We start from the raw sequence: 60,948 nt of genomic DNA, 5'->3' as shown, positions 1-60,948 counted from the left end.
GTTTTATTAACTCAGCGACGCATCATTTGGCCTATTTATTAATTTTGTGCAGCGCAAGTACACTACTACTCGCTCCGTACCGGTAGCAGTTTTTAATTGCTTGTCTTCACCAGATGTATGCGTGATATCCTTTTTGACACACCGTTACGAGACAGGAAGGTAATATTAACTTTATTTACATGTGGAACATACGACCATCTGTGACGTCTAACTCCCGACTTCCACCGGGAACACTCTTCAAGGTTGCGCAGGAGAACAGAACGACATGATAGTAAAATACGTCCTCTACTGGCCACCTCCACCCTACAACACTACATTACGTCACAGTTAAAATGTGACAAAAATTTAGTTTAATAAACATATAAATGAAAAATGATGCGTTTGTTATACACAATTTCTGAAGATGTTAGAGTTCTAAATATTTCAGCATACTTTAACAAATCTTCATTTAAGAAACACACAATGCTTTCATTTATTAATTGTTTATTATTAATTTATACATTTCTTTATTCTTTTTCACTCATTCAGTCCCCCACCCGTTCACTCTTTCAGCCATTCACTCCCCCAGCCATTCATTCTTTACTCCTTTTTGACCATGGCATTGACTCTTAAACCGTATTCATCAACACAGGTGACAAAAATGTTTCCATGTCTTTGAGATGTTGAAACACAAACAAAAAGTTATCTCTATCCTCTGGGAAACGACCCTCCAGGACGAAACGATACCAATATGTGCGTTCCCCTATTATTGCATGAAAATTACTTAACAAATTAAATTTAAACTTTTATCTCGGGAAAATATCCTTACCGCTTTATCTATACGACCCGCCATCTTGCCGACAATGTGACGTTTTGATATCTCGCGTTGTTCCGTGCGATTTGGACAATTACAGGTTCCGCCTATTACAAGTTCCGCCCATTACCAGTTACGCCTATGTCTTGCAGTCCGCAATCAGACCCCACTCGACCTGTGACTGGATTGCGCCTAGAACGCTAAAAAAAACAAGTCTCACTAAATCCTTGGTATTACGAGTCTGACGTCATCACCCAAATGTGTTTTTTCGTCCATTTTAACAATCATAGGTAGTTTAGATGGTTAGGGTGTGGGTTAGTGATGACGTCATGCGCAATCCAGTCTCTAGATCGGTGGGTCGAACGCGCCCATTTCTTATGAGAGCGGGCTTTTCAGATAGAGACCAATCAGGTAACAGTCTTACAAGCGTCGGACCCAATCAGAAGGCATACCCAGCTAAAAGGTTTGCACTTTTTATTTAAAGTAAAGTTTAACTTTATAACCTAATAGTTCTAGAATTCATCCAGACGTCACTATTTATAAATTGTATCAAAACCAATGCTTAATGTATTGGATTTAATATGCTATGCTAGCTATGCTATATTGTGTAAAGCAAGCGGGATGGATGAGAGCCAAATGTTTTCTAGACAGACTGTATTAAAAACAATATAAATAAGGTAAGGTATGAATTCAGACTCTGTACGCATAGTATTTGGTTATTTTGATATAGGACAGTACATTGTAAAAATAGATTATGTCGCCACCTGCTGACTATTACGTGTTATAAAATTTACGTACTGATTTTTGATGAAGTAACTTTATTTAACAATAATGTTTAGCATTGTCAAGTTTGATTGTCAAGCAATGGCAAATATTTATATGTACATTTAGTATATGCTATCTTGAAAGAATCTTCTTACAATCAAACGTTTATGAATTTTAATTAATTCATTAAATTATGGGATTTCAACAGAGTGAGTGACTTTTATAAAGACTTTGTTGAAAGTACTTGCCATTCTAGCACCACTTAAAATGTTTTTGATCTGCTTGACTTCACCTGTACTTACCAAGTGCACAGAACTTTGCATAGGCAATAAGAGGAAGTTCAAGAAGTCCCGATCTCGCCGGGTGCAGTCATTCAAAGATACCTGCTTCACTAAAATCACCAAGAAACCAGGTGTTTTCATAATAACATAATGCTTTTATTAAAACATGGTGTACGCTATAAAAATTACAGACATAGTCAGTGCTCAGATAAATGGCACACATTTCATCAGCTCAATAAATTAACATCAGTTTGTTTTTGCTATTGCAATGTCTAAGGGCTCGGTTTGTTTTTACCAACAAATATATTCATAATATCAAAGTGGCATTAAAAAAATCAACATCTAACAATGTAAAGATTCTCAGGTGTGACAGTTATATAGATATGTGCTGTTCAGATTCCAATCTGGAGGGAAATCTTGGGTGGGATGGTTCTTCAGATGTTTCTGCATGGCTGCCAGGCTGCTACAGAACTCCAGACACATGGTGCACTGGTATGGCGTGGCACCGCCGTGCGTTCGCAGGTGTTTTATCATAGCAGAGTAGTCGCGTGAACGCTGGCCACATAGCCGACACTCGAATGGCTTCTCACCTGTAAAACACATGCAAAAAATTATAGGCCTAATTCCTCTCAGGAGATTTGAACTAGACTTTATGTAAGAAATCTGTTTCATGGGAAAACAGTGAGTTGTACTCTTCAGATGTGATGTTTGCCAGCAGAATGACCAATGAGCAGAAAATATTCAGAAAAATAAAGGCTCAATAGGTTCTTTGTTAGCCAGCATGGCCAAGAATCCTGCTGACCTACGGGACTACCAGTCACAACTCTCCTCTTTCTCTACTAGTGTTACCACAGCTAAAACGTCTTTCCATACCACCAAGATGAGCAATGCACCTAACACTCGACATCTTTTCAAGACATTTAACTCTCTTCTTTACCCCATCCTCCCCCGCCCACTTCATCATTGACTGTCGATGACTTCACTGTATTTTTTACTGAGAAAACATCATCCATCAGCAGTCAATTCTCAACACCTCAGACCTCGGTTCACACCACCCTTACTTCAAACATTGAACTCTCCTCTTTCACCCCACTGTCTGACACTGAAGTCCCCAGACTTCTCTCCAGCCACCCCACCACCTGTCCCTTGACCCAATCCCCTCCCATCTCCATTAGACTAGCACACTAACATCTGCACTCACAACATCATCAACACCTCCCTGCTCACCGGCACTTTTCCATCCACATTCAAACAGGCCCAGGTCACACCCCTACTGAAGAAACCCACTTTGGACCCTTCTACTCCCAACAGTTTCAGACCTTTCTCTCTCCTCCCATTTATTGCAAAAACACTAGAAAGGGCAGCTTTCAACCAGGTGCCTTCATACCTATCCCAGAACAAACTACTGGACGACAAGCAGTCTGGCTTCAAAACAAACCACTCCACCGAGACTGCATTGCTATCGGTCACAGAGGCTTCAGTGATCACATTGCAAAGACAACGTGGTCATGCCGATATGCCTTATTCAACATTAGAAAGGTTGGACCCTATGTCACTGAGCATGTGGCACAACTTCTTATCTAGGCCCTGGTGATCTCAAGGTTGGACTAATGCAATGCTCTCATTGCTGGTCTTCCTGCAAAGGCTATCAAACCACTCCAGCTGGTTCAAAACGCAGCATGCCTCGTCTTCCAATAGCCTAAAAGGGCTCATGTGACACCCCTTTTCATCTCTCTCCACTGGCTACCGGTTGCAGCCAGTATCAGACTCAAGTCACTAATACTTGCCTACAGGACTATCACTGGATCTGCACCGGCTTACTTTCACACCCTCCTGCATTCCTACACCCCATCAAGATCCCTGCGTTCAGCAAACCAGCGGGGTCTTGTATTGCCTTCCCATAAGGGCAGTAAATCGCTTTCCCGTTCATTCTCATTCACAACCCCTTCATGATGGAACATTCTCAGTCCGGTCAATCACATCTCTCACAATATTAAAAAAAATACTTAAAACCCATTTCTTCTCTGAATATTTTACAGACAAAAAAAAACACTAACCCTTTCTCTCAACAGTAAGTGGTCTAGCTTTTGTTGAAACCAGTAACTTTGTATTGGCACCTAATGTCTTATTGCTCCTGTATGACATATCGCTCGATGCTCCCTAAACTCTTTTGGATAAAATGAACCTGAACTAATTATTTCTCACTCCTAAAAATAAAAGTGCTACAAAAGGTTCTGTTGCACGAAAAGTTGATTGAAGTAGATACATTTCTTCAGACTATATTTAAACATAAGATAAAAATTGTCTTGATAAAAGTTGTTTGGGGAACAAAAAAAAGGTTATTTTGTGGCATCGCTGCTAATAAACCTTCCGGCATCAAAACACATCAAATTCAAGACCTGTTTTATATAAAGTGCACAAGTCTTTTTTTATAAACTGTAATGGTGGTGCAAAATTGGGGAATAATCTAAATGTATAACCCTGAAGATCAAAATATGTTTATTTCCTCACCAGCACATCACTAATAGGCTACAACTCGATTGATACTTAGCTATATTTGGGATATTTAAAGAAGTGCCATTGTTTAAAACTGGAACTGTAAAAGGTTTTACATTTCAAAATTCTAGACTACATAACTGAAACTCACTTTTCAAGAATACAATAAATAGCCTTATTTGGGGTTTCATTAAGTTATCTTTAGCAAAAGATCTAATTAAAAATTGTTAAGCCTGTTATCCGATTATTAAAAAAACAATGATGAAAATAATCGTTAGTTTATTGTGTATGTCTGAACATAAACTTTATGTACTTTTACTACTTTTGTTTCATTAGTTTTCAGTTTGTTATTTATCTTTTGAATTATAAATCTGCTACACTGTGAGCAGTTTGTTAAAGTGTTCAGGCGTATGTAAAAGGAAACCTTTCTGCTTCTGTCTAGAATGACTCCAAAGGTGACTTTTTTATTTGTTGTGTCTTCTATATTGGGGTGACCGATGGGGGGGTAATACTGATCTCTCATACCCCTCAGAAAATGTGCAGTTCCGCAATTTTTGGGTCGATATCCCTGCTGAAAAAAAACATAGAAACTATCACAGAAATTGAACGGTTTCCATTAGATAACCCTTATAACCCAATAGCTTTCTCCAATAAACCATTACAAAATTCCTTTTTGGGAATCTTTCCATTAGGATTTGACATCCCACCGATAGAATCCATCACATACCAGTAGAGACCAGTTTCCATTAAAACTAAGACAAATCACAACTTTTATGATTTTTTTGACACATCCCTGCTGAAAAAACTATAGAAATCCAAAAGAAACCATTACAGAAATTCTATTGGTTTCCATTACAATACCATTATGAACAATTAGCTTTTCCATTAAAACCTTTACAAAATTCATTTTTCTAGTGTGTTTTGGTCATTATTCCAGTGGAATGAAAAAACCTTCTAAACTATTATAACTTCCTTAATGGTTTCTATTTTTTTCAGTAGGGATACCCGTTTTTTTCACATACCAATAGACACCAGTACAGTTTCCATTAAAACTAAGCAAAATCCCATTAAAACCATCACAACTTTTATGATTTTTTTTTGGCTGATATGGCTTACAACAGTGAGCTGTACCTGTGTGTACCCTGTGATGTGTGTCCAGCTGGTGCTTCAGACTGAACCGTTTGCTACACTGTTTACACAGGTATGGCTTCTCTCCTCCGAGACCCTTGAGCGGCCGCAGAGATCGCTTATCCCGTCCTCCTTGACCGCAAAACTTACACCGGAAAGTCAGCTCACCCGAACCTGCTGCAACACAGAAAGAGAGTAACGCTTTACGTCTTTACCGCCGTAGTCCAGGTAAAGGTAAAACCAATTCAATTTAAATATAAAGTGAAACACACACACAATTGTATTTTGGTCTCAACAGCAAGCTCTCAAATAGGTTTAGGCAGCAAGACCTCTTATAAACGTGTGACGGAAATAATGACCTGAGCTACATTATTTTGATCAAAGAGCTCCAGGTCAAAAGTCTCTAATGGGGATGTTTCATCTGGCAGTGGTCACATCTCTGGCCCCTAACCTATGTGAAATGTGTGTTGTTTAATGCGCTGATGGAGGTGATGATGACTGTTTCACCTTGCTTAAACGCCACATAACCACAACTCTTCTTTTTCGCTCGGGGACAGTTAAGCTGCAAATTGGAACACGCATTTAATGCTATATTTAGAGAAATGAAAAACAGTGCACTCAAAAATGTAAAAACACAAAATTAAAATGAGAATTAAACTCAAGTACAGTACTGGCAAGGTGGTGCGCTTTAAAAAAAAAAAAAGACAAATGACCCATTGGCATCCAGTACCAATATTTTGGGGGATATTAGAAGGTTCGATGTCAATATGACTCTTTCTTATGAGGAACAGAAAAGAAGGTATTCTGAGAAATGTCACAGTGGTTTTGTGTCCATATAACGGAAGTCAGTGGGGGGGTCAATGTTGTCTGGTTACCAACATTCTTGACAATATCTTCTTTTGTGTTCTGCAGAAGACGGGTTTGAAATGACATGAGGATGAATAATTGATAAAATAATTAATATTTATGGGTGAACTACCCCTTTAAAGACTTTGCAGAGGGCATAGTTGGTGCGAAGCCGAGGGGCCCAATTTTAGATAAACACATCCTGTGGCAACTCTCTCTTGGTGTGTGGCCTAGTTTAAACCTCTCCCTGTCCATATACATAAACACCACATCCTCCTACAGATGAAAATGTTTAAAACGCTTGGTTAACACATTTTATGCCTATATATGCGCACATTTTTTGTTGTTGTGAAAATTGCTTGGACACTTACAAACTTGTATAACCTTACACTTGTGAGCACGCTGAAACAAAGACATATACGTGACCACATACTAGCATGACAGACGGTGAGCGCACATATATCTATAAATATACACCCACACATTCCCACATGCCACAAACAAACGCACACGCACACTAACCCAGGATGCAGCACATTAATGTTTTGCTGCAGAAACTTGCGCTTGACTTTAACATCGAACAATGAGATGCCAAACGCATTTGTTTTTTTGTAAAGATTTTTATGGAGGCTTTTTTTTTTTTATTGCAACTGGTATGAAACGTTAAGCAGTGTTCTTTCATCATTTAAAATTAATTTAAACAACATTTGTTTAACTATTAAATAATTATTAGCCTCAAAAGTGAGACACTATGTGAAACATTCATGCATTTGTTTTCTCTATTTAACTGCTAAAGGTGATTTGACGCTATTAAAAGGCTAATACTTAAAGCACCAAACACTTTCCTTCACATCATCTGTCAACTTCTCAAAAATACATAATAAATCAACTATGTTACTTATTCGCACAGAGATAACATTTCATAACAATGTGTTACTATCACTCTCAACACTAAAAGTTCAGACGCACATACAGATAAAGCGACTAACCCCAATCTACAGCAAAAAGTCAACACTTCTCTTCTGGTACTGTATAAAAAGAATGAATGAAGCACAGAGGCGCTCGACCACAGGACTGTTCTGGAACCACAGTTTTCTCCTCTTAACTTTTTAAGTTTATCAGGTTAAGGGTGACTTCAGCTGTCCTTCATTTTATATGTGATATACAAAGCATAACCTCCATGGGTTCACAGCATGTTTTAGTTATTTTTTTATTATATTGAATGACCCAAGCAAAATATCACAACAGCCAACCTTTATTTTCAAATACGATGTAAGTTTAAAAATACAAGCTAAACCAGTGGTCATCTTGATACATTGAAGTCAACTGAAAAACTGAATTCTTAAAAAGGTTTTTACATCATTTGTTTGCAGGTGCCACTTGATATTTTGTATGTTATGCAATTAAACGCAAGTATTTTAAAGCAAGACTGGTCTATAGAAATACACATAAAGCCACTGTAGATAATGGTATACGATGCTATAGCTAACTATTAAACAAAAACCTTTTTTTAAATATAAAATAAAATGCTTTAATTCACATTCATTTATTCAGCAGATGCTTGTATCCAAATGAGGGAGACTTCAACATATTGCCGTAAAGGGATAGTTCACCCAAAAATGGAAATTCTAGCATCGCTTGTCATTTCAAACCTGTATGATTTTCTTATTTTCTGCGGGACACAAAAGAAGATATTTTGAAGAATGTTGTTAACTGAACAACGGCGATACCTATTGACTTGCATGGTTTCTTGTCCTTACAATAGAAGTGAATGGGTTAATCTTCTCTCAGTCATATTCTCTAAGTCATATGGGTTTGAAATGACAAGAAGGCGAGTAAACGATGACAGCATTTCCATTTTTGGGTGAACGATCCCTTTAAAAGCCAACAATAAACATAAAGTGATTCTTTCAAATATCTGTCATTCTATAAATCTTTCACTTATATAATATTATGGGCCGGGTTGCTTCTGAAGTGCTTTTGTCAGATTCCTAAATCTGCGTTTCAAAAAATGTTTACTCTTGACAATCCGTTCTTTTCAGCTGTCAGCGGAAGGGGAGGCAACGGGCAACATCTATCGTTACTTGCTGCAGCGATACAATACATACAGTACACCACATTTACATCCTGTTGCGGGCATCCATTCCTCTGATCATGAGGATAGGATATATGTTACGGCTCTATGATAAACATAATGCATCCAAATCAACTTGGCCGTGCATTCTTGTTGCATGCATGTTTGTTTTAAAGGTCTGCACGATTGCATGTTTGCGTTTGCATGCAGTTGACATGTTACCTGAGGATGTCGAACCACTCATCGACCTCCAGGGGTTTTCCAGGGCCGTCTTACCGCAGTATCTGCAGCATATCTCCCTCTCCTCTTGTACCTTCGGCTTCCTGTGGAAAATGTCGTCATGTTTATTCTTAATAGAAGATGTCCATATTTTCCACGCATAACTGATATAAGATATCACTTGTAACTTGAAATGAGTCATTGAGCATTGACAGGTGTTTGATCTGGTCACATAAGTCACACCTTCAGTCTGGTCGCACCTCAAGTGCTGCATTTACACACATTCTGGTGTTCTGCTACCACAGATCATTTTGACCAGCACATAGGGGCATGAGAATCACACTTTTAAGATAAACGTGAACAATTAAAACGTTTTTAAAAACAAACATCATGAATTTTGTGGACACATTTTTTTATGATATTTTCCATAAAGGAATTAATTTTTTGACCATATTTAGTCGTTAAAAACATGTGTGACTTTCTTTCTTCTGTAGAACAAAGATTATGAAAAACGCTGGTAACCAAACAACATTGAACCCCTTTTGACTTCCATTTTGTGCACACGAAACGGACATTTCTCAAAATATCTTCTTTTGCGTTACACCGAATAGAGACTCCACATATACCACATGAGGGTGAATTTTGACAGAATTTTTCTTTTAGGGTTACTATCCCTTTAAGGCATATGTGGTCACGTTGCTAAATGGATGTGGACTGAAAATCACCTTGGGTCTAGTTGATGAAGGAAAGATGTATTTTAAATAAGCGCTTATAAACACTAACACGCAAACATACACTATACAAACACCATTGCATTTCGACTGACATCACCTCCTTCTGACTAGAACTGCAGGAGCAAAAGTTTTGTGCTCAAACAGCAGGAAACTAAGCTCGCAGACACTGGTTTCCTCTGCCAGAGGAGAGCAATCTGCAATGCATCTACAGTATGAAGGACAAAACATCTGATTGTGTGCTTTTCAAAGATTTATATCCAAAGAGATAAATCAACAGCAACCAGCTCAATGCACGTACCCACAGGCCATTCATAGATTTCACATCAATTCAAATGTAACGTGTACAGTATTGTGTAAACCGTGAAATGTGTTATCGAATCTTAACTCTGTGTGGGTGTTTCGTACTGTTTTCCGTGCGCGCCTGCCACTAAGTGCATTGGATACGTCGGTTGTTTCATTTCGCCACATATTGAGCAAAAGCAGAAAACAGATTTCTGTTTGAACGGAGCACCTGTTTGTGCGTGTGTGATGTTTGGAGTGGAACAGCTTTGCCTAAAAATGAGCCAGAAATAGAATATCCTGCTATGAGGGTGGATGACTGACTTTCAGATTTGCTGTTTGAGAAGTCGGGGACAATTCGGGGGCTTCCCTTCGTTTCAGCCCAGATAGTAAAATTTTGTTTTCCAAACACTCCAGTATGTGCAGCACACATCGGGGGCATGTGATGTCTTCTATGGAGGCTGAAATGCCTTTTAGAGACATTGAAGTGGTTTTAATGTTTTGAATATTTGCATATTTGCCAACAATTCATTATTATATTTGTTATTTTGTGCACGGATGTCTAATCACAATGTTTGATGGTATTGCATCTCAGACAGAGGAGATGATAAGTTTCCCTCATTTTCATAGGAACCTGAAAGACTATTCATGTGCTGTAGGTGGACCAAGGGGGCTGCCTGGAGAAAATGTGTCTGTTGGAAAGTACAAGAATATCACCTCAAATATACACACACACACACACACACACACAAAGACACACACCCATGTGCATGGACACACAAGTATGAAGATGAGCACAGTTAGCCATAAATGCTTGACTGTAGATAAAGCATCTTACCTACAGTATAGCATTGAAGTATATATCATTATAATAATATATATTCATAATTTTAGAATGAAATGTTTTTTTTCTATACTTTTTTACTTTCTTTGTTAAAAAACGATCTACAGTGTACATCAAATAAAATATAATTTTACATTAAGATAACCCTTTTCATTTTTACTTTAAGCGCAAACATCATTTTATATATAAAATGTAATTCTCTTTTTAACACGTTCTAAATAATTGTTTGATTTAATAATTGAAATTGCTGTATGAAAACTTAAACGTCAAAGGAGAGCCTAATTATCTTAGGCACAAGAAAAATAAAACTTTAAAAGAAAATATACATTAAACAAACTCATACATTTAAATATGAACTCATTTACATGTGCACTTGAATTAGAAATATTTATTAACTGCATGAATCAACTGAACGAATGCAAAAATACAGTTGAAAAATAACAGTGAAAAATCGAGCGTGTTTAGTTTTCAGGGTGTGAGCATTTGGTTATGACTGTAAATGATTGGCGAATAAATAGTTTTCCAGGTCAATGGGGTTTACTGACTACAATGTGGCTTCCTGTTAAAAGAAGGTTAATATTTCACGATTAGTTTAACCGATGGCCCAATTGAGGGTTGAGGTTTTGGGCCAGTTGACGTAAATGTTGCCAATTCTGGAATATGTAAACAGATACAGATATATTTGCTGTTAATGTACATGTGTTTATACCATGTTCTCCGAAAGAACCGCATAACCCATAACGGTTTTATAGTGCAGTTTTTACAGAAATAAAACATTTACTCATGTCTTTCTTTCTTCTGTCGAACTCAAAAGATATTTTGAAAAACGTTGGTAACCAAACAACAAAAGTCTCCATTGACTTCCAATATATGGAAACAAAACCACTAAGACATTTCTCAAAATATCTTCTTTTGTGTTTCAGAAGATAGAACCATATAAAGAACAACATGATGATTGTTTTTCCATTTTTACCTAGTTCCACAATTTTCATCATTTTCTCATAACACAGTTCCATCCATCCAAACGCATACAGCGAATTAAAATTGTATCTCCTCATAAAAGTAAATAATATTTAATTCAAACTATTAAGTTATAAATGCAGAAATCTTACCTCTCCTGATCCTCAGGCATGGATCCTGTTAGAACCGCATTAAAAGAGGTGTTCTTTCCCCGCAGGCCCTGAATAAACGGACTGTCTTGAGATAGTTGAGGAGAGTGTATGAGATTGTGATAGGGGTGAAGCAGCCCAGTGTAACCCATGACTGAAGAAGGGACCTGGGGATGAAGCGAGCGATGGAGAATGGGGTAGACTGGGGTGGGGTACGGATACGTCAACATGTGCTGGGAGGTGCGGAGAGAGTGAAAGGTCATGAATTCTCTGCAGTTGAAAACCATGCTTCGAGACGGGCTAACCGAAGGCCAGCACAGACGCGGGGAGGGAGACAGAGCTGTGGTGGCGATGGCGGTCTCTCTGGAGGACGGGAGAAGCTGAGGAGACCCAGAACATCTTTTCTTCGGGCTCTCTTTATTTGCACTTTCTACTTCAAGGTGGTCTTCATCCAACGAAGGGCGTTTTTTTGACAAGCGACTTTCTTCGTTCAGTTTGTCATCTCGGGTTGAATGTCCTTTCTCTTCTATAGGAGACTCTGGTTTCCTAAGCTGTGCCTGACACTGCTCAACCAAAGATTCGACCTCCAGGTACTGAGCGCCTTTCAGAAGCTCCTCCAGATCATCTTTGGGCACCTCCACCGATTCGCTGTACACGTAGTCCAGGATCTGCTTGAAGGTGTGGGGAGAGACTCTTTCTATAACGCAGCGATACCCCGGCGTTGAACCGTGCTGCTTTGTTAACAGACGCTGAAGTCTTTTGCTGGCCAAAGCCAGAATTAGAGCGTGAGCTTTGAATGAACGGCCCTCCACGGTGAGAAGCGTGTCGCAGAGGGTCCCTGCCACACGGAGCTGCTCCGTCTGATGGAGAAAAGGCATGTGGTGAGGGTTACGGATGCGGATCATCTTCGCTCAGATGGGAAAAGACAAATGGAATGGTGGGGATGGAGTGGCGTGATCGGGTTTGCCGTCGAGCTGAGAAATCTCATTTCAGCCTTTGGGAGAATAGAAAATAAAGGTTAGGTTTGTAAATCATCACTTGAACTTGAAGACATGACAGATCGGGGAGTAGGCCTGATTTCTTAAGAAACTCTTGTTGAAGGAAAATGTTTAATTTTAAATATATATAATATATTATATGATTTTATAATATAATATATAAAATGTATAAATTACATCAAAAGATTTCATAAAATTACGAACAAAAAACACAAATGAACACTTTATGTATGGCCAAATTGAATGAAAGATATTAAAAGGCAAATTCGATTACATCAACACCACATATTACATAACCATTATGTTTCCTTATTTTCATCATATTTCATATTTTAATAATTGGACACATATAAAATATATTTGCAAAATGTTATTTAAAATAACATATCAAGAGTTAATTTGCAGATAACTCATAACAGATAAAAAAAAGTGCATTCAAAGTGAATTCAATCAAACTTCAATTGGGTTGTTTTGAAAAAAGTGATAATAACCAAAAAGAAATATGGTTATCTAATAAAAGACAATAATAACATGATTTTAAAAGCATTTTATAAAGGGTGTTATTTGTTTTTGCAAACAAACTTTTCATATCACAATTAAACTGAAAAAATATATTTTTATGATATTTCTATTGTCAAACATCTAAGATGAACATGTCTGTATACCAAATAACATTTAAGCATTAAATACATTCTTATATTAAGCATTTTTCTGATAAAGAAAATATGATCAACTTTTATCCATTTGTTTTGTATGAAGTACTGCGTGGATTTCTATCATAAACAGAACCAAATCAGAAAGCATTTTCAAATGAGCTTTCACAAAGCCATTCATACGTCACACTGTAGAACAATAAACCAAACAAGCGATACAGACCTCAAGATTTTCTTAAATAAGGGGATCTCATACTGTAGTCTTAACCTTTAGCTTAAATATTGTGTAACTAAATCTTTCAAAAGGTATAAAAGGCATGAGTAACTTTCAAATGAGCTTTAAAGAAGCTAAATACGCTGTGTACACACTATGCCATATAGGTCATTTCACTGAATTTCAGACACAAATTCGCATGAAAAGAGAGGGTATTTCTGAACTCATCCATGTCTCAACACTTCTAACCTACTTTCAGCCATCAGACGTGTAATTCACAAAATGAAAGTCTCGCCACCTTTAATCATTTCTATCTAAGAACACATTCAACCATAAACTAGAATGTCATTGTCTGAGAAGAGAGCGGAGGTGCAGCCGCTTCTGGCAACGTCAAGAGCCGAAGGCCTTTCGCATTTTGCGTCAGCTCTGAAATTCTGCTGTGGAACCTTGAGATGAAGCCACAGACCTCCTTAGAATGTGAAACTGTGACTAATGCTGGTACGCTGAGGCTCGTAAGAGTTCAAGTTTGTTTGATCAACAACAACAGTATCAAAGCCATACAGTAGGTTGGTTTAGATATCCATCTACTGTAGTAGCATTGTGTTGTGGTGTCTAGTGAAATGCTTCGTTACGACGCAGAAGATCGCAGGATTAAAAAGAACTCTAGGCAGAATTGTTATTTCAAGCAATGGCGCAGAAATGAAACGTTTTATACGTTGACAGTCTTGACAAAGAAACGAACTGTCGCCATATTACATGAGAATGGTAAAACGAAACGCAGAACATCTCAGATGCAAATATCTCCAATGACGCAAGCGATTGATTTCTGAAAGTATTCAACCCCAACCTGCTGTTTGTTTTCTCTATCGTTAAAAGAAAAGTACTGTATCGAACGCAGACAAAAACAAATCGCTGATACGATCACTCCTCCTCAGCTCAGACGCAATGGTGACGGCTTAGGTGGAAAATACTGTACTGAGATGACGATGTTCGATCTTCTTATTACTAGAATCGATGCCAAACCAACTGAAAGCGAGACACAAAAATGCATCGCACACACACACATAATGCAAATTATTCCAATACAACAAAAGATATCGCCTAAACGAGGAGTTGTACAGTAGTTTACAATTATCGTATTACAGTTTGGGAACCAAGTAACAGAATGGGCTCCTATCTAAACTACAGACTTCTTTGTTGGTTCGTTCATTAGCATTAGCTTATATGTTACAAAAAGCTGATGAGTCATGTTTCATTTGAAAAAAGTCTAATAAGTCATAAAACTGTAATGGTTGTTAGTCATATGCTTCGAACAGTGCTAAGCATAGAAACTATAAAGGCATTAACTCTTTTATGCATACATAGATCAAAAGAAGGGAAGAAATAGATGCATAGATGCATATAGGGTTTTTATTCTTATAGCAAAGCATGGAGAGGAGAATAGTGTGCATGGGATCGGGACATGACCTGAATCGGGCTCGATCCCCGGTCACTGTTAACCAGCAGCGCATGTGCACAACCCACTACATTACCGCAACTGTAATTACATGTCCATTCTTATAACACTACTTGTATTTTAAATTAAAATACATTTGATTATAATTGTGTGTTTCCTCTTGCAGCAGATGGGCTGTCACTGTAATAAGGATACTGTAAATCGCTGTCTATAAAAGCACCCGCTAAAGCGATGCTACTTTGTTCCTAAATATAAGTATTTAAATATATATATACACTCTTAGACTAAAGGTGCTTTACAATGCCATCGAAGAACCCTTTTTGTCTAAACGGTTCCATAAAGAACCTTTAACATCCAAAGACCCTTTTTGTTTCACCAAAGGTTCTTTGTGCAAAAAAGGGTTCATCAGATTACAAAAAGGTAAGAAAGGGATGGTTCTTTAAAGAAGCTTTGATTGAATGGTTCTGTGGGGAACCAAAAATGGTTGTTCTATGGCATCGCTGTGAAGAACTTTATAAGCACCTTTATTTGAAAAAAATACATAGAATAAATCTATCTATAAAATAAATAGAAATAAAACTTAGAGTGTGATGATGTCGATTCATTAATTTCTGCATGACCATTTAATGTGAGCGAGCAAAAACAACAATTCCCGAACTGAGGCGACGTCGAAAGCCACCGATCGAATTCACACGCATTTGCTTTAAGCGATTGCATCATCAATGCATGTACGTGAAGATTTATCAACCACGAAAAGAAGGACATTGTAAATACATTTAAAAAACGTAGCATATTCCAGATAATAAAGTAAAATATGAATATGCATATTATGTACAAAATTAGAAACAAGAACAACTTGAATGCACTTACTCTAGCAAGTAGAAAAATAGAGTTGAATTGTTAATAGAACGGTTCTTTATTGTCGGCAGACTTGATAGCCTTGATAGCCAAGACTCTTTAGATATAACCCCGAGCGATTTGAAAACCTTACTTTCTAAAACTATTTCTGAGAAGTATTCATTGTGACGTTTTGCATCGGATAGGAATACGCATCATCATTTCGTATACTTTCTTCGCCCACTTCTTTTCAAAACCAATTGCTGCTGAATTCTCAGTTTAGCATGCGAATCAGTCAAATGAAACTGACAAACCTGACTAATATGACAATGATAATTTTGAGCACATTGCAGGACAAATCGTGCGTAACAGAAAACAAACGGCTTACCTATCTTGCAGGCTCTTGAATCTTAAAAGGCGAGCGTATTCAATTTGTCACACAAGCGACACACCGCCCCATCGCCGAATTCGAATATTTCTTCCACCCTACCTCATTTCTACAATACAATAAAATGTCAAAATGTTTGTCCTAGCACAGACATTAGCTCTGGTTAACAACAGTCTACGCTCTATAGGCCCACCTGTAGAGCAGGCACCTCTACAGTTCAAACGCAGGTGACAACTTTAAAAACTGAAAAACTGTAAAAGTGCATCGGTCAGGCCCACAAAACAGAGACAAAGGCTCAGCAAGAAAAAGACGCCCATGAGTAACAGGGGAAAACCTGTCTGCCGTGACACATCCTCTCCAGGCCTGCGAAGTGAAGACCTCAACAAACTCTGAAGCTTGCACGAATTACTCTTGTAACCAAAAGATGTCTTTCCTGATATACTGTAGAAAACAATGCACCTCTTGATGAAGGAGAAGAACAGAGACACAGAGAGAAGGAGACAGAGACACAAGATGAGGAAAAGAAAGAATGAAATGACTCACAGAAAGTTTCAAAGACGTACCCAAGCTCTCAAGGTGGAGGCTGCAATCTAGATCTAGCGAGAGCACGGAGACGCACTTGCGCACACAGCTACCTCAACCAGTGATGCCATCGACCAGCAGAAACCTTCATGTGGGTGAGAAACATCAAGTCCACATCTAAACTCTAGCCAGCCCCTCCCCTTAAACCTCTGTCATCTGTCATTGGTCTTTTTTTCCTTATTGTCTTTCTCTCTTTCTGCTTTAGAAATCAAGTGGATCTGTTGACTGATCTGGCCATCTTACACTTCATTCGAAGCGGCAGATTAGTGAAAAATGTTGGGTTTTTTCAGTTGGATATGGACAAAACCCAACTGTTGGGTTTACATTAACATTTGATGCGTTTTGACTCATGACTGGCTCCTAAGTAGATACTTTCTAGGTGAATTTAATTCAACAGGCTTGTCTATATGTAGCCATACGAGGTTGGGAAGTGTTATAAATAATTAGATCATTCATGTTATTTCAGTAATCCTGTCAATCCAGTGTATAAAGTGTACACTCTAAAAAATGCTGGGTTATTTCTGTAAACACATTTTTGGGTTAATTGTGCTGGGTCATAATTTTGGGTTGTTTGAGGTACTGTAAACACACAGTTGGGTTGCTCATGCTGGGTCAAATGGACTGTAGGGGTTATTTCACCACTGAACAGCTGGGTTGGGTTATTTTAACCCAACCGGTTTGTTCATTTTTCCACTTCATCGAACCTTCTGCATCCTTCACGCGTCTCCTTGTCAGACGGCAACACACATCACAGCAAGCTGATTTTATAAGGTAAATTAATATGATAATATGATTATTTTTAATAACTTGTGGTAAGAGCACACTGATTTTACTGTTTAATGCAGTATTTGATCTGTCTCTGTGCGGAGGAAGTGTTTTATTCTGTGATTGATTAACGTTAAGTAATTTAGCAGCTTAGCATGCTATTTTTTTTACAAAAAAGTCCTTAACAATCGCTTTATCGTTATGTTATAAATATATGTGTGTACGTGTGCATATTTTTACTTTAAAAGGTTTTTATCCTTCACGTTAAATCCTCATGGAAATGTATGAACTAGCCTTAGGGCAGAAATACATGGTATAGTTCGGTTAATATTTGCCTACTGTATGGCTTTGTAATGTTTAGTCAGAATTAGATAATTTCATACAAAATTTGATCTAAGGGGATATTTTTTCAAGTGTCTGTGACGTGCTAAAATTAGCATTTTTATAAGGCCTCTGTGTTTGTTCATTAAATGCATTTTAACTTAAATTTTAGTTATGTTTTAAGACTAACTGTCATATATTTAACAGGTGGGGACTTTCATGGTGGAATACTTGCAAAATGCAGAGAACAGTGATGTATTCTGCACATTTTGTGCCTTTGGGACTAGGCAGCAACGACATCCCAGACCTTCACCATTTTTTCGGGACATGCCATTGAAACTGACTTGTTGCTCAGTTGATCTGTTTCAAGTCCTTTTCTGTGCTTGATGTTAACTAAGCAGTCTCTTCCTACTTAGAAATTTCTCCGGCATGCAGTTTATCGTATTGATGGACATGAGTGAAGAGGGAAGTTTTTGAGGACACTTGTAACATGCTTTAAGTTTTCACATGTATTGTCTGTTGTTTGGAGTCTTTGTTTGGCTTAGTTTTAATGGCACACTGTTTGGACTGATTCTCATGTGCCAATAATATATTTTTGAGTGTGCTAATGCTGCAATGTTGACATATAGAATAGGAATCTACAGTGCCTAATTCACCCAGTTTTGTGTTTTTAAAGAAACTGATCTACAAAAACTTGTTTTTATGTGTCTGTAGGTGTTGGATGAAATGTATGACAATTGCACCCATTCAATAAATGTAAAGAAATAAAGTTAATAAAAATGCATATTTACAATTGCATTTGTTTTGTGTAATTGTATTACAGAAAAAATATAATAATTTTACATTCCCTTGAGATTATTTATTTTTATTGGTAAATATAAAAGTAGCAAGGCATTGGGGAAAACATATAACCCAATGTTTAGGTTATGTTAACCCAGAAACACAGTTAACCCGACCCACTAGTTGGGTCAAACAAACAACCCAGCATTTTGGGTCAAATGGTTCAACCCAGCACTTGGGTCAAAATAACCCAGCGCGTGTTCTGTCCCATAGTTACCCAGCAGCTGGGTTAAGGTTGGGTTATTTTCTAACCCAGCAATTCTTAGTGTGTAGTGTATATCGGAGTATGACGGAGAATAAATCTGTAAAAAGGTTAGCTTACACTCATTCATACACGCTCATGTCATTTCTTTTGGAACACACGAGAAGATATTTTGAGAAATGTCTCAGTGGGTTTGTGTCCATACAATGAAAGTCCATTTCAATGTTGTTTGGTTACCAACGTTTTTTAAAATATCTTATTTTGTGTCCCATAGACAAAAGAAGGAAAACATCCTTGAATTGAGATGACTGTGAATAAACAGTATGATGAAAGATTTATTTATATTTTTCTAAACTGTTTCTTTAAGATTTTTGGTATTAGCTTAACATAATACAATTTTCGGGGAAATCAACAGTATGTATAGGATTAAAACGATCAAAATAGGATCATCTGTTCTTTTTATGAAATTTCTTTACGTTTATGAGACAGGATTTAACAGGATTTTAAAATAACAGGGTTTTAAAATGAGACAGATACTGTACCAAAATACACATCGAACCAAAGGTTATGTAGCTTCTATCAAAATCTAAATATGCACTTCCGCTCTGGAGTGACAATCCTTCTCTGATGACATGAGTTTGACAGTTTGGGCATAACTAGAGCTGGGAATCGATTCCAAGGCGCTTGAAAAAAAAATCAACTTCTTTTTTTATAAAGCTGCTTTAAGCTCAAACTCTGCAGAACAAGATCGGACATATTTTGTTAAGATCTCTAAAAAACTATAGAAAATAAGTAAGTGTTGAAAGTGAAAGCTTAGACCATTGTATTGTTTCATTTGTTGTAATATTAAATAAATAAATAAAACTTTGACAAAGTTATCCAAAATAATAGAAAGGAATCAAAATTTTGGAATTTATTCTTTTGATTCCAGAATGGAATAAGAATCAATTCCAAAACTTCCAGAATTGAACAGTCCAAGCTCAGAACATTTGTTAACTCCTCCCCTGAAAGTTTCAGCTCTGTATCTGAATGAACGCCTGCTTTTATAGATCAAATACATTTTTCTCATTCGATATTCAATTTCATTCGGAAATATATAAAATCGATCACATTGACTTTCCATAGTAGGAATAAAACCTGCAATTGAAAGTCAATGGGGGCAACTTTTGAAGTGTACTACTTTAAAACAATTAAATTATGAATGTAAAACAATACTTTTAATAATAAAACGTTTTTACATTTTATGTTTTTACATATATTTTTTTAATCAAGCATCTATTTTAGTCTTTGCGTCAGTCTTATATATATAAATACATTTAAGTCAAAATATAAAACGTGAACATGCGATAATGTAAATGGAAGATGGAAAACTTTAACAGTCAAATTCAATCACAAATGTGTAGGTTATCAAACTATTTTGCCACCAAAGGCCCAACGATTTTCCAGAACCGGTGCGACTATCTCTGCATCACGTTTGTCATCTGCCCACTCTCGCCCATGTTCCATGATCACAAAGCATCAAGTTGTGGAAAAACAGCCAGTTAAGGACTCAAGGTGATGTTAAGATATCTGTTTCTCTGGCCACAAGTGAAACTGTTGAAAAATCACCTTTCCTGTCATCACCTTACCTCTCCGAAACATCCTTCCTCTAAACACGTACACATTCACACATGGCTCTTCTGGCAGACACCTCTGTGGGACCACAGCCATGATATAATCACATTTTGCAAATGTGAATGCATAAAAGCTTCTTGGGCAACTCCACATGCCAGATAAGACGCATTCTGTGAAAATGAAAGTGAAGATGTGCAAAGTGGTATCTTATCAGTCATCCGACCCAAGGCTGGAAATCTTTATCAGCTTATGCTTTTCAATCATGGAAACACAAGTTGTGAAAATTTACACTTACCTCATTGTGAAGAAATGCTTGTTACATACACATGTTTCATTTATCTCTTATTAAGATGGTGTTAGGGTACCTGGACATCACAAACTCTGTTGTTTTCAATGCGGACTAAAAATGAAAAGAATCGAAATGAAAGCAACAGGGTTTAAAATACATGGAAAGTCTAGTTTTCATTGCACAGATTTGATTACTTTTATTTGATTATACTTTTATATACTTTTAACCAGTTTTTTTTAATGCAACAAATGAGTTAACTGTAATATAATAGTATCAAAAGAAGTGCTTGAAGGATTTACTACAAACAGTTTTCAGGCAAAAAGGACTTTAGATTTAATCTGTGAAATGAGTGAGTGAGTGAGTGAGAGAGAGAGTAGAGTCACGGAAAAGAGAGAGAGTAACAAAAAAATACTGCAACAGTTTGTTAAAAATAATGGCAAACTTCACTATTAAAATGTTTTTAAAAAAAATCAAGTTACCCGGCATATAATTTGGTTATCACAACAATTTAGCATCAAATACAAAACTAGTACTTTTACGTTGAATTAACTAAAAAAATCTCAGAGATGCTTTTTGTTTTGATATATTGCGTTATTTAACACAACAGCATGCATAAGTACCTGCACATTTATTTTCAGGTAATATATAAACTTTTGTTATGCTATATATGATTTGTCATTCGCAAATAATAATTTTTCAAAAGCTTTGAGAAACCATACAAACTACATCATCTTTTTTAGTCTGTGACTGGATTTCAACTGGAAACTTTGAGAAACCACAACTATGAGAAGCCAGAGACACGCATATAACTGTTTGTCTCCTCAAGCGTTGGATTCTCTCAGGGCACGTTCAGGTTGAGTTTTCTGTAGTGAGACTAACCTCATTGGTCGCTGGTTTAGCAGTTGCTGTCTTAATGGTCCAGTAATTTCCAGACTTAGTCCCCCACTCCTTGAAAGAAATGTCATGTTTTGCATACTGTACGCAACGGTTCTCACAGCCACATGAACCTGGTGATGCACAGTGAAACTTTACTACAACAAGTGAAACCCCTCAGAGAAGCTAATTCACCTCAAAAAGACACCCTAATCCTACACTACCCCCCTCTGATGTGTTTTTCATAAGAGGCTTTCCCCACCACTTAACCTATTCACTGTAAATGTGATAACTCTGAAATGAGATTCTGTATCTACATCTTGAGTATATCTACATAGTGTCCTTCATTCCGTTTTATGCAAAGTTGTCGCCACAAAAGACAGCTATACAAAAAGCCATTTATTGGCATGCATGGGTTTTTATGGAATAGTGGCACATCAACAAGGGACACAAGTGTATCATCTTTTACTCAAGAGGACATCTAAAAATATGTTTTAAAAACATTTAAAAAAGTTTAAATCTTGTTTTTCATAGCCTGTAGAGCAGGGTGTCATGTTTGGGTCAGACACAAGGAAAGAGGACCCAGGCGCAGAAATTTATTGACTAAAGACAAAACAAAAATACACGAGGGGTCAAAATACAAAGGACAAGGTCAAACATGGCGGAGTGACAGGACCACGGAGTAAAATTCACTGAACTCAACAGGAACTAACCACATGAAACGAAATGAACCAGCACAGGACAGAAAACACAGGGGATCAATCAAATAAAGGATCAAATCAAGAGGGAACAGGTGTAGGGCACGAACCAACAACAAGCAATAATGAGGAAACGAGGGGGCGGGGACAAAGACGAGACCGGATAGTATGGAAGGCTTAAAGTGCCATAATTGTCTCTCTCCACAGAAACATGAGGATCTGCCATGGTTCTGCCTCTTCTTGTCATGTCTTTCGTGGTCTAGTGGTAGAACACTGACTGCAGGGGTCTTCAACTACTTTTCTTTGAGGGCCAGATTCCAAAAGTATGAAATAGGATGCGGGCCAGTTTTTTACCATATCCTAATGGTACTTTCAATATGTGGGTGGCGTTGTTTTTTCAAGAAGATATTTATGAAGATATGAGGTTGAATAAACAAAAGTAAAAAATGTGAATACATCCAGAACAAAAGTAATCGTTGCCCCTTGATGTTAAACTGGCGTCATATAAAGTGAATCAATTGGTCTGTGCGTGAAACTGAATGCTATTATCGCATCTTCGGGTGAATTCCAGTTCCATTCATCATATGCCCTGCGCACTTAGAAGGGCAGATCGTTTGAAGTGCAAGATCTGGAGGGAAATTAACAGTTATTTTTGTAAATATAGCTGTTGAAATCATACATGATTGCAGTAATAAAAACAACATAGTTTTTTCCTTATCTGAGATAACATTTCATGTGGTGTAGTGCCCTTTCTGCAGTTACTTTCAAGGGCACAAGACCTATCGTGTGCGGAAACCGACCGCCTGTGGATTGCCAATTATAACGTTGTCAATAATGTTAAGGTTCTTGGACAGACCTATTAAATGGCTTCACGTCAATCGTTATGAGCCGCGGGAATTACTTTTGTATTAAATGTAGCAGCGTTTTGTACTTTCAAAGATGTGGCGTCTCAGGACGTGCATTTCTGAAAGCACACCATTCTTCAAGTCTCTCCTTTATTGGAAATGTTAAGGCGGGCCAGGTTAAGATGATTGGCGAGCAGCATTTGGCCCGCGGGCCGCCAGTTGACTAGCCATGTAGAACAATGATAGGAATCGAGGTTGTCCGGCATTAAGGGGTTAATGAATTTCTTTCATAGTCCTACTACATGTCATTCTAAACACACATTAAAACATTTTAAGCTTAAATCAGTTTCTTGATTTATGGAATTGAATCAGTATGAGCAAAGATGAGCACGGTTATCTGCTAAAGGATACATGTTGTTGACGTTAGGAGTGTGTTAACATATATATGCCAAAACAAAACTCAGATTTTCATTTCATGGTTTCTATAAATGTGTCAGGTTAGAGTGTGTTTACAAAGAAAATGTCCTCTTTCCATTAAAAGAGGTCAGTAATGTCATTCACCAAATGTAAAACACCAATTGAAAGTTCAACCAATACATATGCTACTTTATGAAAATGTGCTACTTACATGTTAACAAGAAACATGTGCATCAATGTGAATACATTCAAAAGAATTTAAGATATATGAAAGATAAGCCTGTCGAAATTGTATCTGTAATCTGCATCTTTGGTCTCTCTATCGCCATCTCTGTTTGAAACATGAAATTGCAGATTACTTTATGCATTTATGTTTACGTGGGTAGGACACAAATCACTTCAAACTGACGATTTCTGCGAAATCAGATCCGACAGCTTAAAATAGTTTGATCTATTTATAAAAAAGTTACAGATTGAAAAACACTTTATATGTTGTTGCTTAACGTTTCAAGCCAAAAAATGAATCCACCCCCAAATTCTGATTCCAGTCTCCATCAATCAATTGTTTAAAACCTAAACACGTTGACGGTTGCAACACAGTATGTTCACTAAAAAACAAACAAAATTATAAGAGTGTAAAAAGTATTTATAAAGTAGCAAATAATATTTTCCATCACTGAATCAGTATATATACATTGTGTTACAATGTTCTCAAACCTGTACTTGCATTTAGTTTAAGCATGAAATCATTTTAAAAATAGGAACACAGATCCAGGAAGAAGTATCTGTTTTCAGACTAGCCTTACACAAACCACAGGCACCACACATAAGAACACACGTATAGTTCAGATGATGGCTGTAGAGTGCACAATGCATTTAAATGTCATTGCACCCGCAGTCTGAGAGCTGAGACCACCGGTTAAGTGAGTAAAGGGTCTTGACATTAATGTCAAAGGCCATTGTTTGGATATTAGTCAAGGACGATACTCGCACACTGGCAATTTTGACCGAGCTCCGCACGTAGCTGAGTCACTCTGAAATAACCAGCATCATTTACAAACACATATGTGTGATATGCGTGTGCGGTGCAGGTAAAATTGAGGAGAGAACGCAACACTTCGCTTCTCAGAAAAGCATTTGTCCGTTTTCTGGAGTTCTGAGGTGTTACTACTTTTTTTATTTTATCTGTTGGCTGAAGTTGGATCCAGTTGTGCTGCTGCTAGTCTACTGACCTTGAAAAGATAACACACAAGACAAACAAGATCACCTAGTGCATGGGGTTGTTGTGGTCTAGGTTGTGATATGCACAATGTTCTCATCATTAATGTACTATGAACCAGAGGTGGACAGCATTGAAGTATTTTTACTTCAAAAATGTTACTAGCAAGTACTAGATTTTTAGCGTGCTTAAGTATTAGATGTTAAAAAAGTGTAAAAGAACCTATGTATTAAATCTAGTTGAGTAAAATGCATGAAATATGCGTTATGTAGTAAAACGTTTTTGTTTCAGAATTGAAAACACTGATAAGGAACAAAACACTTGAGAGTAAATATACTAGCCACCTCTGATAAGAATTTTGGATAAAAGGGGTTCATTGCAGATGCTAAAACAACAAAGCGCTCAAGCTGACAGGAAGAAAAAGTTGCCCTGACATTATACTCAGGTTTCGCAAGTTTATCAGTTGCTAAGCGACTCACACACATGTAAACATTTGTATCAACAGCACTCGTCACACTTCTTTTCGATATTAGATGCTTTAACTTACAGTGCATTTGAGGTATACCATTAAACCCATGAATGTGACGTTGGCAGGGCCATGCTTTAACTGTGGATCTAAACAAATACAAAACTTCCTCATAAAAAAATTGAGAGAAACTTATATCACACAAGTTGGCTTGAATTTGACTTATTCTGTGGTCACACTACACTTTCAGATTGTGAGATTTTTATGGAGAGCCCTTGACAGCAAAATGTTGATAAAAAAGTATTATTTATACATTATTTGGGCCAACATATTTACACTGTTATTGATGTTTTCACTATTTTAAACCTCTGTATCACACAAAATTGGACTGTGCAATGTTATTGTTATTAGAATTTCCTTCGACTGAAAAGGTCACAATTGATCTTCGATTGGTTCCATGTTGTAAGATGTAATGAATATGCGGGTGAGAATTCATCAGAATTTATCTTTGGAACACAGCGAAATGCAACCTTTTTTCGCAGGACCTTGTGTTTCCTGTCTGCCGCATTCACATGCATGTGATTAAATATGAACTCAAAGAACAACATTCAGATAAGGGAGGGATCTGGGCCAACACTATGTTGCTGTCTGGAATGGTTAGTTATCCCGAAAACCATAGCATGAGCTGGACACCCGCCAACCACATGGCAACATGCACACTTTTAGAAACCAACACCCTGCCAGTTACCCACAATACTCCTGCATCATGAAATTATGCACAACACATGTTTCTTCAGAAGATATTAAAATTCTGCTATTTTCGCTTTGAAGTGATATACAGGAAAGTATCCCCACTTGGCGGCAACGTCAAGCTCTTTCACCTGGGACCAAGTCTTATCTACAGGGGAAAGACAGAAATCTCTACCGTACATCTTATTAATATCCATAATATTTGGTACAGTACATAGGTACATAGAAAGTACATACAATAAACATCCTGAATTGTTGGGCAAAAATATAAATCGCTCAGGTAAGGCGTCTGAACATTTCCTTTTCATTTTTGTGAGGAGGTAAAGTACACAAGTATACAGCAAGTATTTATTTAACCTGCAGACGTCTGCTGTATTTACAGCTATTTGTAACCACATAAGCAGGTCAACAGAGAACCGGTCAAACACCTCAAAGGTTTAATTAAACGCGCCACTGTTTAAAATTCTAGGAAGCTAGAGCGTGTGATTCAACACCATCTAAATGTCTTGAAGTTCTGTGTACGCATAAAGCAGAAAGGAGGGCCAGGAGACCCCGGATGAAAGACATCTACAACAACTCTGCAGTTGATCACCGCTTCTCAGAAATATTTGTGTACAGCCCCTTTCAGTGTGACATGCTACTTGTTCATACAATGGCATGCTAACCATCCCCAAAGGAACCAAAATGTATTTGTTTGGCAAACCTGTCTCCAGGGACCTCATAGATGCTATCTGATTTCAAATATTATGTGCATAAAACATATATTATGCCATCAAAGCCTTGTTGAGAAAATGAACGTGTCTGGGACCAAACTCTACAATAGTTAACTTTCAAAAGCAACACCTTTCCAAATGACTAAGACTTACACAAAATGCATGAATGACAAGCAGTTCCTGGCTGCCACAGCATTCACCAGAGACCAGGGCAATAAACACAAACCAGTCAAAAAGCAATGAATGTCGAGAGTTGTGGTTAAGAGAAACGTAGAGTGAGAACGAGAGAGACAGAAGAAGTAGAAAACAAGAAACGGATAGTGAGCACTGAATGTGTCATGAATGAATGGTGTACGGGGAAGTCTCCTGACATGGTTCATCATGAAATTCGCTGTAATTTGTGGGTTTGATGCAGCAAGATGAAGAGAGCAATGGAGACCAGCTTGGTTACCTGTAAGCAATAGCAATGTACGGGAACTGTGACGACTGAAATGCGATTTTCCATTTCATAGAGCAATAAATGCTTCTTGATACGTACTGTATTCTGAGGTTGTCTGCGTGATGTGGCCTCATCTTCAGGTCAAAGGATGTCATGAGAAGTGCATGTAGTTCCTGTTGGGTTAAGTTAAATGGCATGCAAATTAAATCCTTACAGTACATCAGCAGTGCCAAGGTTGTGGGATTGATTCCCAGGATAAAAACTAAAGATTGAATACTTGTATGGTGCTTTGGACAGATATATGTTTTTCTTTAGTTGACTTCATAGTTTAGTGTTAAATGCATGACTGGCCAAAATCAGAAGGAAAACGGGAAAAGCTGTCAAATTATTATGCTTGGTAAGGGAATCTGAAGCAGCACTCATCCACCCAGTGCACCACATGTTTCATATAATTATGCATATGACAAAATCAATTGCAAAGAAGCTTAAAGGGAGAGTTAATCCAAAAATAATAATTTGTTCATCATTTATTCACCCCCATGTCACTCCAAAGCTGTATACATTTCTTTCCTCTGCAAAACACAAAAGAGGTTTTGAAGAACATTGATAATGGAACACATTGACATCCATAGACACAAAGTCACTGGGAAATTTCTCAAAATATCTTCTTTTGTGTTGAAGGTTTTAAATCATGAGGGTGAAAAAATGGCGACAGAATTTTAAATCTGGAATGAAAACAGGTCCATGCGTTCAAGATTTTTCTCACACACAGCCGAAGCATTTAAGTGGTTTCAGATGTTACAGTGTGGATACACAACTTTGGGAAAATCCCTAAAAAGCCAGTCAGCAGGAATGGAGAGATTCCAAATGAATTTTTTTTTTTCAATTTTTTTTTTCAATTTATAGGCAAAAGTGCAATAAAATATTTAAATATATTAATTATAAAACATTATCAAAAAAACACATTTTAAATAAAAACAAAGTATATTCAGATTCATAGAACAGCATGCATTTACCCGAAAAAAATGTTTTTACTACTACATATACTGTACATTTGTTGGTGATTTGTCTCTGAAATCACCCCTGTGATCTTTGCATTAATAGCTCTTAGTATTTAAAGAGTCATATGGCACGGATAAGTGTTTTTCTGTGTCTCTGGTGTGTTATAAGTTGCCCATGCATGTATAAGATATGTAAAATTGCAAAAGATGCACTCTGATTCGGGCTCGAATTGATAAGGAAGTACGATTACATTTTATCACCTGTCAGTATAAATGCTTTGCAACCTGATGATCCGAATCTGGTAAGAGGCGTTACATTTCCCTCACATTCTTGTAGTATTCGACCAATCACTATGCAGTGGTTTACTGGCCAATCATAACACACTTCGCTTTTCAGAGCGATGAGTTTTGTAAAAAAGCAGCACGTTTTAGAGAGGCTGAGCAAAGAGGAAATACAAACATGCACGGTATGTTGAAAATACAGCGTTTTTGAACCTTCAATCGTGCATACACATTACATTACGTATAATCGAATCCGATTACTCCTGATCGTTTCCGCCTATGTGGAATGATCTGCCAGCTGCCACAGATTCTGTAGCAATCTTTAAGAAACGTCTGAAAACACATCTCTTCCGTCAACACCTGACTGATCAGATCTGACTTCTATTTCTTCTCTACTCTTAAAAAAAAATAAAAAAATACTAACTTAGCTGTGTATACTGTGTTAGGTTATATGAGACCAGTCTTCTTTTTTGATTGCACTTTTGCTGTCCTTATGCTGTCTCAATTGCTTCCATTGCTTACCCACCTGTAAGTCGCTTTGGATAAAAGCGTCTGCTAAATGACTAAATGTAAATGTAAATCTAAAACAAACAATAATATTTGTTTTAGCCCGTTCATGTAACCCCTTCAATCAGGATAAAAATAGGTAGTACGGATAAAAATGAACCAATTTTGGCTAAATCTGGAACAGTTTACATTGGTGTTCTCATTTTGATGATTAATGTACGATTAATGTGTATTGTCTCTGAAAAAATAACCTTAAACTTATCTTAATCTTGATGGCCATGTGGGTCATCGGTGTCAGTTTGGTTCCAGGGGGCTGCCCCAGTGTTTATACTGTAAATTGCCCCTCGATTGAGTAATGCTGTCTAGTGACACATCTTTGCCTCTGGCCACATGCATCCCATCTGTGTCTAACCTTTAGGGTGAAAGAATAACTCCCCAAAACACATTTCGTTGTGTTATTGACTGCCTTTGTCCACTGGCTGGTACTTTGCGTGCGGTTGTCTTTGTAAGTGCCCACAATGTGTCTATAAATCAATCAAGCTAAACTATGCAGGGTTAAGTTCTGGATTTTTCTCTCTTTCCTTTGAAAACAACTCTCTTTTTGCATGAAACACCCCCATTTCACCCACTCCAACTGATGCAGTGTTAAGTTTCTTGTTCCTAAGAAACGCCACCGCTCACCACACCCTGACCTGCTTCATAACAGAAGAATACTGAAGAACATACAGTAGGGTCTCCCAGAGTTGCGGTTTGACTGGAGGTATTTCCCTGCACGTTCACCCAAAATTTACATCATGCATACCCACAGAGACAAACACAGTTGTTTTAGACACATGAACACTTATAGACAGGTAAATACAACTAAATTCTGCTATTATACTATAGCTTATAAAAACTAATCACTTTGATCTTTTTCCCCATTGTACACATTTAAGCATAACAATCATACATGAAATATGAATGTAACCACCTCAACTTTCTATTTGGTGTATAAATGAATATATTCTGTAAACATCTTGACATTATACTGCCTTTGACTTTCAGAAGATCTTGCGTTGTGTTTCCAGCAGAAAACAAGTAGGCCTAAATGTTCCAGTGATGCTGTGGACTGCAGCTAATTTCACCCATCTATCTTCACAACGTTTCACCGATGCATGGCTGACAATAAAAGATACAAAACAAATATCGGCTGTTGAATATGTACTCGTTTGTTTTGGCTTTCGAGCAGAGATTTCTTTCACCTCACAATTATTTCTACATAATTGATGCAAAGACGTTAGATGGTCGATGTGCACAGGATGATGGCAAAAGATTTTTAAACACTTTGTCTTAATGTCTTAAGGATTCACAACAGTAAATATCCCATGAATAAATATCTCATGAAATTATATAAAAAAATCAACTTTACGTCTTATTGGATGTTACTGTATGTGATTGTGAGGTGATGCGTCAAGGTCAACTACCTTTTTATCCCACGTTTACTGGGCAGTTTAAATCAGCTCATGTTTGTATTTTAAGAGAATGTTACTGACCTCTAGTGGTTAAGATCAGAAGCACAAAATGTATTTTGTTTAATGCCCAGTAATGCACTACAACACTGCTGTTTAAAGATGTATAATATTGTTTAGAAACATACAATTAATTTCAATGTTTAACTATTCAAGCAAAGCAAAGGTAAAGTAGTTAAAATAGCCGTTTGGTATATAGCCTACCTTCAGGTGCTTTTTAAGACATCAAATAGCATGGTCTTAAAGAAACAGGTGATTCAAAACCACGGCATATCTGTGCTACAGTTAACACTATGTGTCCTCTCTTACTGGCCAAATTACTGTTTTTTGCAACATGGCTTATTTATCCTGTCTTTTTTATTTATAGTTATGTTTAGGTTTTGTTCGCCGGCGGTCGTCCGTGAGGGGCCGGCGGCTGTTATATTTCTTTTATTAAATGTTTAAATGTTTGCTGGTTCCCGACTCCTTACTTCCCTTTTATGGAGATTTATTACATCGGTGCCGAAACCCGGGAGGAAGGAGTCGGGAAACCGGTAAACATTTAATAACAGAAATATAACAGCCGGCGGCCCCTCACAGACGACCGCCGTCGAACAAAACACAAACACAAACACCCGGTCCTCTTTCTTCGACGGTCCGGTCGCTCGTTCCTTTTATATGCTCCCAATCTCCTACGTGATTCGAGGCCGGTGTGCGCACAGCTGGCGCTAATTCACAATTACTCACCGGACTCGAACCACGGTCTCGCCCCGCCTACTCTACTACACTAACATTTCATGTACAGTATGCTATAGCATTTTATGCATTTTCTACTATGGAAAAACATGTCATGCAGAATTGAATGACCTGCACGATGAGTCTCAATTCACTTTTATAGTATCAAGACAAAAAAAAAAATATACAAAAATCAAGTACAGAAATGTCAAAAATCCAGTTCTACCAGAAGGACCCTGGAGGCAAGATGACATGATAATGACATTTATTTTACAGCTGACCAGCAAGTGAGAGCAAAATGTAATATGATAAAGTTCTTTAGCAGAATATGGCAACTCAGGATAAGAGGTGCACGGCCACCGTATCATAATGTCAGTACTGTCTGCTGCACTTATGCCTGGTTTGTTCTGTCTAGATCGTCCATTTACTGTATACCTTTAATCATGAATAGCAGTGGCCAACTGCCTTTCACAATTGGGCAGTTGCCTATAGCATGTATCAAATTCAATTCAAGTCAATATTATTTATATAGTGCTTTTCACAATGTGCATTGTTCCAAAGCAGCTTTACAGGAGCAAATAAGACAAACTGAAAAACACAAAAGAATTTAAACACAGCACAGCGCATGTTGTTTATAGAACAAGCAAGATTATTCTAGTAAATAATATTGAATAAATGCAGTCTCCCCGTGGTTTATTTTGCATATTTTGCATTAAGTGAAGGCTTCGCTTAAAGAATATGTCTTTAATCTAGATTTAAATTGGGAGAGTGTGTCTTACCCTCGAATAGTATCAGGAAGGCTATTCCAGATATTATGTGCTACGTATGAAAAAGCTTGACCCCCTTTGGTGGATTTAGTTATTCTAGGTGTTTTCATAAGAGCGTAATAGGTTGTAGTGTGATAGAAGCTCTGTTATGTAGATAGGGAATAAACTGTTTGAGGCTTTCTAACTGATTAAAATAACTTTAAAGTCAGTTCGATACCTGATGGGTAGCCAGTGAAGGGATGATAACATTGGGGTTATGGGATCATATTTTCTGGACCTGGTTAGAACTCTGGCAGCTGCATTCTGAACTATATGTAGTTTATTTATTTGATGATGCAGGACAACCAGTAAGTAGAGCGTTACAGTCAAGGATTGAGGTCACAAATGCATTAATAAGCTTCTTTATTCGTGATTTAGAAACATTTCTATGGCGGAAGAAGTCTGCTTTTGTGACATTTGAGATGTGATTTCTAAATGAAAGGTTGTGGTCTAATATAAAGCATAGATCTTTTACTGTATTTGTTGGAGTTACAGTGCAGCCTTCAATTTGCAGGTTTTAATCCGAAATATTCTGCTCACGTGTCTTTGGTCCGATTCGTAATATTTCTGCTTTATTAGAATTTAAAAGAAGAGAATTACAAGTCATCCCATGTTTTATATCTTCGATGCACTCTGCCAATTTGGATAGCCGGAAGGAATCATCTGGTCTTGATGAGTGACCAGATGGCTAATTTTTATACCCCTCCCAGCGTGCTTCAGGTGTTACGCCATTACTGCATCATAGTCTGAATCCTTTGTATTGTTGCTACTCCTGCTAAAAGCATCTGAGTGAGAGAAGAGAATATAAATATTTAAAAAGTAGAAAAAAATCTAAGGCAAAATTTGAGGTAAATGACATGAATTTATTTTGAAAAAGTCAGATTATCCTAGAAACTAGATTTAAAATACATACAAGATTGTAATTAACATGTATTACACTTTATTCGTCTCTAGAATAATCATAAATATTATAATATCCAATTATAAACAAATTCAAGGGTAGCGAAAGCACCTGCTGAGTACTGCTTTCCATGCTGTTCGGTTTGAAAGATTAACTTCAGCAAATAGCTGGCATTCTGGATCATGGCAAGTCTACATTTTCTATTATGAGTCTAGATTGTGACAAAGAATATATGTTAGATTAGTGAAAAAAACCTGCTTTTGCCCCCTGCGTCTTCAATGCCATTTTGGTGCCCTTGAGAAAAACCCTGCAAACTTTGTGAAAGTGGCATTTCTGGTAAAACCTGATGTTCTTACAGAGAAGTCCACTAAATACAAACATTTTTTTAAATAAATGAATAATAGACAAGGGATTTTTGCAATGTCAAAAGGGCAAAATTATCTCAGATTACATTGCTTATCTTTAAATGGCTTCTTTTCAAGTTGACCACCACCCCTCATACTGAATTTAACCATTAAGGTATTTAACGTGAAATAATTTACTCAGGATTACTTCACCTCAGAAAATTCACAGTTTGTTTTCAGATTTGTTGATGTCACTATGGTTCTTTTGTTAATTACCCAAATATATGTATATACATATATATATATATATACAGAGAGAGAAAAACAAAGAAACACAAACTAACATGCGCACAAACACACACATTCTGTCACAATCCAATCTCTTAAAGGGATAGTTCAGCCAAAAACTTAAATTTGCCGTTTATGTACTCACCCTCATGCCATGCGAGATGAAGGGTGACATTTTTTCTTGAGTAGAACCCTAAAGAAGATTGTTTGATAAATCCGCAGCCCTCTCTGCTTCATATAATGGGAGTCTATGGGGTCCACCTGTCTAAGAGCTCCAAAAAAACAATATCCCAAAAATTGGTTCCTTGCGACATGTTGACGTTTCGTGAAGTGAATCGTTTGATATTTTTAACCCCTGATCTATACACACATTGTTCCTGAATTTTCTCAACTTAATGTTAATTGTAAATGTTTTTATGCAGTGACACAAAACTTGGCCAACTGTGACTCTTTATCCGGCAGCATTAAAAAAAAAAATTGTCTGCCTGTGACGCGCGTTTTTTGTGTAATACTCCGTCACTTTTCAAACCAAACTGCTTGTCGCTACCCGATCCGTCCCAGAAACCTGATTTGTTCCGCGCATGCGTGAAAGTGCGTCTACATCCGGCCGAAACAATTTACGGCAGTTAAAAAAAAGTACTTTGTCACAACTCATTCCGTACTGGAAATATTTTTTTATAAACTCTTTATTGAAAATTACTGTATCATCAATGCATACCGTATTTATATACAAGGCCTAAATATCAATGCCATTCTCATCAATCATCAATTTAAGTATATGAATAGATGAGTGAACGAGTGAGTGAGTGAGTGAGTGAGTGACTAAGGGAGACAGGGATGGAGGGAGGTAGTGAGTGAATGAATGACTAAAGAAGAGAAGGAGCAAACGTATAAAGTAAATAAATTGGATGAATTCAGAAAATTCTGTGTGTTTCTTAAATACAGACATTTGTCAAAGTACGCTAAAAATGCACAGCATAACTTAAAAATAAAACACACACTTTACTAAATCCATCCATCCATTTTCTTCCGCTTCATCCGGGGCCGGGTTGCAGCAGTCTAAGCAGGGATGCCCAGACTTCCCTCTCCCTAGGCACTTCCTCCAGCTCTTCCGGGGGGACACAGAGGCGTTCCCAGGCCAGCCGGGAGACATAGTGCCTCCAGCGTGTCCTAGGTCTTCCCCGGGGTCTCCTCCCGGTGGGACATGCCCGGAAATCCTTCCCGGAAGGCGTCCAGGGAGCATCCGGAAAAGATGCCCTAGCCACCTCAGCTGGCTCCTCTCGATGTGGAGGAGCAGCGGATCTACTCTGAGCTCCTCCCGAGTGACCGAGCTTCTCACCCTACCTCTAAGGGATCGCCCAGCCACCCTGCGGAGAAAGAAGCTCATTTCGGCCGCCTGTATCCGGGATCTTGTCCTTTCGGTCATGGCCCACAGCTCATGACCATAGGTGAGAGTAGTAAAGTAGATTGACCGGTAAATCGAGAGCTTCGCCTTGCGGCTCAGCTCCTTCTTCAAGACAACAGACCGGCACAGCGGCCACATTACTGCAGAGGCTGCACCGATCCGTCTGTCAATCTCCCGTTCCATCCTTCCCTCACTCGTGAACAAGACCCCCATATAGCCTACTTGAACTCCTCCACTTGAGGTAGGAACTCTCCACCCACCTGAAGTGGGCAAGCCACCCTTTTCCGACTGAGAACCATGACCTCGGATTTGGAGGTGCTGATTCTCATTCCAGCCGCTTCATACTCGGCTGCAAACCGTCCCAGTGCATGCTGAAGGTCATGGTCTGATGGGGCCAGCACGACAACATCATCCGCAAAGAGCAGAGATGAAATCGTGCGGTCCCCAAACCCGACACCCTCCGGCCCCTGGCTGCGCCTAGAAATTCTGTCCATAAAAATTATGAACAGAACCGGCGACAAAGGGCAGCCCTGCCGGAGTCCAACCCGCAGCGGGAACAAGTCTGACTCACTGCCGGCAATGCAAACCAAAGTCCTGCTCCGGTCGTACAGGGACCGGATAGCCCTTAGCAAAGCGTCCCGAATCACAAACTCCCAGAGCACCCTCCACAAGATGCCGCGAGGGACACAGTTGAATGCCTTCTCCAAATCCACAAAACACATTTGGATTGGTTCGGCAAACTACCATAAACTCTCCAGCACCCTGGAGAGGGTAGAGAGCTGCTCTAGTGTTCGACGACTGGGACGAAAACCACACTGTTCCTCCTGAATCCGAGGTTCTACCATCTGCCGGATTCTCCTCTTACTAAATGGTTTCTAACCATTTTTTTTAATTATTCAAGTGGGGAAACAATTTGTGCCATATATTAACAGTGACATATTTTGCCAAAAAAAGAGAATCAGTAATAAAAAATATTGTATATTCGTTTTTCTATATATATATATAAAAAAACAAAAATCTCACTCATGACACATATTATTTTATATATTGTATTTTCATTGGTATTAAAAAATTAATTAAAAAAAGTATCAAAATTAATGAAAAAAATACTATTTTCCGCTCTTAAAAGGGTAGTGTAGCCTATCCCTTTTTCAGTACATTTATCCAAACCATTACAAATTGTAATTTGTACAATGTCTTTTTATGTTAACTCCAATTTTCAATAAAGAGTTAATAAAAAAATATTTCCGGTATGGAACGAGTTGTGTCAAACTACTTTTTTTTTTAAACTGCCGTGAATTGTTTCGGCCAGAAGTGGACGCACTTTCGCGCATGCGCGGAACAAATCGTGTTTCCGGGACGGATCGGGTAGCGACAAGTGACAAGCGACATTGCTATTCCCGAGTCTTCTTATTCTTTATTGTTTATTTTGGTTGGCAAACCTACTTAAGGCGCATTACCGCCACCAACTGGACTGGAGTGTGGATTACGGATTTTGACAGCACAGTTTTGGCAATCATCCACTTTAAATTGCGAAAGACATTATATCTGATTTATATGCATATGCATAACGCTAAAAAAATGTTATTTAACTGACTTAGATGAACACAAATGTTTGTGTATTTAAAAAATGATTTCCCGCTTTTTACAATGGGTGTTGCATGACGTGTACGCCATGGGACTTCGATTCACAACATTTTTTAAACTAATTGGGCGCATAATTAATATAGTTGACAGTATGACAGTATTATTCATGGTGTAAGCAGGATTGCTTTTGCATATTTCAGAATAACACGTAGCTATTCAAAGTAACAATTATACATGCAACCCCAGAGAACTTTTGACATGTACACATGTATCTGAATGGATTTTTAGGAAATGTTCTATGTCATATATTTTTACAGATTTATGCTGTCCTACCGCGACTAATTTCGGCCAGGAACACTACGTTGCCGTCGGACCAATGTTTGCTGCCAAAGTTTCACACAGACCACTTACTAACCTCACATGAGCAACATCATCTGTGCATTATCCTCGTAAAAATAATGCATCACAAATTGAAATAAATCATTTTTGGTATCTTTGCAATGATTTTGATAAAGATTAGCCTATACCGCAATAGCAGGATCACCCAAAACTGTTTGGGCTTGTTGTGTTAATCTAGATTTTTAGATCATGAGTTATAGGTGTACATTTTCGCCTTCGTGTTCTCGCACAAAAAGTTAATACCTTTCTTCGTCTCCTGCCAAAATGTAAGAAGATTTGTTTGTTTCTTGGCCATTGCCGTTCTGCACTCTTCTCTGCCCTTACACTGTTATATTTTATTTCGTTGAGCAGCTAAACTGCATGGTTATCTTCTAGGGACAGGTTGAAATCAGTCACATGGTGTGTGTATGTGCATGCCTGTGTGTGTCAGACTTGACGCTTGTGATAGAGGCTGCAGTCAGCATCGTGTGTGTACACAGCGTCAGCAGCGAATTTTAAACGTCCAGTTACTTTAATTCCTATTAATATATTCTAGACCACTCCATCCAGGGTGTATCCTGCCTTGATGCCCGATGACTCCTGAGATAGGCACAGTCTCCCCGTGACCCGAGGTAGTTCGGATAAGCGGTAGAAAATGGAATGGAATATTCTAGACCAAAACATTCGGGACTAGATTACAAACAGTTGGGTGCTAGAGCCCCGAATAAATAGTGCTAGCGAGGCCCATAGTGTCCCTGGTTGCCCAAACATCATATGCTTTCTCTTTATGACACAACTTTGTAAATAGGATTTTTGAGTATGAGAGTCTTTTCAATAAGGCATGGAAGGACTTCAGACTTGACTCGGACTCAAGCGATAAAGACTTCAGACTTGACTCAAACTCTAGCTGAGGACTTGTGTAAATCTCAGCCATTAACTGAATCAAGCATGAATGCAAAAGTTCTAAGCACTCAAACAACTAAATGCTCTTTTAAAGTTTGAAATGACTTTAGTCAAGCAAAATAATATCAACAATAAAATCAAACTGTAAAAGGTATTTGGGTGTTGACTGAATACAAACAATTACTATTGTTTTACAAGTCATTATAAATAAATATACTAAAATATTAACAATTAACGTTTTTAGTAATTTATTGAAGTAACATAATAAATGTACTAAAATCATATACGTGTTTTCATTTATATGTTGACTACTTCGGGACATATACTGTAGTGAATGTAATGTGTAATGTGAAGTTGTCGACATTTTTGAGTAAATGTTTAATGTGACTGAATATTATTAAACATAAGAATGGTAAATTCTGTGTAAGACAGTTGCCTGTATAAATTATTATTAACTATTTAAGAATAAGCTATCAAGCTAAAATAGCTATCAAAACTATACAGAGGTATCACTTCCTTCTAAAGTAGCAATCATTACATAATTAGATTAAAGCTCTGGCTGCCATGATGACGAGGGTGGGTAGTGGGCATAGCAAAACTATTCAAATAGAAAGCAAAACTTTCCGACCTGCAAAAAAGGACAGCAGAAAAGAGCAACATTTTTGGTTTGTGATGAAAAGTTTTTGAAGAGCACAAAGAAAAATAACAAAATTTACAGATTTGCTCGTAATTTTTCAGCAAATTTTTATTTTTGATTACAAAATAATTATTTTTAGTTCAATCAAAGAGGATTGAATTTTGAAAAAACTCCATAAAAACTTTGCTCAAGTCCAATTCTGGTTTAAATATGGCCAAACAAGAACAATAATAACAGTAATTTTCTAGACGAAAACATGTTTGATGTTGCGCACTGTTGATTGAAAGTGACCTGTTTGTCAGGTATGGTGACCCATATGTGTGAACACACGCACAGCAAGTGGGCAGCTATCACTGCAGCCCCCGGGGAACAAGTATGGGTATGGTGGCTTGCTCAAGAGCACCAGTTGTTACCGTCGGCCCTGAGAATCGAACAGGCAATCTTCCGGTCACGACTGCCCTGGATTGGATGAAAGCAAACAATTTTAACCAGGCGAGAAAGAGATAACAACAAATGTGTTAACAAATATGTCAGAGAAAAGCTAGTTCCACACACAGTAAACAATTTATTTTCATCATGAAAGAAACCTGGATACACTATAGGGCATGGTAATGAAAGACTACGACTGATCATAAACAGGTCTACAACAGGAAGTGATAATTTACATTATACAAATGATAAAAAAAATATGACAACAGCAGAACCTTTTTCTCTATTCAAGTATATAGAACTCCAGCTTGAAAGAAAAGGTTGCACATAGGCACACTCAAAAATGAAAAGTTTTGCTGCTTGTTCAATTTACTTAACTTGCTTAAGTTAAATCAACACAACTTTTAAAAAATGTGGTCACAACAAGATTTTATTATGTTTTGTCATATAACTAAATCATTCATGTTGGGACAACATAAAGGAGTTGTGTTGTCTTAACATAAAATAGTTATAATTGGGCAGAGGACTTATTTCCCAGCATGCTTTGCGTATAACTGCATTTTGATAGTTAGGCCTTTAGGACTTCTGGTCTTCTGTTTTATGGTCCGATGAAACAAAAATTGAATTGTTTGTCCACTATGATGTATCAATCATTTGGCGTAAAAAAGGAGAAGCCTTCAACCCCAAGAACACCATCCCCACGGCACCATGAAAAAGGAGCAATACATCAGAATTCTCAACACCAACATCAGGCAATCTGCAGGGAAACTCTTCCTTAGGCACCAGTGGACATTTCAGCACGACAACGACCCAAAACACCCTACATAAGTGGTGAAGAAATGGTTTGCGGCCAAAAACATCAACGTTTTGGAGTGGACCAGGCGGAGTCCTAACTTAAATCCAATTGAGAATCTGTGGAGGGAGCTAAACATCAGGGTGATGGCAAGGAGATCCTCCAACCTGAAAGAGTTGGAGCTCATCGCTAAAGATGAATGGGCAAAAATACCAGTGGAGACATGCATAAAGCTGGATAGCAATTGTAGGAAGTGTTTGATTGCTGTAATAGTCAATAAAGGCTGTTCGATTCATGACTTAGAAGTCTGTGAATAATTTTGGACATGCCAATATTTATTCAAATGTAAACAAGTAAACTAAGAAATATTTTTTTCCACAATGATGCCTCTTGTACTTCGTCTTATTATCTTTTGGGAGAAGCCTGTGTCATTTCCGCTCCAAAAAACTAACTGGTTGAATAAAAGTAACTATAAGTCAGAATTTGGCAGGGGTATTAATAATTTCGGGCTGGACTGTGGGTATTTTTTCATGCATTTTTCACTAAAAAGAAACACTTGTTAGTATTTAATGATCATTTATCTTTAAGGTTTTGAAGAGTTTGTTATATTTTTTAGTTTAACCATTGTTTAAAAAAACGTTGCCTTTTCTTAGGTAGTGGGCGGTTAAGTTATTAAGTAGAATTTCTGTTAAGCTTGATTAACTTCATATCTTGTTAGAGACAAAAAAAAATGTTGTGTCACATTTACTAAAAACACTAATGCTGAGAACGTTAAATGAACCTGTAACAAATCTCAATAAAATGGAAGGAAGGAGTCGGGAACCGGCAAACATTTAAACATTTAATAAAGTAATTTAAGAGCCGGCGGCCCCTCACGGACGACCGCCGGCGAACAAAACATAACATAATATAAATACAAATATAAATACAAACATAACATAAGTTCGGGCCCGGTCCTCTCTCTTCGACGGTCCGGTCGCTCCTTCCTTTTATATGCTCCCAATCTCCTACGTGATTCGAGGCCGGTGTGCGCACAGCTGGCGCTAATTCACAATTACTCACCGGACTCGAACCACGGTCTCGCCCCGCCTACTCTACTACAGAACCTATGAAACGTTAACATAAAAAAATCATGTTTGTTTAACATTATTTTATGTAGGCATGGTAAAATAAAACATAATTAACCTGACAAAATTCTTTCTATAATGCGTTGCAAAACATTACTCAGTAGATCTGACACAAACAAATTTAATCACGACGTCTGAAAAAGTTAAGTTCATACAACAAAGAATCGTTTCAAACAAATTGGATTTAGCTGGAGCAATGTAATTGAATTTCGTGGAAAACTTTTTCTTAATTTAATTAAGTTTGTTCAACAACCTTTTTTTTGAGTGCACTGCAAAAATTTGCACAGCAAATTTGCACAGCAAATTTTTGCCAATGTGTTTTGCCCTGATTTTCAGTAAAGGCGAATACCTGCATGAAGCCTGCATCAGTCTGCAGTTGCTGTTAACACACTTCACAGTAAAACATTAGGGCACACATGAATATCATATCTGCACTGATTGCATTTAAATACGTTCGGCTCATTTTATTCTTCTGCAACTCAGCACAAAGGCTTTTTCTTAATATGCATTCTTCAGCGATCTTGTGTCTTCGTGTTCTCAACGTCATCTTCAACCAACAAAGTCTGATTGCAATACCAAAGTGCAAAGAACAGAGAACGCAAAAGTACCCAGATGTGTTCTCGATTTCAAGGACCCGCTTTAAGTCACTGCGATGCTTCCATCCAAGTTCGTTCTTAAAAGGCTGACTCGCAAGACTACACGAGAAGTCTGTTCTTTGTGTTCTTGGATTTGAGATACAGCCAATGAGTCATGCCCTGTACATCCATGTTTTTATAATTTGCAATTAGGCACTTGTTTCTGTGAGTTTGGGTTGTTTTGAACAATTTAAACGTCTGAGAGTTTAAATTCCCATTGTTCTGTGTAAACATCTTCAAAGTCTGTAAGTGTAAGTTGTGTAGTGTATTATCGCCTTTAAATGGACTGAATTCCATTGCATATCTGACAACCATTCTGAAATTCTGTACAAACTGTTGTCGATTTTGAAAATGATCATTGTTATTATAAGTATTACTTTTCCTGCTTTTCATAAATCTTAAAAAACATGTCAGTGTATGGATTGTGTACTTACTATTATTAAGGGGGATGTTTACCTGGCCGTCATTTGTATTGGCCTCCCTGTCTGAAAATAAACAATATTTGTACTTCATCAGTTTTATTATAATTTTCATTATCAAGTTCTTAACACAGTCTTGTTTGAAGGAGACGCATATATATACACAGTATATAATATCACTGCATGTGTCAAAAAGTGAATATTGTGTAAATTAACTAGTTAAGATAGAAAAATCAACATAATCATAAAACGTATATTTGTTACAAATCCATGTTAAGGAAGCTACTAGTTTAGAAAAAGGGATTGGTAAACATAGATTTCCATTTGAAAAATGCATGATACATTTTCAATCTCAATAATTGTTTATATTTTCCCATTCATAAATCTCAAACATCTTTTTACCTGAATTATTCCGCTTTACCTACAAATTAAGGGAAAAAAATATAAAATGTAATTAATTGGCTTTAAAAACATACATTTTCTTCTATATATTGAAAGAGTGGTGTACCGTACCGTTAAATTCCATTGTTTAATTGCAATCCTTTATTTCTTTCAGTTGTAAAGTTATTAAAATCTCCCTCACGCCTTACTCCACCGCTATTCTCATTTATTGTCTATTCTCGTCTCGCTTAGACTATTTTAATTCCTGTTTGTTCGGCCTTCCATAAAACCCTCCCTAGATTTCAACTGGTTCAAAACTCGGCTGCCCGTATCACTCTCACCCCTTCTATCCGTCACACCTATTTTACAAAAGCTTCAATGCCTCCCTATCACTTATCTTATAGTTACTTCTTACTTTTAAAGTCATTCATAATCGTGCACCTTCATATCTTCTCGACCTCGTCCATATTACTACACCTGCTCGCGCACTCAGATCCTCTTCCTCTATTCATTTATCTGTTCCTCATGTCCGTCTTGTTACTATGGGGACCAGAGCTTTCAGTCGCTCTGCTCCTCAGCTCTGGAATTCTCTCCCATCTAAACTTCAAAATATTGAGTCTCTCTCACAATTTACATATAAACTTAAAACGTATTTGTTTAATAGTACTCCTGATTATATTTGTTTTGTATTTTTTAACTGTATCGTATTTGATTGTTTTAATTGTTGTTGTTTTGTGTACCTTGAGTGTCAAGAAAAGTACCTATAAAATAACATTTATTATTATTTTAAAAAAAGGGCTGTTAAAGTGAACATTTACTTTGAGTCTTTAACAAAAATGTTTTGCACCGTTAATTTTTGTATGTTTGCAATGCATTTACTAAATTTAGCCTGCTCGTCTTATTTAGCCTAAGGTCATTCAATTCTCTTTTATTTAAGGGTGCTTGATTGCTGTCTATTCTACATTATTCTCTGACTTCTGTCGGGCAGCAACACGAATTGCCAAAATATTTTACCTTTGTTCTTAGTTTGCCCCTCTGTTCTCTTTTGCAACTGAAACCAACCTGTGGTTATATATATGCACGTTGTTTTTTTCATCATCCATCCAAACTGATACTAATTCCAATTCCTGTGAGTGACCCTAACTGAAATTGATTTACCTGTTACGTCATAAAAGTATTCCCTTAATGTTAACATTTATTTCTGTAACTCTAACTATCATATGTGGTATCATTTGAAAGCTTAGAGTATAGTTTATCAAGAAATGCACCATTTATCATACATAAAATAACTTATTTAGGCTGAAATTCATCATCGACATATCCCCATGTCACAGCTAGGGATGCAACGCTTTTAGATTTTGTTAGTACGATTATACTCACAGGAATAATCACAGTTGGACGATTATGACGATTATTATGCATACATTAATTTCTACATTTTCACTGGCCCTGACTAAAATTTTACATGCCCACCACAAAAATTTATAAATAAATAATAATGTCTAGTTATTATTGTATTTTTTTATATATGCAATCTTAATAAATAAGCTCATAATACCATAAAACTATTAACCCAACTCTAGTTATAGTAGTCAGTTAGTATAAAGTTAGATCAAATAATCAAATTATGACGAAAAGCACAAAGAAATGAAACAAGGCAAACATGTTAGGATCCTGTCCTTCCTGTCCTTAGTTTTCGAGCCTTGTGGACAGGGTCGTGATAGCACCATGTCTTGAGTGTGTTTTGTGTTGTGTGGAGACATGTGTCGGTATGTTTTGACATCTCCGCCCCTTGTTCTCCGCTAGTATCCTAGTGTTTCATCTCCTTTACCTGTCCCACTATCTTCCCGCTAATGCTATGTCTTGTCACCTTCTTGTCTCCGTCCCTGTGTAATCATCCTTCATTAGTCTTTCCCCTTTATAAGTCCTGTTTAAATTCCCAGGCCTTGTTCGGTGCATTGTTCTCCGTTCGTGCATTTTACTCGACCTTGTATGATTTAGTTGGATTACATTTTGCTGTGGACATGCTCTTTTCGTGTTGGATTTATTATTTTGGATTATTCTTCTTGTTTGTTTAATCCCCCTTGTGGGAAGTTGTTGGTTTGAAGTATTTATTAATTATCGTGTTTTTCCCTCATCGAGGGTGTTTGTTTCATTAAAAATAGTATTTTAGTTTACCCTTAAGCTGCCTGCACGTGGGTTCTATTTCATCCCGTTCTGTGTCAAAACACACAAATACAATTAACAGTGCTTTTTAGGTGTTTTAGGTTGATCTTACCGAGGTTATTAGGTACAGAAACTGAATAAAGTTAAATAAAGAGTCAAATGTAAAATGACACTTCATAGTCTTCAGTTGTAGCCTACAGTAGTACAATAATAAAGTATTCTGAAATATAGAATTAGAACCAGATTAAAGTTATTAAAGTTGATCAGTCCGGAGCAGTGAGTCTTCGTTTGATTGTTTTTGATGATCATTAAAACATTTATAATGCTGCTGCCCCTTTAAGAGCTAGCGCGTCTTTATTTTTGTGTCTTTTTTATAGGACTGAAAACACAATCTGTACTATGTTATCACTTTCAGCAGTGTTTTATGAAATTTGAAGGGTTTTCCTGCAATAGGACACCCACATTTTGTATTTACACCACTTTTAGTGGATATGGTGTGCATTTAAAATTGGGTATGCCAAGTTCAGCCAGAAATCCAAACTCCGAATGTGTTTTGTATCTTGATTTAAATGTACAGTAGTTTGTTCTTTGTGTTTAAATTCTCTTGTATTTTTAAGTAATGTTATTGAAGAGCTATTATATGATCTTACCATTACAACAAAATAAATTCCAAGTGCAAGTGCAAGTGCAGGTGCAAGTGCAAATGCTATCTGCCATGGTAACTCTGAAAAAGAAAAGGAACAAAAAGTCAAATACTCTTAATAAGCATACTTTGAAATTGTTGAAATGTGGCTTTGACATTGTTACGTGAATGTGGGTTTTGAAATGGAGTGTTTTTTTTTCACAGTAAACGAGAATAGCAATTGACAAAAACCTCATACCATTGCAAGTATCAGTGCATGCTGGGGGTGTGGTATCTCCCTCAACTTTCTCTGAGCGTGTTTTATTTTTCTCTGTTTTTTTTAAGCACAAACAGTTTAGATGAAATCACTGTTCAGTTAATTGCAAAATAAATAGCTGAAACACATCCTTGACAAAAGGCTGGAATGCACTAGACACTTAAAATCTGAACAGATATTTAAGACTTTTTGAACATTTGCAGAGAAAAACAGGGCATAACACACTGCGCGATAAATCTGCAGCAAGTCCAGACTGAAAATCTGAGCAAAACTCTTGTAGTGTATTACAGCCTTAAGTAAAAAAAGTATTATCATGACTTTTTTACTTCTTTGCAAAGAATTTTCACTGTTTATTTACATGCAATAGCAAATCAAACTAATTTAGGTGCTGAAACAAACACTACCTTTCGGCATGCAAGTATACAGCTCTTCTATTTCTGTCTTCATTAAACATTTGTCATCTTAATAAAAAAAGGAACACATGTTAATATCCAATATTTATTTGCCTCTTGAATATAAATATTAATAATTTATATTTATAAAATAATAAAAAAATTCAAAAATTTCATTGTGCAAAGAAATACACTCACCACTGACAGAGAATTTACAATGGTACTCATTGCGGTCTTCTCCCTTTCTGATTTCCATCTTTTTACATGTATTGTTTTTAGCCAGATGTCGCATATGAGAAATATGAAACGTACATTTCATTTCTAAAAAAGAAATATATATATACTGTATAAATAAATATCAAATGCTACACAGTACTTAAAAGAAATGTACAACATTTCTTATATTATAAAGATTTAGTTTAGATTCAGAAGAATAATTCACAGCATGCAAACAACAATTTAATAATGGAGCAGTTCCTATAAAAATCTTGTTAATATTCTTAATGTTTTAGGCTATGTATTGACTTTTACCATCAACCTGCCTGGGACTATAGATGAAAATAACCCTTAATGATTAAATATGCCATGTTTACATACCTGTTAATTAGTGTCCATGTTAATTAGCTTGCACTGTCCCCTTTTGAATAAATATAAGGGGATTTTTTTGTTGGACTGATTGTAGTTATATCTATTAGCCATCATAACATGGTAAGTCTGATTTCCCAATAACAAACAAACTTAAGTCTGGCGCACGTTTTACAATATTTGAGGGTTTTCCTTAATGTCTATATTACTCTAAGATAACTCCGAGAACCTGAGTTACAATGTTAAGTACTAACATGTTATGATGACTTTACAACCAGACCACAATTTATGAATACATATGACCACAATAAATGTATTCTCCAGTCCACTTGGACTTCGTGATTTTAGGAAAAGAGACCCTCCTTACTGCTAACAATGTTTTGTTGTATTTTAAAAGTCAAAAATGAAAAACATACCACTATTGAGGACACAGAGAATATTACCAAGCACCTCATTTACGAAATCCTTGGTGAGTCCACATTCCTTGTGTGATTTACAACACTGGTCATCTGATTTTGTGCATTCAAATTGTAACACTGGAAAACATGAAACACTAAACATAAGACGTCCACTCACAATTATACTTTAATCCAACTTAAATTCAATTATGGACAGTTGTTTAACTGTCATGATTCTGCCTCTTTTTGATCATGTTTTTATAGTCTTTTGGCAGGATCATGACAAACCCACGTGTTTTGTGTGAGAGAGACATGGAATTGTTTGTTTTGGCATGCCATTTGCTCACTCTGGTCCCACCTTTGTCCCCGCCCGCTCAATTCTTAAAAGTATGCGAGGTTCATGGCATAAACTTATAACCATTGTAGTTTCTGTTAACTTTTGACACGTTCGTGAATGTACATCGGTCTGTTATTGCGGGGACATTTCAACACCTTTAAACATGACGCGGCACAAAACGAAACGTGATTGGTTGATTTAGCTGTCAATCATAGGGCTGGCCTTTCAAAAGAAAGTGGCAATAAGTTCGCTGGTTACTCCCGTAAGCGTGGTTCTATGAATGGTGGAAGACCGCCAGAGATGGTCAGTACATGGTAAAGAATCGCGTCTCACGCATACATCAAGAATCCCGTATTAAATTCAATCATACTTGGCCTTGACCTATGACGCGGCAGAAGCTATATAAACCCCTGACTATGTCACGGTTGGCCTCAAAGTCATTCTCAATCCAAGTGTCAAGAGACTCCGGCGGTCTTCCACCATTCATACAGTCAAGGTTACAGGAGCAACCAGCGTTCTATTTCATTGTTCCAGACTGCCAGAGACAGTTAGTACATGGTGGAAGACTAATACAACTAGGTCATTAGGATACCGCAGCATGGATGTCAACAGGCAGACTGCAGAGCCAAATAAAAGGAACAGAAGCCACATTAAGTCTGTAAAACCTTGTGAATGTTCAAGGTGATGCCCAAGTATCTGCTGCGCATATTTCTGATAGGGGCACACCACGCAATGCCGCCCGAGACGTGGCCACTGTCAGACTTGGATGACACCTAATAGGTGCAGGTATCGTATAGCCTGATGAACAATACGCCTCAATTATAGTGCCAACTACCCAATGGGCAAGCCTCTGCTTTGATAAGGGTTTACCCTTCCTGTCAGGGCCAAAACAGACGAACAACTGGTCCATGGTACGCCCTGAAGCAGTCCTTAAGACATACTGCCTTAACGCACAAATTGGACACACAGTCTCCTGGAATGTCTCATTCCCCTTCCTAAATACTGCTAAATGAGTAGTCTGATTTGCATACTGGTTAGACTACACTTGGGACAGGAAAACTGGGTTTGGCCAGAGCACAACCTGACTACCCTCTGGCCCCCATCTGAGACATTGTGGACTCACTGACAACGCATGCATTTTTCCAACTCTTCTGGTTGATGTTATTGCCAAAAGAAAGGCAGTCTTCATAGAAATGTCTGCTTGCTCCAATGGTTCATAGGGGACTGAACAGAGACCATCCAACACCACTCGTATGTCCCACTGGGTATACGCTACCCTTGCTGGGATCTTAAGAGTGCATAGCCTGTCATGATTCTACTATCATGTCATGGTTATTCTTGTCTTGCAGTGGAGTCATGGCATAAGTCCTTGGGTTTTGTGTGAGATGGACATGTCTTTGCTTACATATTGGCTGATATGCGCCTTCTCATGTCTTGTCTGCGTTTTCCCTACCCTCCTGTTTCCTAGTTTGTGTTGATTACCTTCCCATGAGTGTTAATCCCTATCACCTGGTCCCTATTAATTATCCTGTGTTTGTTCCCTATAAAGAGTCCTCATGTTTCTTTGTCCTGTGGTGGTTTCGTTACTTGTGCTTTGTTTGCGTGTAGCTGCCACTGTATCGTACCTTGTCTATTGTTGAGTCGTTCCTGGTTCCTGTTCCCTGTCTTAGTAAGTGTTAGTTTAGTGTTTGTATCCAGTGTTTGTTTTATAGTCTAGTTAGTCAGTGTTCTTGTCCTTGTAAAAGTTTATTATTTATCCTGTTTTGTTTTCCCCCTCGTGGGTTCTGTTTTGTCAGTTTATAGGGTTCCTTTGTTAATAAAGTCCTGTGTTTCCCCTACCATCTTGTCTCGTGCTTGCCTGCACTTGGGTTCTGTGTGAGATTCATAACATAGCTCCTTTGAAAAAAGCGACCACTTACCTATCGGCGATCACTGACACCTGCCCCGTAGGATCCCGATGGGCTGACAGGGCAAGAGTAGCTGGAAACGACCGGGATCCAACAAATGCTGCTGAAAAAAAGTATCACGCTAACAGGACAATCCACCGGACTGAAACCTGCTTCTCACACCAGGAAATGAATAGGTTCCATTTACTAGCATAGGTGCGAAGCGTTTAAGGGGCCCTCGCTCTCAAGACAGTGTTCCTTACACCAGCTGAACATTGAGAGAGTGCCCTCACAACCCCAGTGACCAAGCGCACAGTTTCAACCTGCTTGGGAAGGGTTGCCATAGCACCCCTGCGTAAGCAAGTCCCTGTGAAGAGGCATTGGCTTAGGTGGGCCAGTCTTCAGAGTCAACAGAAGACCGAACCAAGGCATCCTGGCCAGCATGGAGCCACTCGAATTAGCGTGGGGTTCCAGTTGCCTCGTATATCACGATGTTCCCAAAGTCCCCGTCATTGAAAGTAAGCCGTCCGCCAAGTTGTGAGTCCGAAAGTGAATGAATAACAAAGTTATTGGCTTGTAAAAAAGGGAGTTGACTTTGAATCACGCAAACGAGACTTGACCTAGTCCGAGTCTCTAACTGTCGCGTATCAACATCACTAGAAATAGTCCCCACCTACGTTTTGCTAGGACTTCCGCAAAAACTTCACTCTCCTCCCCCAAACAGTGTCGCTCGTTCGTGATGGGTGTGAATCATGTCTAGATCCTGTGTTCTACAATGTGAAACTAATTCCTTCTTCCTTAAACTACCAAGGTAAGAACTTCTGAGGAAACAATGGTTACAATTCATTTTTCAAATGACACCAAATGAGTATAACCCCAGGGTTTTACTGTGCGCGCATCATTGAGTTTGTGACTGAATTTAAACTGTGATTCTCGATGTATGCCTGAGACGTGATTCTTCCACCATGTACTGAATGTCTCTGGTGGTCTGGAACAATGAAATAGAACTGCTACACGAGACTAGACTGTAGGTGAAAATAAGGATTCTGGGCCGGCAAATATGAGCGTTTTTTTTATATACAAAACAAAACTGATGTCTCAGTGATATGACAGAAAATCCACTGTACGTTACATTTCTGAGGGCAATTTATTTATGTGTTTTGATTAAAGTAAGACGGAAGAAATTCTTTGCATTGAGACTTAAACTCATTGCCTATGGCAAACGGTTTTGATATAAAATACCCCTGGGAGTACTAGTCATAATTTAGTTTTGACTAGTCAAAATTCAAATTTCAGATAGCTCTTCTGTAATTTTGACTCGTCCTAATTGGTTTAAGTATATTACACTAATATAATCATAATCATAATCACATTTAAACATTTTTAAAGATATCCAAAATACATTTGTAGATATCGCTCTCTGGCGGCTGGGCAGCGCTACATAAATGCTGGACACCTTTTACCACATGAATGCATCCATATATTATTTAATAATTCCTAAAGTACTTAATTCAGTTCTTTTCTCTCCTTGACAAGTTACAAATGCTGTCTTATATTCTTAGAAGTAGTACTAGGTATAAGATAAGCTAGTGAGATGGAAGGTTCTGTAATACTTCCAACTGGAGAGAGCATAACAGCTAATAAAACCCATTGGTGTCCAATTAAAAAACTAGTCTGTGTTCTCCTTTGCTGTCTTCATGGTAAAAACAAAATTACAAAACATTTACAAAAATCTGAACATGTAACCCAAATGTAAACTGTATAACAGAGAAACATAAGTTTTTACCACTGCAGTTTGTCATTTTCTCAGCAATGCATTTCAAGGTTATATGATCATTATCTGAAAGTGCAAAAAAACATATTTTGTTGTGTTGCAAAGAGTGACAATGATTTTTTTCAAATATGTTAGTTAATATTGAGCCTATACAATTGAATCGGCATTGTTTATCATTCAGTGTAGGTCTTTAATTCAAAACACCTAAAAAAACTTGAATTAAAAGTCATATTTTGCAATATGCTAGCAACTAACAGTTCTGGTTCACCATTGACTACCATAGTAGAAAAAATGACATTGCAGTTAAAGATGCCCCAGAACTGTTTGCTTTCCAAAATTCTTCTTTTCTCAAATGATCTTCTGTTTTTCAACTAAACAAAAAAATATAAAAAAAAAAATTCTACTATGGTAGTCCCCAGAACTGCTAGTTGCTAACTCCCTTTTAAATATATGTCTTTGTGTTCAACAGCGACAACTTAAGGTAGTTCATCATGACATAATCTTCTTTTTTTGTGGAGTTTCCTTTTAAAAGCCCTAAAACAACTGATTATATGTTTCATGCACTTACTACACAACTAGTTAGTTGATATGCACAAACTTTCTCCAATGGCAGAAAGATTGTCATCTCTTTACTTGAATTGTATACTATGTACTTTATTTTACATTCCTGCGCTACAGGTATGTGAGCTACAGTACATGTGTACTGTAACTGTGTAACAGGTACCATCCCTGATCATAAAGCGGTACATAAGGCATTAATCTAAATATCCCCATGTTTTACTCACCCTCAAGGCATCCTAAGTAAATGGGACATTCTTCTTGAAGAATAATGCAGTGGCAGTTATAATACCACGTTTCCCTTTTCTCTTAATAACGATAATGTCTAACATCCACTGCAGGCAAACGAGAGGCTTGTTTTTCCGCTAAATGATGATGACAAAAGCTCCCGCCATTAGGAGGCGGTGTCCTATTGGCTGAAAAAAAAATGCTGTGTTCGTCACAGGAACTTAGGCCTGCGTCATTTGCAAGAAAAACAAGCCTCTCGTTCGCCTCCAGCAAATGTTAGACTTTAGCTTTATTATACGTTGCAATATGGATATTTATCTTTAACAAACACATCGATTCACTTCAGAAGACCTTTGTTAAGACCACAGAGCTTTGTTGAGCAGTTCTTTGATGGATGCACTGTTTGGAGCTTCAAAAAATTGTCCCCCATTAACTCCCATTCTACTGCTTGGAAGTAAAAGGATAAGAGGTGTTATAACTCTGACTGCATTATTCTTCAAGAAGAATGTCCCATTCACTTAGGATGCCTTGAGGTTTAGTAAAACATGGGGACATTTTGCCTGAAGTATCCCTTTAAAACCGTAGAATACTAAACCATATATAAGATGTGCACATGCTAAATTGCAACCAAAATGTCAATATGTACACTTACCAGACAGACCAAGAGAAGTCTTGCATATAAAGAGGAGTGTACACAGCACTGTCACACCATACTAAAAACAGAAAAGACAAAAAAAATTACTTTCACCAAATTTAAAGGGGGTCAAATGGCGCGAATATGTGTTTTCTGTATCTTTGTTGTGTTATAAATTGGATCTATTAGGCACGTAAAATTGCTAAAATTAAAGTATAAAAATGTCAAGCGAATGTTCACTCCGACCTGCCTGAAACGCCTCGTGAAACCACATCCCCACAAATCTAAGTCAGTCTGTAGTATGACTTTAAATAAGACCGCCAAAGGTATACGCAAGTAAGGTGGGTGTACCTGTCAGTACAATTGTTTTGAAACCACCGTCACACGCTTGCAGTATTCAACCATTCAACATGCACTGGTTAACTGGTCAATCATAGCACACTTCACTTTTCAGAGCTATGAGCTTTGTAAAAAATCAGTCCGTTTCAGAGAGGCGGAGCAAAGAGGAGATACAAACAAGCACGGTATGTGGAAAATACAGTGTTTTTGAATGTCAAATCCTGTATACACATAGTATTAAATCTAAATCAAACGATAATATTCGTTTAAGCCACGTCAAATGACTCCTTTAAAGAGACTAAATGAAAGCAGAAGCAACAAAACCAATGTCCACAAACCAAACAAGTCAATAGCATATATTTATATTATAAATAAACCAATATTTATATAATATCTTAATTTTAAAACTGTGGTTTAAAAAATCAGAAGACCACTGTTTTGGTTTCAAACAATCTACTACAAAACATCTAAGAAAAAATCTTAAGCAGCAAAATAACTGCAGAGTTGTATTACTACTATCATCCTGAATAATGAACCAATTCACAATAGTTTTCAGGTTTAAATCTCACAAAGCCACACTGTCCAAAATATTGTGCAACAAAATTGTGACTAATGTTGTCACAGGGCAGAAACCCTATTAGATGCAGACAGAACTGTATTTGCACCTTATCTACCCCTAAATAGTTCCTTTTTGTACATCTTAAAGTATTGAAGAATACAGAAGGTGTTATCTTTTAAGGGGACAGCCCCAGTGAATTTTGCACACTTTTCGTACAAATGAGAGCTTAGTCGAGTCATTGTATTACTGTCAGGACTCGGGTTTGATCCTTGCTCACTCCCTCTCTTTCTTTTGTTTTTACTTTGCTGTCTCTTCCGTGTGCGTTCTCTCTCTCCCTCAACTCATGATTTAGGGGAAATTTGGGAAATGCGCGTCGCATGTTTTCACATTCGGCGAGTGTCTTCCGTGTAGCTCCACCCCCTTGTTTCTCCGTTAATCTCCCATTAGTGTTTAATCTCCCTAACATGTCCCATCTTCTCCCCGCTTGTCCTCTTGTTATGTTAAATCTTGTCACCTTCCCGTCACCGTCCCTGTCCAATTTTCCCAAATGAGTTCTCCCCTTTATAAGTACTGTTTATATTCCTAGTCCTTGTCGGTTCATTGTGTGTTGTACATGTTGCCAGTGCATGTGTTTGTAGCCATTCTACGTTTTATTCCATGACTTGGACTGTCCTGCCTGTAGCTTCTCCCTATCAAGTCTAGTTGAGTGTTAGTTTATTGCAATCCTGTCAAGTGTTTTAGTCTAGTGTCAGTGTTGTCCGTTTATGTTCCTGTGGTGCCTGTGTTTATCATTTATCTCGTTCCTGTTTTACCCCCTTGTGGGTTTTATCTTTGTGTTATAATGAATTTTGAATGAATTGCTGGCTTTGATTTACAACTGACTAAAATCACCTACTTAAAGACTTTTTTTGTAGGGGCTGGTGCTATTGTTGATAAGGATCCTTTTCCATATTTAAGTGTTCAGGCCAGTTTTGATGAAAGTACACGTTTTTCTTAAACTCCTATGAATATTTCTCACTGGATTTCTTGACCTGCGAAGGTTAAAAACTGTATAAGGTTTGTATTTTGGTTTTTGATAAAAATTTGCTTGAGAAGAAAACTGATTCGCCATGGCGCTCTGTCCTTAAACTAAGTTATGAGTGTAAACCTGAATGGAAATCTCTATATAAGCCTCCATTGCCAAAGCGCGTAGGGGACTGTTTTTCATCCTTTTTTGTTTTGAACTAGATTGGAACCTTTGTTTCTTAGTTTAAAAGATTTGTATTTGAGTCTTCAGGAAACATTTTGTAATGAGACTTTAACTTTGGGTTTAAGTATTCACGAGAAAAACGTTTTATTTGTCAATTGTTGAATTTCATCTTGGATCATGCAAAGATGGCTGTTTTACATCAGTAGGAAAAACAAAATACAACTGCAGTCTAGTGATGATGTTGACGTCTGTTTTCAAACCTTGCTTACATCTAGAATTCTTATTGATTACCGTTTTAATAAGGCCATGGATGACCTTTCTACTTTTGAGCTGATATGGTGCGGTAGTGGGGCTTTGTGTTCAGTATTGTGTTTTTCTTTGTGATATCATTTTGATCCATAATATTGTTCTTCTTCATGACTATATTACTTTAGAGGAGAGTTTGTGATAACTTTGGCAGAGTTTTAATTCATTGTTAATAACGATAACAAAATTAAATTATCTCAGTCTATTTCTCTCTCTGTCGCCTGACAATTACAGAGCAGCATCTGCCTGCAAACCCGAAGGCTGCACTTTCAGTAGGCCTACAGCATTTTTGGGGACCCATTTGTAGGACCCTAGGGCATTTGCGTGTTTTTCTGAAGGGTACACGCGAGTATCAAATGTGAACGCTATCTTTTCGTTTGACATTAAAAGCAATTGTGAAACATTTATTTCCAAAGTTAATGTAATGAGTTGATTGCGAGTTGCTAAATAATCGTGAATGCACTGAAGCCACAATAAGGTTCCAATGCTGTAAAACGAGCTGTAAATAAAATCATTTAATGAAACCGTAGCACGACTATGACCATTGGATGATGAATCCTAGGCCTAACCAGTACAATATGTAGCACTTCTTTGTGAAACCTTGTTAATTACACTCATTATATTAAAATATCAAATATTTATACATTTGTCAAGTAACGTTAGGCTTCGGCCTTAGTGGCCATCTGGTCACTATAAGATCTTTTAAATATAAAATTAGAGAGTTGAACATGTTCAACAAAAGGTTTATTATTTCATAGACTTCTCTCGCTTTCCCTGTACACTTTTCTATCTCTTAGGATTCAATGAAAACGTCATCAATAAAGTTGGTGAATTTAATTAAGAGGTGCATGAATGTGGTTCATGTAAAACTACTTTATGAGTTCAATTTATAATTTGTTTAATGTACCATGAGTCATCCCGTATCCTCACTCTGAAAAGGCCATGATTTATAGTTTTTTTACTTGATGTGTTATATTATGCTAGTTAATTGGAACAATTACTCAAGAGAAGTAGAAGTGCGGTACCAGAAGTGCAGGTCCTTGGAATTGCGGCCCCCAGTATTTAGAGCCTGATAATCTTGCTATTATAGCCTTGGTTTTCAATTTGTAAAACTATATTCGTAGGATGTTTTTACATGTACATAAAATAACATTTTTCTAAAAAAAAGTTTCGAAAACATGAAATATCTGCGTAGGGACTATTAGGATCAGTGTCCTGCAGGGGGTGCCATTGGGATGTATTTATTTAATTCAGTCGTTTTATGCTAATTTGGTGTCACACAATTCTTCAGTTAGTACTTGCCTTATGTCTCTGTCAAAAAAGGTTATTAACAGATTTTTTAGCAACCTGGATTTGATTACCTGATTTGTTGCTATATTGCACTAATCCTACTTTTACAAAAACAAGGTGCAATTGAGACTGGTAAAAAGAGGATAACATTTGGGAGAACTACATCAGCTCAACATAAGTACATTATCAAAATGTAGGTTAATCTACGTATGTGTCCAAATAATCCATACAGTGTTTTTATAACTGTGCTTTGAGTTTGCTTGCTGTTCATCTCATCACATCCACTGCACTGAGCTTGTGGTTCTTTTGGTCTGCTGTTTTCCGCTTGTGTCTGTTTGCTGACTAGTCAAAGGCACAGAGGTAACTGAGGCTGCAGGATTACAAAATTACAATGAACACAATGCATTTTAGGTCATCGCTGCTTTTGTGTCTCTTTGGTAAGAATATTTGAACTTGTATTTTCTTTAGATTCATTAGCATTAATTGAATGAATCAAGAAATGATGCTTAAGGGACTGCATTATTATTTTTTACTTTAAGGTGTTGGATTTGCAAAAGTACAAGTAGTGCAATATTCATTGGAAGAGAAATATGAAGTTGGCCACACCGCAGTAATTTACTGCAACTTAACTAAGGATAAAGAAACCGTCAGGAGCTGTACAATGATCTGGAAAGTTCAGGACGAAAACTCAAACAACCGTGTAGCTATCACAGACAAAGAAAAATACAACAAAAGAGTGAACGGTATATCCGAGCACTATTTTAGCTCATTGACTATAAGCGACCTCAGTCTTACAGACACTGAAAAAATCGTGTGCACAGCAACATGTTTTGTAGATGAGAAGCTCCGATACATGACTGGTAATTGGACAGTTATCACATTAACAGGTGCGTTAAATATAAGGAAATAGGGTATATTATGTCATATTTTTTCTGTATAAATTGTTTTCTTTTTCTGTTTTAGAAAAAGAGCCAACACCTGCCCTTCCATGGTTGAAATACCTTATTATCTCTATCAATCTTCTAATTTTCACTGTTGCATTGGGCATATGTGTATTGATCGTGCGAAGGATGAGAAGACGAAAATGAGACGAAACGTAATTTGGTTTTACATTCTCTTGAAGAGAAAATGCGTTGAATTCAAGAAAAGGTATTTTGATTAAAGAATTGCAGAGGTAGTCAAATTAGTTATTGGGGGAATAGTGAAAGACCAAAATGCTAGTGTGCCAGTAATGGAAGTTTTAGAAGGTGTATTGCAGCATTACATGTTAAAAATTGAAGCCGAATGGCAACACAGCTAAGCAACATTTTAATTCGCTTTGTTTTACAGCCGCATATGTTCCGCATTATTTGTTCCCTTATTCTTGCATATGTTTATTGTTTTTAATAGTGTATTAAAAAAAAATCAAAGCTGGATTTCATGTCTAGTCGTCTTGTTTTTTCCTACATGAACATCAGATTTAAACACCATTTACTTTGTAAATACCTTGTCGTATTGTTTTACATAAATGTTCAAAATGGTCTCATTCGTTTATTTCGGTTCAATCTAACATTCAGCGTCAAACTCTGAATTACATAGTAAATGAATTTGAGTTTTTTGTCAATTTCATAGGCTATACAAAACTCCTACAATAAATGTCTTCACAAAGAAAAATTTATATATATATAGTATAAACCAAGGCAGATCAAAATAAGAAACTAATCCCTACTTACCAACGTCATTTTGAATGTTCAGAGCATGAAAATCGAAAATGAAAGTTCATTTGGGCTCTTATCTTCACAATCGGTGTGCACATGGTAGCACGCAAATCCAGCATTTCTTATAACACACCCTGTAAAAAATGCTACAGTGTTGTTATAGTAATTTGATGTTATCTTGCAATAGATAATTAAAATCAAAAGCACAAAATACATAAATATGCGGAAAGATAACTAATAATACTGTATGCTTAAAAACCTATATAGATACCATTACATTTATACTGTATATTATGGTTAAAAAGATAGCTATGAACGTTCAGTCATACTCACCCACTGAACTATTTGCTTTCGCAGAACACAAAAGATATTTTGAAGAATGTTGGTAACCGAACAACAACTTCTACACTGAATGGAGACAAAACCGATAAAAGTCAGTGGGCACCGCTATTGTTTGGTTACCAACATTCTTCAAAATATCTTCTTCTGTGTGGCTTCTACAGAAGCCACACAGGTTTGAAATGAGAAGAGGATTTGTGAATAATGACAGAATTTGAATTTTGTGGTGAATTATCCCTTTAACTGTGATATACAGTATATGATATAATGTGAGAATCTCTTAAATACAACAGGCTATACACAGATCCCAACAAACCCCTACAAACTCATACAAACGCCAACATTCTCAATTCCCATTGACACCATTTGTTAGCCTTACGGTTATTGTATTAAATGCATAGTAAGGCGGTTTTATTACAAATAAAAATAACCTGGTTATACTTTAAATTTAATTCCTTAGGAATATTTCTGGAGTAGGGCAGGGGCCAGGAGGCATAATGATCCCCAAGGAGAAAAACTCCTCAATGTTGAGCAGATTCGCCAAATCGGCTTCTTGAATGTGGATGGTAAGATTTTCTTTAGCGTCGTGGGCAATAGACTCTCAGGATTTCTGAAGAGTAACAACTTCATTGACTCTTCAGAAGGCAGGCATAGGGTGTTTCTCCAGATATTTGGAACATGCTAACATCATCTTTCACCAGTTGCAAATGGCAAGAAAGGAGAAGAAAGACCTGCGTGTGGTTTCTCTAGATCTTGCCAATGCCTTCAGATCAGTTGCAGTAAGTAAGCTGATGTGGACAGCCTTTGACTTCATTCACTTTCCATAGCAGGTAAAAAAGCTGATTAAGACATATTTTTAGGCTCTCCAATTCTGTATTACCAAACAGGATCGGACAACAATGTGGCAACAGCTGGAAGTTGGCAAAATGGCAGGTCGCAAAATTTCACTACTGGCTTCACTATGTCAATGGAAATAATAATTCAGGCAACGCGTTGAGTTGTTGGAGGAGAGTGTTTGAAAAATGGGTTGCGCCTACCTAAAATCAGGGTAAACATGGGTGACATGACAACCATCACAACAACCAAAGTATGTACAAAGTGGCTGCTAGATTAGCTCCAGGAGAACATTAGTTGGGCACAAAAAGACTCAAACCCAGCAAATCCATTTATTTTGTCAAGGGCCGGCTTTGCCAATGTCAGGGCCTGTTTGTATAAAGCCACTCAAAGTAAAAGTGTGTCAAAGTGTGTAAAAATTACAATACAAAAAAGAGATTCTCGTGTTCAAAAAAATATTATTTAGTCTAAAATATTTAATAAAAGTTTATTTTGTCAACTAAGTAACAATCATAATAAGTACTATCCAAAGACCTGTCAACTTTGATGGAAATCTTCCTAAAGCTGTTTAAATACGTAAATGTACTTTGAAAAGGTATTGCCAGAAAACGATCAACTCTGCTTTTAGGTTCTGTTATCGGGTATGCTGCTTTGTGACCTCATTTCTGTTAGAATCAGATTGGTTTTCACCACATCATAACTAACAATAGCTGCTTAACCAGTGTCTTAATGGAGCGCCAAAATGGTTGAAAAATGTAGACAAGCTGCACTTGGGTGGTGTCCTTTAAAAAAAGTCCCTATGGTACTATGTGTTTTTCAATATGTAAACTTGAGATACAAATAAGTAATCTTTGGTACCAGTATATACTTCTGACATATACTTCTATGTCGATGTGTGTAAGTATGTATGCATATTGTGTGTGTGGAGCATTTGTACGTCTGTCTTTTGTGTTTTCATCTTTTCTTGTTTTTAGTTGTTTTACTTGCAGTCAATATGTCTCATGTACAGCTGCTTAGTAACAATGAAAATGGTAAAAAGCGCTATATCTATAAAGTTGAGTTAAGGTATTTAAATGCATTGTTGAGGTGCAAAGGAAATGGTTTGAAATGGTACATCACAGCTTGGGTAAATTTTTTTGACCATTTTTTTCTGATAGTCTATTGCTTATGATGAGTTACAGTATTAATCAAGTAAATGAAAAGGCATGTATACTGTAAAATCAGGTTTTCAGTAGCCTTTTTAGTCTACAGTAACTGAAACAAACAAGAGAAAACATCTAAAGTAAAAGGGGAGGAAATTCTTGTTCCAAACCTATATGGCTTTCTTCTCTAAAGCACAAAAGAATATAGACTGATTTAGCTCAGCAAATAGGTAAGATCCTCCCATTGGATTGGTGGTCTAGGTTCAGCAACATTATGTGCCCAAAGAATGAGGTCATCTGACTACCTGAATATACGGCAGAACGGGTTATTACACCAATGGGTTCTTTCTTCCCTGATGGCAAGGGCAAGAGTGGTTCAGATTTTTTTTACATTGCAGAAGCTTATCGAAACGATGCCAAAGCGAAGCCATGCCGTAATCAAAGCTATAAGTGGTCCAACTTCATTTTTGAGTGTGATCTTTTTTTGGACAGGCAGTGTTTTTTTTTTAGTGGGGCACTGTTGACTACCATAGTAAGACAACAAATTAGAGAAATGCAGTTTAAACATATAGATTAAAACACCATAATCATATTCTGTGGGTCATTTATCATTTTATTATCATCTTAATGCAAGTACAACAAGCCAGATCAGATCACACATTACTTGCTCCTACAATACGTCAATTATTTCATTAAAAACAGGACACATTATTTCTCCTTCCAATCGCATTCAAGAACATTTCTTTGGTGATAATCACATGAAATCAGTTTATATCTCTGCTTGATATCTGAAGTCCTGACAAATTCTGGAAATTCTTTAAAGCACCATTTAACCAAATTACATCTAACAGATTTGTACATTGTTAAGCATATATTGTCTCATCAAGGTTTTTTAGGCCAGTCATTTGAAAGATAAAACTGGGATCTCTTAACACAACCTGGATCAGATTTGGGCTTAATGTGTTTCCATCTTAGACTTCACTTGACTCTTCAGTAATGGATTAAGCAAGACTTTTATTAAGAAATTAAGAAAAACTCAGTAAACAAGAATGAGTCAGCCTGGATACAGTTGTGCTTTGCTATACACATCAATTATTTAGTCTGTTGAGTTGATCAGACTTATTCAATGTTTACAGTCCAATGTGGCATTTTTCAAATGACCCAAACTCTGATTAATGTTGACTTAAATAAAATATACATATAA

The 60,948-nt window shown here is 37.2% G+C and overlaps 2 protein-coding genes and 1 long non-coding RNA gene across 8 annotated transcripts; 1 reads left to right on the top strand and 2 right to left on the bottom strand.

Annotated features, from left to right (window-relative positions):
* Positions 1–1,980: 1,980 nt before the first annotated feature.
* On the bottom strand, positions 1,981–16,800 carry zbtb32 (zinc finger and BTB domain containing 32). 5 transcript variants are annotated; one of them, XM_056755964.1, is made up of 5 exons: positions 16,678–16,800; positions 11,572–12,562; positions 8,606–8,706; positions 5,467–5,640; positions 1,981–2,429 (listed from the first exon to the last, which is right to left on the bottom strand). In XM_056755964.1, the coding sequence occupies exons 2-5, from the start codon at positions 12,471–12,473 to the stop codon at positions 2,200–2,202; spliced, it is 1,407 nt and encodes a 468-aa protein (XP_056611942.1). In that variant the 5' UTR covers positions 12,474–12,562; positions 16,678–16,800; the 3' UTR covers positions 1,981–2,199. The 5 variants fall into 5 exon arrangements, with proteins under 5 accessions (XP_056611942.1, XP_056611941.1, XP_056611944.1 ...); XM_056755963.1 differs by having other exon boundaries at positions 16,658–16,781; XM_056755966.1 differs by having other exon boundaries at positions 5,467–5,637; positions 16,658–16,781.
* Positions 16,801–38,498: 21,698 nt separating this feature from the next.
* On the bottom strand, positions 38,499–57,500 carry LOC130429180 (uncharacterized). Of its 2 annotated transcripts, none has more exons than XM_056757601.1 (11): positions 57,445–57,500; positions 52,068–52,128; positions 50,642–50,695; positions 46,651–46,770; positions 45,848–45,970; positions 45,662–45,718; positions 45,240–45,311; positions 45,009–45,082; positions 42,214–42,232; positions 41,827–41,877; positions 38,499–38,867 (listed from the first exon to the last, which is right to left on the bottom strand). In XM_056757601.1, exons 1-11 carry the CDS (start codon positions 57,451–57,453, stop codon positions 38,857–38,859), a joined length of 651 nt encoding a protein of 216 aa, XP_056613579.1. In that variant the 5' UTR covers positions 57,454–57,500; the 3' UTR covers positions 38,499–38,856. The 2 variants fall into 2 exon arrangements, with proteins under 2 accessions (XP_056613579.1, XP_056613577.1); XM_056757599.1 differs by lacking the exon at positions 38,499–38,867 and adding an exon at positions 40,459–40,736.
* LOC130429181 (uncharacterized) lies at positions 56,020–57,152 on the top strand. Its single transcript, XR_008907549.1, has 3 exons — positions 56,020–56,169; positions 56,272–56,619; positions 56,696–57,152. It is a non-coding gene; the product is annotated as an uncharacterized LOC130429181 (long non-coding RNA).
* Positions 57,501–60,948: the final 3,448 nt, after the last annotated feature.

The sequence above is a fragment of the Triplophysa dalaica genome, chromosome 9 (genome assembly GCF_015846415.1).
Source record: "Triplophysa dalaica isolate WHDGS20190420 chromosome 9, ASM1584641v1, whole genome shotgun sequence".
Lineage (NCBI taxonomy): Eukaryota > Metazoa > Chordata > Actinopteri > Cypriniformes > Nemacheilidae > Triplophysa > Triplophysa dalaica.
The sequence above is the reverse complement of the archived record's forward strand: the minus strand, read 5'-3'. Positions and strand labels throughout refer to the sequence as shown.

Bases quoted from the DNA above. Each gene is read 5' to 3' on its own strand.
- LOC130429180 (XM_056757599.1), bottom strand. The intron at 50,696-52,067 runs GTAAGTGTACAT...TTGCACTTTCAG, and splicing joins GACTTCTCTTGGTCTGTCTG to ATAATGATCATATAACCTTG. The intron at 45,312-45,661 runs GTAGTGTTTGTT...TAAAAAAAACAG, and splicing joins GTATACTTGCATGCCGAAAG to AGAAAAATAAAACACGCTCA.
- zbtb32 (XM_056755964.1), bottom strand. From the start codon at position 12,473: ATGATCCGCATCCGTAACCCTCACCACATGCCTTTTCTCCATCAGACG. The intron at 8,707-11,571 runs GTAAGATTTCTG...CATTTTCCACAG, and splicing joins ATGCCTGAGGATCAGGAGAG to GAAGCCGAAGGTACAAGAGG. The intron at 2,430-5,466 runs GTACAGCTCACT...TGTGTTTTACAG, and splicing joins ACATCACAGGGTACACACAG to GTGAGAAGCCATTCGAGTGT.